General features: G+C 34.9%; 4 protein-coding genes across 7 annotated transcripts in view; 2 read left to right on the forward strand and 2 right to left on the reverse strand.

Annotated features, from left to right (window-relative positions):
* Nucleotides 1-14,412: 14,412 nt before the first annotated feature.
* Nucleotides 14,413-15,723, reverse strand: LOC131609117 (uncharacterized). The gene has a single exon (XM_058880772.1). It carries the CDS (start codon nt 15,570-15,572, stop codon nt 14,664-14,666), a length of 909 nt encoding a protein of 302 aa, XP_058736755.1. The 5' UTR covers nt 15,573-15,723; the 3' UTR covers nt 14,413-14,663.
* Nucleotides 15,724-44,550: 28,827 nt separating this feature from the next.
* LOC131613544 (zinc finger BED domain-containing protein RICESLEEPER 2-like) lies at nt 44,551-47,396 on the forward strand. Its single transcript, XM_058885204.1, has 4 exons — nt 44,551-44,699; nt 45,535-46,707; nt 46,826-47,265; nt 47,367-47,396. The coding sequence occupies exons 1-4, from the start codon at nt 44,648-44,650 to the stop codon at nt 47,394-47,396; spliced, it is 1,695 nt and encodes a 564-aa protein (XP_058741187.1). The 5' UTR covers nt 44,551-44,647.
* Nucleotides 47,397-51,853: 4,457 nt separating this feature from the next.
* Nucleotides 51,854-56,735, reverse strand: LOC131609118 (uncharacterized). 4 transcript variants are annotated; one of them, XM_058880774.1, is made up of 10 exons: nt 56,647-56,735; nt 56,359-56,528; nt 55,621-55,683; nt 55,486-55,505; nt 55,310-55,354; nt 54,794-54,855; nt 53,211-53,347; nt 53,028-53,116; nt 52,369-52,507; nt 51,854-52,098 (listed from the first exon to the last, which is right to left on the reverse strand). In XM_058880774.1, the coding sequence occupies exons 1-9, from the start codon at nt 56,723-56,725 to the stop codon at nt 52,375-52,377; spliced, it is 798 nt and encodes a 265-aa protein (XP_058736757.1). In that variant the 5' UTR covers nt 56,726-56,735; the 3' UTR covers nt 51,854-52,098; nt 52,369-52,374. The 4 variants fall into 4 exon arrangements, with proteins under 4 accessions (XP_058736757.1, XP_058736756.1, XP_058736759.1 ...); XM_058880773.1 differs by having other exon boundaries at nt 51,854-52,253; XM_058880776.1 differs by having other exon boundaries at nt 51,854-52,507.
* A 12,879-nt stretch (nt 56,736-69,614) lies between these two features.
* Nucleotides 69,615-72,089, forward strand: part of LOC131609121 (WAT1-related protein At3g28050-like) — a 3,928-nt gene continuing 1,453 nt past the window's right edge. Inside the window, exons 1-5 of the mRNA XM_058880778.1 lie at nt 69,615-69,912; nt 69,997-70,062; nt 70,165-70,278; nt 71,294-71,528; nt 71,962-72,089. The exon at nt 71,962-72,089 is cut by the window's right edge and continues 31 nt beyond it. Coding sequence (XP_058736761.1) covers nt 69,722-69,912; nt 69,997-70,062; nt 70,165-70,278; nt 71,294-71,528; nt 71,962-72,089 — 734 coding nt within the window. The 5' untranslated portion in view covers nt 69,615-69,721. The remainder of the gene's footprint in view (nt 69,913-69,996; nt 70,063-70,164; nt 70,279-71,293; nt 71,529-71,961) is intronic.

The following is a 72,089-nucleotide window of genomic DNA, read 5'->3' on the forward strand; positions in this document are numbered from 1 at the left end:
TTATGATTTCGGTTTGAATTACCATCCTGGTAAAGCAAATGTTGTTGCTGATGCATTGAGTAGGAAGTCATTGCATATGTCTATGCTAATGGTGCGAGAATTGGATTTAATTGAGCAATTCCGAGATTTGAGTTTAGTATGCGAAAGTACTTCTAATAGTGTTAAGTTGGGGATGTTGAAGTTGACTAATAGTATCCTTGAGGAAATTAGAAACAGGCAGAAATATGACGTTAGCTTGGTGGATAAGTTGACATTGATTAACCAAGGTCAAGGAGGTGAATTCCGAAGTGACGAGAATGGCGTTATGAGGTTTGGAGACCGAGTGTGTGTACCCGATGTTGCCGAGATCAGAAAAAGTATTCTAGAAGAAGGACACCGAAGTGGATTGAGTATTCATCCTGGTGATACCAAGATGTATCATGACTTGAAGAAGTTGTTTTGGTGGCCTGGAATGAAGAAGGAAATTGCTGAGTTTGTTTATGCTTGCTTAATTTGCCAAAAGTCGAAAATTGAGCATCAGAAGCCGTCTGGATTGATGGAACCGTTGTTTGTTCCGGATTGGAAGTGGGATGGAATTTCTATGGACTTTGTGTCTGGTTTACCTAGAACGAGCAACAATTGTGATTCTATTTGGGTTATTGTAGACCGGTTGACGAAATCTGCTCACTTTATTCCACTAAGAATGGATTATTCGATGGAGAAGTTGGCTCAGTTGTATGTTGAGAAGATAGTTAGTTTGCATGGTGTTCCAGCTAGTATTGTGTCAGATAGAGACCCGAGGTTTACTTCTAAGTTCTGGACGGGATTGCAAGAAGCCTTAGGTACTAAGTTGAGGTTGAGTTCTGCTTATCATCCGCAGACAGATGGTCAGACGGAGAGGACGATTCAATCGTTAGAGGATTTGTTGCGAGCATGTGTATTGGAAAAAGGTGGTTCTTGGGATAGTTATTTACCTTTGATTGAGTTTACCTACAACAATAGTTATCATTCCAGTATTGGTATGGCTCCGTTTGAAGCATTGTATGGTAGGAGATGTAGAACGCCGTTGTGTTGGTACGAATCTGGAGAGAATACGGTGGTTGGACCGGAGATTGTGCAACAAACTACAGAAAAGATCAAGATGATTCAAGAGAAGATGAGAGCTTCTCAGAGTCGTCAGAAGAGTTACCATGACAAAAGAAGGAAGGATATTGAATTTAAGGAAGGAGATCATGTGTTCATGCGAGTTACGCCGATGACTGGCATTGGAAGAGCCTTGAAGTCGAAGAAGTTAACTCTGCATTTCATAGGTCCATTTCAGATTACTAAGAAGATTGGGAAGGTTGCTTATCAGATTGCTTTACCGCCTGCACTCGCTAATTTGCATGATGTGTTCCATGTATCTCAGTCGAGGAAATACATTGCGGACCCGTCTCATGAGATTCAGGTAGATGATATACAGGTGCGAGATAATCTGACTGTAGAGACATTACCTATGAGGATTGAGGATCGTAAAGTAAAGCAGTTGCGAGGTAAAGATATAGCAACGGTGAAAGTGGTTTGGGGAGGACCAACCGGGGGAAATGTTACATGGGAGTTAGAGAGCCAGATGAAGGACTCTTACCCGGAACTTTTCGTCTAAGGTATGTTTTCGAGGACGAAAACTCTTTTAGTAGGGGAGAGTTGTAACATCCCATAATTTCAGTTTATTAATTTAATTTGGATTTAAATTAAATAATTGGGATTTTAGTATTTTATTTGGATTTAATTGGAAAATGATGGAGTAAGAGCTATTGGGCTTATGGTGTGATGTTAGTAAAAGAGGGGTGCTAATTAGTTAGGCCTTTTACTAAGTTGTGGTTAATTTATTTTATTTTATTTTTCATAAAATAAGAAAAAAAGGAATCATTTGGGAGAAAGGAAGAACACGTGAAAAGGGCAAGAGAAGAGAAAGAGGCAAGAACGTGGAACCGGAAGGAGAGCATTCAAGAGATTCATCGAGGTAAGGGGGGACTCTTCCTTTTAGTATCTCTTATGTGATCTTAGGTAATAGGTAGATTGATGTATGGTTTGATTCAATTAGACATTGGGGTTGTTAGGTTAGGTTGTTATAATTGGATTGAATTGATGATAATTGTGTGAACTATTTGGTTAATGATGCGTTTAAATGATGTTTTGTGGTGAATAATTGAATATATAATGATTGTATGCCTGTATGTGATGTCTGGAATCGTTTTTGGGTGAAAAGGGTGTGAAATCGCAGGGTCTGTCGCAGACTTGGGGTTTGCTGAAATCGCAGGTCCGTTGAGCGGAGGTCCCAACGTAGTTTTCTTCTGTTGGACGTCGCTAGAGGTCCGCTGAGCGGAGGTCTGAAGGATTCGCTTCTGCCTTGCTTCGCTGAGCGAACCTTGCTGAGTGTGAATTTTTCTAAAACTTTAAAATGATGTATCTTTTGATCCGTTAATCGTTTCTTAGTGCCGTTTTGGGCGTTGTGCAAGTAATTAAATGTTTTATATGATGAATGATGAATATGGGCGGTAGCCGACTTTATTCTTTAAAACTCGATTAAATTACTTGATGAGAATTGGACATTGTGTGCATATGTGATAGGTGTGACAATGTGTTTGATGTGATGATGAATTGGTTGTGATTGATATTGTGATTGTGATGAATGCATGGCTATTTGAATGATGTTGAAAACATGTACATACTTATTCGGTGATATGGTGTTGAGGTGAGTTGTTCATCGTGATTCGATGATGTTTTTAAGTATGTTATGTGTGTTTCATTCATTCATATGCATTTGATAATGGATCCCGTTGATGAGTGGATCGTTGGTGGCTAATTCCCATTGTGCGGAGATTAGTAAGCAGTCATCGTGTTCCCATGGGGGTGTGAGCGATGAGGTTAATCGTATGCCCATGTGGGGTGTGAGCGATTAGAGGGCAGTATCGAGGAGAGAAGTCCTGTGAATGTGATTCACGAATTTTGGTACCACATGCATAGTGTCAGTTGTGTCATATGCATTTTGTCATAGCATGATTGTGTGGATTTCTGTGTTTTGTATTGGAATCTATTATTGTGTGATTTGATGAATAATATATGTGAATCTGAATGTGTATAATTGGGTGAACGGTATATTATGATGCTTGTTGCTTATGAATTGCATAATATTTACTAATTGAGAATGAGACTCACCCTTACATGTTGTCATTTTCAGATTGAGGAGTAGCGGCATTAGTGCTCGGTGAGGATGACTCGTAGAGTTTATCCGTTTATGTTGGGTCGTGTCGGTCATGCTCTGATCTTGTAACATTGGGGGACGATAGTTATAGAGATTTATGAGAATTCTCTATTTTATTTGGTGTTGGATTATATTTCCATTTTGTTATGTTGATGATGTTTCTTATTCCGCTGTGATAAACATAATTGTGTTTTGTTAAATCGTTTCCTAATGAAGCATGACCTTGACCATGATTGGTTTATTTATTTTAAATAATTGTGGCACCCTTGCGTTTATGTTTTTACTCTGATATATTCATTTAAATTTCCGCGGGGTTTAGAAGGGTGTTACACTGGTGACCACACCTCTTCTTCTCCCTTGCTTCAACATTCTGGAAGCTTCTTCATCGTGATTCTTCCCTCTTCTATTTTCAAATCTTGAATCCTTTCTCTCAGACCTCTTTCTACTCTTCCCATGGATCACTATAGCTTTGCCGATTTCTCAACAAACTCTGCGAATCCTTACTATCTCCATCCGAACGAGAGTCCTGCACTGATTCTTGTTGCTCCACCATTGGACAACAAGAACTATCGTACTTGGTCACGCTCTATGCATCTTGCGCTGATTTCCAAGAACAAGGAGAAGTTCATTGATGGATATTTTCCCAAGCCATTCGTCACTGATCCGTTATTCACGCAGTGGATTCATTGTAACACGATGGTTATATCTTGGATTCAATGTTCGATTTCTGATTCGATTGCGAAATCAATTCTATTGATCGACACAGCAGTAGGCGTTTGGAAGAATCTCCAAATTAGGTTTTCGCAGAGTGACGTTTTCTGCATCTCAGACATTCAAGAAGAACTGTATCACTTCCGCCAAGGTACTCTTGATGTTTCTGAATACTTTACGCAATTGAAAATGCTTTGAGACGAACTGGAAAACTATCGTCCTCTTCCTTGTTGTAAATGTTCCTTTACTTGTTCTTGTGGTGCTGTTGATTTTGCCAGAATATACCATGAACAAGATTATGTAATTAGGTTTTTGAAGGGTTTAAATGAGAAATTTACTAGCTCCAAGTCGCAAATAATGATGATGAATCTGATGCCTCACATTGACAAGGTGTTTTCACTCGTTATTCAGCAAGAACGAGAATTAAGTCTTGCTTCTTCTACTGATTCCAATGATTCTGTGGTCTCTGCTTTACATGTTCAAGGTTCTTCTTCTGGAAAAGGGTATCAACATCAGAAAGGGAAATGGCCTCAACAGTCTAAAGGAATTGGTCGTGTATGCACACATTGTGGAAGGACAAACCACACTGTGGAAACATGCTTTTTGAAACATGGCTATCCACCTGGGTTCAAGCTGAAAGGGTGAATTTCTCAGGCTACAGATGGTAATTCACAGTCACATGTCAACAATGCTTCACCTGCTCCTCCTGTAGAAGATTCATAGTCCTCTTTTGGCTTCACTCAAGAAGAGCTTCAAAGTATTTGTGCCTTACTTCAGCAATCAAAACCCAGCCCTACTGCCAACTCAATACTCACATCTCCCTTAGCCTTAAACTCTCACTCTTCACACATTGGTAAGAATTTAAATCTCTGGATATTAGACACAGGTGCCACTGAGCACATTACTTTTAGTCTTGATTCTTCTACTTCTTATCATACCATTAGTCATGTCCCCGTTACTCTACCAGATGGATCCCTTATGAATGCTTGTATAGCTGGAAATATTGTCCTTTCCTCTTCTCTAAACCTGCAAAATGTTCTTTATCTACCCACTTTTCATGTCAATCTTATCTCTGTTCCTAAGTTGACCATTAGCAATAATTGTCATCTTAATCTCTCCTCCAATATCTGTCATATATTGCAGAACCATTCGAAGAAAACGATTGGTACAGCTAGCTTACAAAGGGGTCTCTACATCCTTGACACACTTGCTGCTAATTCTACTTGTAACTTTGTTGTTTCCAATTCTTTTGAAACTTGGCACTTAAGGCTAGGGCCATGCTTCTTATTCTAGTTTACAAATAATTGCTAAAAATTGTCCTCTCATTCCTTGTAAAAACAACATGAATCCTTGTGATTCATATCATTATGCCAAACAAAAAAAGTTGCCTTTTCCCATTAGCAATACATGTACTAATTCTCCTTTTGATCTTTTACATGTTGATTTATGGGGACCCTTTTCCATTAAATCTATTATGGAACATAGACACTTTCTTACCCTTGTAGATGATTACTCTAGGTTTACATGGGTTATTTTTTTCAAAAATAAATCTGATACTAAACAAAGCATAATTCACTTTGTTGCTTCCTTAGAAAACCATTTTTACACCACCCTCAAATGCTTTAGGTCTGACAATGGTTCTGAATTTCTCCCATTGCAATCTTTTTTTCTCTCTAAAGGCATTCAACACCAAAACTTTTGTATGGAAACCCCCTAACAAAATGGGGTAGTCGAGAGAAAACACCAACACATATTGAATGTGGTTAGAGCCATCACTTTTCACTCTAACATCCCTTTAACCTTGTGGAATTTTAGCATTAAACATGTTGTCCATTTAATCAATCGCATCCTCAGTCCTCTATTACACTCCAAATGTCTTTATGAGAAACTTTTTAATACTTTCCCTGTTATCATTCATCTAAAAGTGTTTGGTTGTCTTTGTTTATCCACCACCAAACAAAACCATAGGACTAAGTTTCAGCCTAGAGCCGGAAAGGCTGCTTTCCTTAGATATAAGTATGGTACAAAGGGTTACCTCATTTATGACTTACAATCCAATGAATTATTTCCGTCAAGAAATGTCATATTCTATGAGTCTTTCTTTCCACTCAAAAAGCCTCTCAAACCTACTCCTGATCCAACCCTCAATCCTTTGGACAATAACCATCCTCTTCCTGACCCTGATATGGATCCAGTCACTAATCACCCAGCTATACTTGATAGTGACCCTACAGTATATAATACTGCACCTCAGACACCTAATATAACTCCCGCCCCTGTCTTCACTGACCTACCTACTTCTCATAGCTCTCAACCCCCGCTTCTCAGTCCTACTTTAGTATACTTTGACCCTAATTCCTCTAATACCTTTCCTTCTACCAGCCTGGATGCAAATTCCTCTTCTGCTCCTGGCCAGCAGCTACACCTCTCCCTCCTGTTAGAAAATCTTCAGGAGCCAAAACTCTTCATACATATCTTAAAGACTACCATTGTAGTCTTCGTCCTCACTCCACCATAAATATGTCTACTTCAGCCCCTTATCCTATTTCCACTTCCTTATCCTACCATAACCGTTCTCCAAATTACAAGCAATTTTACTGCACTATATCATCTATTCCTGAACCAAAAACATATGCTCAAGCATCTAAACTTTATTTTTGGAAAAAGGCTATGGATAGTGAGATGGCTGCTCTTGAAGAAAACCAAACCTGGAAAATTGTGGATCTCTCTGCAGATAAGGTCCCAGTTGGTTGCAAATGGGTTTACAAATTTAAGTACAATGCCAATGGCACCATAGAAAGATATAAGGCCAGGTTAGTTATTAAAGGATACACACAGTTAGAGGGTGTTGATTATTTTGACACATTCTCCCTTGTTGCCAAAATCACCACAGTAAGGGTCATTCTCTCTCTTGCAGCTATCAAGCATTGGCACCTTGAACAGCTAGATGTCAACAATGCCTTTCTTCATGGAGACCTCCATGAAGAGGTTTATACGTCTCTCCCTCCTGGTTATGGTTCCCCTGATTGTAACAAAGTGTGTAAGCTAACAAAATCTCTCTATGGTTTAAAGCAGGCTAGCAGGCAATGGCATGCTAAGCTCTCTTCCTCATTACTTTCTTTGGGATATGTTCAATCTGAGGCTGATCACTCTCTTTATACTAAGACTTCTGATACTGGATTTACTGCATTGGTAGTATATGTTGATGATATTGTCTTAACAGGTGATTCCCTTGCTGAACCATGTTAAGGCCTTTCTACACAACAAGTTTCGTACTAAGGACCTTGGCCACCTCAAATTTTTTTTAGGGTTGGAAATTGCTAGGTCTAGCAAAGGTATTTTCCTCAACCAAGGGAAGTATGTTCTGGAACTGCTTGAGGACACAGGTTTTCTTGGAGCTAAACCAGCCTCAACTCCTTCTGATCCCAATGTGAAACTTTCCTCTACTGATGGGCTTCCATTAGAGGACTCCTCATCCTACAGACAGCTAATTGGGAGACTTTTGTACCTCACCAACACAAGATCTGACATTTCATACTCAGTCCAACATCTTAGCCAATATGTTGCTAACCCATTTATCACTCACTCCCAGGCTGCTACTGGGATATTAAGATAATTAAAAGCCTTTCCTGCCCAAGGTATCTTATTTGACAGCTCTAGTCAGCTTCGTATCCATGGGTTTGCCGACTCGGATTGGGCTTGATTCCCAGACACAAGGAAATCTGTCACAGGTTATTGTGTTCTACTCGGAAATTCTCTCATTTCTCGGCATTCGAAGAAGCAGAACACTGTCCAAGGTCCTCCACTGAAGCGGAGTATTGAGCACTCGCATCTCTGACTTGCGAAATTCAATGGTTGTGCTACTTGTTTGATGATTTTCGCATTCAGTTCTCTGCTCCTTCTTCTTTATATTGCGACAACAAGTCTGCAATTTATTTTGCCCACAATCCCACCTTTCATGAACGTAGTAAACACATTGAGTTAGACTGCCATGTCATTCGAGAGAAACTATAGTCTAAGCTCATTCATCTTCTCCTCGTTCCCTCCAGCTCATTACTCGCTGATGTATTAACCAAACCGCTCCATGCTCCCTTGTTTTCATCACTTCTGTCCAAGTTGGGTCTATGCAATATACATAGTCCAACTTGTGGGGAGGTATCAAGATATCATACATAGCTTAGCCTAAGTTAGTTACACTTAGTATAGTTATATTATTATTAGTCAATTACTTGTATAGCCATATATATATAAACAGGTACTTGTATGTAACTCTCTGAACATGCATAATGAACAGGTACTTGTATGTAACTCTCTGAACATGCATAATGAATAGGTACTTGTATGTAACTCTCTGAACATGCATAATGAATTCTTTCACTTCCATATTCTGTTATTATTGCGATATTGTCACTCCTCTCAACTCTCAATCCTTTCACATAATGCTTCCTCTGTTTCAATATATTTCCAGAAAACAACACAACTCAACTCTATAATACCTCCAGTCTCTTAACTCTCTCGGTCCTCTTCTCTCAAATCAAATTGAATATCAAACAAAGAAATAGCATATAATTTCGATAATAAACGATCTCAACAAGAAAAATCCAGCAAAAAAATCAAACAAACACGAATACAGATTGAAGGAAGCCTAAGCGGAATGATACATAAAGTTACTGACTCCGAACGTTCTCAGAGTTTAAGATCCTAAGGCAAGTTTGATCCTTCTATTTCTTTCCTTCTATGCTTTGGTTTCGATTTCGTCATTTTCTGCTATGTCTCCCTCTGCAATTCTGGAAAAAAACGACTTATGTGTTGTCTTTGGTGTGTGCAGGTTGTTTCAGTTTGGTGATGGTTTTGACTCTGAGTTTTTTAGGATGTTGAGTGTCATTGTGTGTTGTTTGAAGTTGCAGTTTGATGAGGATTGTCTGTAATGCCACGAATCTGCAATGGTTTAGTTGTTCTTGTTACTGATTCGTTATTGAAGGTGGTTTGAAGTTCGATTTTATATGTAGGTTGCAAGGTAGATAGAGATTAGGTGAAGGTTTTTTGAGATTTGTGAACGTATTGTTGCTGAAGAAGGAGTTTGGATCTGTGTAGCGAGCTCGGTGAATAAGGACTAAGTTTGAAGGTCAGTGTGTTAATGGTTGTGGTTGCGTCTCGGTTTCCAGGTGAGTGTATTGAAGTGATTGAATGGAAGTTGCAGATGATTTGGTTATGAACAACTGAGAATTATTTGGATCTCAGAACTTTGGAGGAAGCATTCTTGTTGTATTTTGGCAGAGTTTTGATACCATTTTCTTCCCCCTCTTTGTTATTGTGAGTAGTCTCTTTTATAGATGAATGAGAGTGAGGGTTAAAATGGAATTTGTGTAGAGAATTGAAGATAAGATCAAGGACATATGAGGGATGTGATTGTACAAATGTTTGTTGTTGATTCAGTATAGTGGGATGGTGGAATTGATAGTGGAGAGGAATCGATATTGAGTTTTGTTTGTTTTCTGATTTGCAGGTACATGATGGAATAGAGGCGAGGATGGACAATTTGGAGTAATTGGTTTCTGCAGAAGCAAAGCCGTGGAATGCTTGCTTGAGTGGGAACCTCAATAATTTCATCTTTCTTCCTATTTATTTGGACATAAGCAACAAAAAATAATACAAGTAATAAAAATAGTAATAAAAGAAAGAATGACATAAACAATTGGTTAGTAATTAAAAAGTATATTAAAGAAAGAGATTAAAAAAAAAGATTGAAACACAAAAAGTTAAAAGATGATTTTAATTTTAATTAATGATTCAATTTCAAGATATTTAGAATTTGAATTAATAATTAAAATTGGAAATCACAACTAATATTGAATTAAAAATAAAAGTGATATTAACTAATATAATAGAATGAATTAAAATGATTATTTTTTTTGATATTTTTGAATAAGAACTACAACTACGAAATTAAAATGAAGACCAAGGAATTTTAAACTCCAAAATGGAATGAATTCGAAATGTTGACTTTTTAGGTCGAACCGCTTCGAATCCTCTCACAAATCTTGATATTCTCAGTTCAGTTCCTGTCTTACACAATGAAAGGGAAAGAATACACGTTTTTGTAATTTTGAATTAAGGATTAGTAAACATAAAGCATAATATGAGAAAGTGCAATGAAGCCAATGACATGAAAATCGTAGGTTAAAAATCAGGGTGCAACAACTGCCCCTATTTAAGTTTCTCCTATCAGGAGATATGAAAGTTGAAAACTTCGTCTTGACAAGATAGGAGATACTTTAATATAAACAAACCCGATTTTTAGCCCTAACATGCCACAAGATGATATGATACGCATGAACTCTTTTTTTTTGTATGATATGATATGAGACAGACTCAAATCTTTGTGGGAAATATAACGCCACGACAAACAAACTATTAATGGAATGAGTAAAATATTTAATGAAAGAGACAACTGGGTAAAAGGTGATAGTCATCAGAGATATTCAGAAAAGCATTTAATAAACTCTGGAAAGCAAAAGAAACGATCATCGACGGCATCTAGAAAACCATTGAATGAACTTCAGAAAAAATCAAGCACATCCAAAAGAGCATTGAACATACGAGAAACAAACATCAGAGATATCCAGAAAAGCATTGAATAAACTCCGGAACACATCGTGAAAGACATTCATAAAAGCATTGAACGTACTTTGGAAAACACTCGGGTACATCCAGAAAAGCATTGAACGTACGAGAAACAAACATTAGAGATATCCAAAAAAGCATTGAATAAACTCTAGAACACATCGTCAAAGACATTCAGAAAAGCATTGAACGTACTTTGGAAAATAGTCGGGTACATTGTCGCACCCTCGCGGAAAAAAGAGATACCAACTAACTGGCTAAAAAACAGAATTGCCACCAAATTTATTTATCTCCAAAGAGAAGGGAAAATATCGAGAAAACCCAGAAGAAAGAAAGGATAAGAAAAAGGTCTTACGACCAGAGATCGGGTAAGGAAGTCGGTTACGCAAGGGGAAGGTATTAGCACCTCTCACGTCTGTGGTATTCCACAGGATCCACTTATGGGTTTGTTATATAATGCTAAAGCTAAAGGAACATGAAAAAGAAATAAGAGAAAATGCGGGGAAAAGAAGGAAATATTTACAAGATTGTGCTCGTTCAAGCCCCGCGACTTGATGCCTATGTATCCCTTTCAGGAATCAGAGCGCCGTAGTTCGGCTCAATATTTTTGTTTGTTTATGTTTTTTAGTGGACGAAGTTACATTCGCATTCTAGCATTAGGATAGCAGCTCGCTGAGTGGAGTCTTATGCGTTACTTGTTTGCGATCGAAAGGAAGTAATGTGTCCGTTAAGGGAAGGAAAGCCCTGAAGGCGAGAGAGAGAAGAGAAGTGATTGGTTGGTGTTTTTTGATGTAGACAATAACAACCGTAGTGATATTTTATACATGTTACCCATGTTTCTCCTCCCAACTGTGGTAAAATGATATAGGGGTTTGTCTATAAAAGCTCAACAAGTGTGTCATTCACCTTTTTACTAAACACATATGCCTTCAAACTTCATTTTTCATTTTTCAAAAGTTAATACAGTATATTGAAAATTTTAGTTTAAAGATTAATGTTAAGTTTTATTTTATTAAGTAAACAATATGTTTCTATTTATTTAACATCATTCCTCCTTGTATTGAACCTTTATTGATTAATGATATGAGTTAAGCTTTTGTTTGTCAAAAAAAGTAAACGATATGTTTGAACCTTAACATTGATATTTAAGACTAAAATTTTCAAAATAGTAAAAATGAATGAAGATATTATATTCAAAGAGTCCATGAGATTGTAAAAATTGTGATTATTTGTAAAAACTAAACTTTCAGTGAGATTGTAAAAACTAAACTCCCAAATATATTGCACAAAAGGGACCATGATATTGTAAAAATAAACGTCACGGTTCACCATGGTTAAAAACATGATCGTAAATTAGTACTAAGATTTGAAGTGTGTCACTTCTTAATCTATCACCACATTAGCCTTGATCATAGTGAAAAGTTTTTAATAAATAAAATAATAAAGATGTCTAAATATGAGTTATTACTTCGATTAATTAAATGACCGAAGTAAAACTATCTAACGAGATTTTGAAGCAGCGTACATAAAACTTTTCTAACTTCTAGAATCATGACAAACATCATCACTTTTGAAGAATTCCTAGTAGTTTAGGATATGGATCCTCTACTGCCCTAATCTCTCCAGCCCTCCCTCATGCTCCATCATGTGTCTATCTCTCTCATCATTCCTATCTCTCTCATCTCTTCATTTTGATTTTGATTTTCTGATTTTTCTCTCATCACTCACACAAAATCAAAACTGCACTCCTGCTAGGCTGCAGATAATCCAAAGTGAGACATAAGAGCCTCTTGACTTTTGATGACTGAAACTTTACAACCCCTTCTTGCCCTTAAGTAGTTAATGAATTTAGTTGGATTTTTGAAATTTTTTACTACAATTTATTTGATAATGATTTTTTAGAAACATTATGAAAATTTAATCTATATACATTATGATATTTTAATGCTTTCTAATATCAACGAAAGGAAATTTGTCTACAAACTGTTGGATCAAAGGGTCAAGAGATTAAAAAAAAATAAAAAAATAAGAAAAATGAAGGGAAAAAAACAACATAATTTGCAAAACAAAAGTAACAGTCAACCCTCGTCTTAAAGATATATTTGTTCTTGCTACGATTTCCTATCCTTTGCAGGAACTCTGGACCCTATTATTGAAACTATTTTTCTTGTTTGTAACCCGTATATTAATGTTGAGATATAACTTTGAATAGAACTTTCACATAAGCATATAACATAATGGTGCCACAAATACAAAACTAAACATTTTTCAGAAACATGTTCATCCATACTGTATACAAACAATTAATTTTGAATTTTATCGGTTTATTATAATATTAAGTTTTCTTAAATGACTGAAATATTAAATTTTCTTAATATACACGCTTTATATGATGACTAACATTTACAGCAACATTATCACTTTTTCTTATGGATGCTTAAAAAGACCATTTAGAAAATGGTCAAATGGGTGAGCTCTTGACTACCATATAGAACTTGGAAGTCGCAAATTCAAGAATATACTAAAACTTATGGATCATCGTCAATAAATTCAACCTACAAATCGAGGAGTTTATCCCAAATCAACTTAATAGAATAATAGTATAATGAATAATCAACAAAGTTTCATAGCTTGAGGATCTTGACCAGATTGCGGTATGTTAACACAAAGTTTTCATTGCTTGAGGATCTTTGAATCCTGAATAACATTGCATTCACTAATAAAATCGAAAAAACAAATTCATTGCTTATGGTTTCATGTCATAGCACATAACTTGAGCACAGACAAATCACACAGTGCATTAAAACTAGACAGAACAAAAATATAATCTGATTTTTAAACAAATGCAATGCGTTGGTTGAGCTCCTTCATGAGTGACAAAGAAGATCGTTCGGAAAATGATTTGCTGGTTTATGAATAAATGGCAGAAAAATTCCAATCATAGGGCTTGCAGGATAAAAAAAGAAAAGGGATTTGATTGTGTAGGAGTGGAGGAAAGTATGCTTTGTTTGTTACCTTATGTATAAACAGTTCACAACATGAAGTCTTTAGCAGTTAAGTGGCAAAACTTGCATCTTCAACAAGAATCATTGAGTATCTAATTTAGTAAATGTGAGTTTGAGTGGATATAAACTAGTCTACCCAGGTAACTAAAGAAACAAGCAAGAAAGTGAGCTAGCACAATTTATGTATCCGGGATTGTAAACTAGTAAGCATTGTTCTAAATTGCAGGCCATAATTGTAATGTAAATGTTTTAAATGCCTCTGCAACAGCATCACAATTGCAGCTCATCGTCTATATATGCTCACATTTTTCCACAATATTAAGATTTGCATTGATGCCATAACCACGATTTAGAACCAAGCAAGTAAGTTTGGCATCTACTTACAACAACAAAGTCGACTACGGGGATCAACTTCCGCCATAATGTTCTATCCAGAACCATGCTTTTATCCAAATCGTTAATCTCGAAATATTTTATAATAACCTCTCTTATAGTTTTCCTAGGTCTTCCTCTACCTCTAACTGTTTGACTCATCTCCACAAAATCTACTTTCCTTACCACGGAATCTCCCGGTCTTCTCTCTACATGCCTAAACCACCTAAGTCTATTTTTCACCATTCATCTTATCTTTTCTATTGTAGTTTGACATCTACAAGTTTTTCTAAAATGCATATTATATCCTTCATTTATGTATAACAAGTACACTGAATCATAGAAATCATATGGGAAAACTCAAGGAATCAAATATAATAGAAACTAGTGTTGTTAAGTACCAAATGTTGGCGCTACAATTTTGAGGAATTTGAACAAATCACTATTATTTTATGCTACACGATTTAGTACCAAATGTTGTAAAAGAAACAGCTAAAGTGTCATTATAGATCACTATTGCATAGCAGAATTTGAAAAACCAGTTGTTTTCTACGGCCCACACTTATCAACACTATTAAAAATCACATATTATTTGAAGCCAACAACATTATATTACATAGATACACACCCAAAACCCAACTAGAAATCAAAAACCCCTCTACACAAAGTAAACTAACCCGTCCCATTGCTTTTACCCAAATCTAAAACACAACAAACAAGTTCAAGTTTCAATGATAAGAAGAATTACCACTAACACCATTGATCACCTTCTCGCTCCCCGCATTACCATCCTTAACCTCCTCCTCCTCCTCATCTGAATCCAACGTAAAATTCTCCACGGAATTATCCAAAGAATGCATCTCAGCACCAAGCGGCGTATACTTCAAACCCTCAGTCGAATTACGACCCAAATCTCCGATTTTGCCACAAGTAAATGAATAAAAAGCAACAAGCACAACAACCATAAGAGCAAGATGACAATTAAACTGCAGCGTCGCAATCGCTCTAGCTCTATGATACTCAGGATGCCCCTTACATCTCAAACTATAATTCCCTTTACTAACAGAATGCAAGTTACACCCTTCCGCAACAAAATTCGACGAAAACAGAGACAATCCCATTTGAACAAACCAAGTCCCTTGCAAAATAAGCCCGATCCCCCGTCCCAATTTCGGGACATTGGATTCGTAAGATCCCAATTCAAGCAAAGTAGAGAAAACACAAACAGCAATAGGAACTAACAACAGATCGTAATACCGATTCTCGATTCCGGTAGGATCTTTTCGTTGAAGATAAAATAAAAGAAACTCTTCCGCGAAACCGAAGGCGATGATTAGGTTAAGCAGAGGCGAAGGGAGAAAAGGAAGAAAGAGTGAGAGGAGTGAGTGGATTAGGAAGAGTGATGAGATTGGTAGGGTTTGGAGATGAAGCGGTAACGCGACGGCGTCGTTTGAGGTGTGGGAGATGAGAATTGAAATGATGGAGGATAGTGTGATGAAAGAGGTGAAGATTGAGAGAGTGATGTGGAAGAGTTTGTTGAGTTTGTTGAGTTTGTTGGATTGGGAAGTTAAGAGGGATTGGAGAGAGCCTATGAGGATGAAACCTGTGCCTGTTAGGGCGAAGGAAACGAGTGACATTGGTGTGAATTTGTGGTGAGATTTGGGTTTTTTTGGGGGAAGTTTGAGATGGAGGTGATGGGTTTTGCTGGGAAGAAGATTCTAAGAAAGGAGGAAGAGATGAAGAGACAATGTTTCGGAACTCTCGGCGATGGACCGATGTCAATAATTTTATTTTATTTGTTCGGGTACAACTAGGGGGTGTAATCGGATCGGTTTGGACCGGTTTTTGGTCAAACAAAGGTCCGAACCAATAATATCTTCATCGGTTTGGTTTGGTTCGGTTTTTAATATTTTTCAAAAATAGAACCGAACCAAACTAATCAGTTTGGTTCGGTTTGGGTTGGTTTGGTTGGTCGGTTTTTAATATTTTTTCAAACATTATATTCATCAATGTATTTTTTAATATTGTATTTTTCGGTATATTTTATGCTATTATTTTTTAAAATAATACATTTCATGTCATTTATTTGATGCTCTAATTTTTCAAACAACTTACAAGTTGCACTTAATCCATATATGAAACAATGACATAGTTTCATTGCATAATGAAATAGATTCACTATAAAAGTTGAATCTTGACATCGGAATGTTGGAAATAGATTTGAAAGTTTAGTAATAGAATATAGAAAAACACACATCAATTAACATGTTTCCGCCTTAAATACACATAAAAACTATTTTGTAACAAGACTAAAAGGAGTTTTGTTGAAGAAGAAATCAGAAAAGTAAAAACAAATATGAAAATTAATGAAGAGAATTTGAACCCGAAGAATGATACCATAACATATCATAGTGGCGATAGTGAGAGAAACATTTGAGGTAGACAACTAGAGAAGTAGTTTAGTGAAAGCAAGTTTTTGTGTCTTATAATTTTTACTTTATATGTTTTGGAGTTTAGTTTTAAATGTGTGTTTTGCTTAAAGGAAGAAAGTGAAAACAAAGATGGAGAATGGTTGGAAAAGTACAAAATTTGAGTTTAATGAAGGGTGGAATAAAGGATTTGGAGCATAATTATTTCTATTGGTTCGGTTCATCGGTTTGGCGGTTCCTAAAAACTAAAACCGAGAACCGAACCAAACCACGTCAGTTTTTATTGGTTCGGTTCGGTTTTAGAACCGAACCATAAACAATCGATTTTATTTCGGTTTGGTTTGGCTTGGATTGTCGGTTTAATTGGTTTTTTATGAACCACTTACACCCCTAGGTACAACGTGTTATTTCATTCAAATTAAGCTGCTGAAAAATGCAACTTGCTTATAAAATTCAACAATTGTTATGAAATTAACAAAAATAATATAGAGATGAAGTAGAGAAAGTAAGAGAGAAAGTGGTGTTCTATTATCTTCTTCAAGAAGTATTATTTACATTGCAAAGTGGACCTTATTTATAGGACATTAGGAAGGTGAAAAATCATAACCTTACTATACCACTTAATAGGGAATATGAAGATGAAAGATTACAATACATATGGACATCCACAATAATATTTATTCATAACACTCCCCCTGGATGTCCATTGAGGATATTCTTTGTAGTTGCTGCTTAAAATGTCTTCTTCGAAGTGACTTCATGTAGTGCTAATAGTTATGCAGGATTTTATGAAGTTGTTGCCATGATTTGTTTTATAGATCTCCATGAAATGATTGTACCATCACATGTAAATAAATAGCCTCTTTCTGATCTACCATTGTCTGAATCTGACAAGTAACCTGCATCTCTAAGATAACGAAGTATATGTTTGATCGCTTTCCAATTTCTTCGTGTAGGTGAATAATTCTATCTTGCTAATAGATTGACCGCAAATGATATATCATGATGTGTAAATTTAGCAACGTGCATTAGTACTCCAATTGCACTAAGATATGGTACTTCAGGACCAAGCAATTTTTTATCCTTTTCTCGAGGCCTTAAAAGATCTTTCTCCACATCTAATGATCTAACAAGCATATTTGAGTAGGCAATATGTGACATTTGTCCATATATAATCATTTCAACATTTTTCTATATAGCCTTCTTGATGTACAAATATTCTTTTGTCCACATGCTCAATTTGCAAACCTAGACATATTTTGTCTTTTCTAGGTCCTTCATCTCAAACTCTTTATTTAAGCAATTTATAGTTTTTGGAATCTCTTCAAGAGTTCCAATAATACTTATGTCATCCACATAGACAACTATTATTGCAAATATTTTTCCACATCATTTTATGAAAATACAAGGACAAATTGAGTTATTAGTATATTCATCATTTAGTAAATATTCACTGAGGCGATTATATCACATGCATCCAGATTTTTTCAGCCCATAAAGAGACTTGTTCAATTTGATGTAGTAGTTTTCTCGAGATCCACAATTACGTGCCTTTGGTATATTGAACCCTTCAAGGAGTTTCACGTAAATGTCACTATTTAGTGAACCATATAAATAAGATGTCATTACATCCATCATGTTCAAATTAAGCCCTTCATGTGTTACAAGGCTAATTAATTATCAAAAATCGATTGAATCCACTACAAGTGAATATGTTTTATCAAAATCAATCTTAGGTCTTTGTGAAAATTATTGAGCAATAAATAAAACTTTATATCATTCTTATTTTTCTTTTGCACAAAAACTCATTTATATCCAATTAGTTTCACACCTTGAGGTGGTCGGACTACAGGTCCAAAAGTGAGTCACTTGTAAAGTGAGTTTAATTCTTCTTCAATTGAGTATATTTATTTTGGCCAATTCTCACTTAGTCTACAATTTTTAATAGACTTTGACTCATGATCCTCGTTATCGTTGATCACTTTTAGCGCTATATTGTATACAAAGATATTGTCAATATTGACTTTATTTGGTTATCTCAATTTCGGTTCCATTCCATTTCATCCATGACATAATTTATCGAGATCTCTTTATTTCATATTTCAAGTACTTGATTTGTTCTTCTGGAACTGAAAATTAAATTAGGTCAAAGTGCTCTTAGCATTTTCATATCCTCACTTGGGTCATCTTTAGTTTCTTTTCTTAGTAGAGGACTTTTAACATTGGAACCGACTTTCATACCACGCTTCAGGCGCAACAATAACTCATTTGCAATATTATATTATCCAATAGGAGAACCCACTTTGAGTGGAGTATTACCAGCTAATAATTTATTTCATAAACTTTGCAAATGAATAATATTTTGAACTTTTTGTTCATATTGATTTGTACGAGGATCAAGACAACAATTTATTTTAACTTGTTCATTTGAACTTCTTGTTCATGATTTCAGCTGTTCATTTCCCTCCCCCTAATATTGGGAAAATTAATTTATCAAGTGATAATCAGCCTACTGGGCTGCAATCAAGTATTTGATTATTTTCTCAAATTATATCCTCAAAATTGAGATTCATATTAATTATATTTTTCCAATATTCTTTCATGACTCATCTTAATGTATTATATTGGAGCAATTGGAATATACACAACACATCCAAATGTTCACTTAGATGAGAGATATTAGAATAAATTAGGGAGGACTAAGATATAGTAGCTTGTTGGCTTAATGCGAATAAATATCTTAATATCATACATTGGGTGTTTCAAATATATAATTTAGAATTGATAATCTCATAAGTATCAACCATATAATTAACTTTAGACGTCTAAAGAATGGATCTTCGAGTCCATTTTCTTTTTATGAACATATATTACATGATATTCAATATCAATTTTAATAATATATGTGATACTTATACAGGAATTTCTAAAAAATCCAGAAAACCAGATTTTGTCTAATTAGTTGAGAAAATAGTTTCACAAACTTCTGGTTGTGAGTAGAGACATATGCATGATAGGTTAGTCGATGCAACAATTAATGTCATAAAAATGCAATTTCTCAAATTTTTATTTTCCTTTAGAAACACACAAATATTGACTGGATTGAAGAAACTCTGGGTTCTTCAATACAAATTATTCGCATCATATTATATCCGAAATGACCCAACCGGTTTTACCAACAACACATTTAAGTGTGTTGTGAAAAACGATACCAATAACAAAGTATAATAGGGAATTAGGGAAGAGAATAAGAACACAAGAATTGGTTATAACTGCTATTCTTTTACTTTCTCTTAAAACAAGATTACAAGTTTACAAGAATAACAAATAACCTCTCTCACCCTAAATTAGGATTTGCAGCTTAGCAATGATGAGAGACTAGTATGCTATTTATAATAAAACCTAACATACTAACTAATGGGCTTTTTCCACAAGGCCCATTACACAAGCCAACTTAATAAACAAGCTAACTTAACAAATTAGGGTTTAAACACTAAAACCTAATTTAACATGCTAACAACCCTAGCATCTTCGACACAAGCATGTGAACAACCTTCGACATCATGCTTAACCCTGTCGAACCAAGAAGCTACCCTTCGGCCATACTAGAGTTCGATCCAAAATCTCACAAATCTCCACCTTGGACCTAACTCTACAACGTCAAGGAACAGACTAGCTTTCTTCATGCAGCTTTATCAACTGCATACAGTGGAAAAACTTGCAACTCGGCAATGTCTTGGTGATCATATCAGCAGCATTGTCTTCAGTCGAAACCTTCAGCACTTGGACTTCTCCACGCTCGATTACTCCTCTGACGAAATGCAGCCTCACATCAATGTGCTTAGTTCGCTCATGATAGGCTGAATTCTTCGACAGGTGTATTGCACTTTGACTATCACATTTAACAGTGATACCTCGACCTTGAAGTTTCAGCTCCTTCGCAAAACCTTCAAGCCACAATGCTTCTTTCACAGCTTCAGTTAATGCAATGTACTCCGCTTCAGTGGTTGATAGAGCAACAACCTTCTGAAGTGTTGCTTTCCAACTAATTGCTGTGCCAAACATAGTGAAAACATATCCAGAAATAGATTTCCTGGAATCCATACAACCTGCATAATCAGAGTCGACATATCCTTCGATTACTGCTTTACCATCTTCACCCAAGGCTCCACCATAAATTAGGACTCTATTCAGAGACCCATTTATGTACCTTAAAATCCACTTCAATGCTTGCCAGTGAGCCTTTCCAGGATTCGCCATGTACCTGCTTACAAGACTTACTGCGTATGCTATGTCGGGTCTAGTACAAACCATAGCATACATCAAAGAACCAACTATATTAGCATATGGGATGCTATTCATATAGGCTCTTTCCACATCAGTACTGGGACACTGATCAATACTCAGCTTGAATTGAGGGTTTGTTGGAGTCACAACTGGCTTCGAATTCGACATACCAAACTTTTCAAGAATCTTCCGTAGATATGCCTCTTGAGATAGGCATAACTTCGACTTCTTTCTATCTCTTCGAATGTCAATTCCAAGAATCCTGGAAGCAGCTCCCAAATCCTTCATATCGAACTCCTTATTGAGTTCAGCCTTCACCCTCATCACATCTTCGACACTGTTGCTTGCTATGAGAATATCATCCACATAAAGCAACAAAATAACAAATGAATTACCAGGTCGAAATCTGAAGTAAACACAGTGGTCGAACTGACTTCTAATGAAACTTATGAGTGCCATGAACTTGTCGAATCTCCTATTCCACTGTCGAGGAGATTGTTTCAGCCCATACAAAGATCTCTTTAACTTGCACACATAATCTTCCTTCCCCTTTTCGACATACCCTTCAGGTTGCCTCATCAGGATCGTTTCATCTAAATCACCATACAAGAACGCAGTCTTCACATCCATTTGTTCCAGTTCAAGATCGAACTGTGCCACCATGGCAAGCAACATTCGAATGGACCTATGCTTCACAACAGGAGAAAACACATCATTGAAGTCGACACCTTCTTTCTGAGTGAAACCCCTTGCGACTAACCTTGCCTTATATCTTTTCGACGTCACTCCTTCAATTTCTTCCTTAACTTTGAAAATCCATTTACAGCTGACTAACCTTGCCCCAGCAGGTTTCTTGATCAGTTCCCAAGTGTGATTATCATGAAGAGATTTCATCTCATCATCCATGGCCTTCAGCCATTCAGTCTTATTTTGACTCCTCATAACTTCCTTATAATCTCTAGGTTCATCATCAAGAACCTCACTGGCAGAGATTAATGCATAAGCTATAAGATCTGCATACCCAAGTCTCTGAGGTGGTTTGATGACTCTTCTCGACCTATCTCTCGACAATAGGTAGTCATCGTCAGTTTCCTCAACTTCCTCAGCATCTTCTGCTTCTTCTTCGACTTCATCAGGGACATGCAATTCAGCATCAACATGCTCCACCTCAACAGGAATCTCTACCTGTTCCAGCTCTTCGTCAGATGTTTCTGTACTTCGACCAACATCATCAGTTTTCTTAAAAGCCATTTCAGCTTCATTGAAAACTACATCTCGACTGGTGATACACCTCTTGTGACCTAGCTCTAGGCACCATAGCCTATAAGCTTTGACTCCTTCAGGGTATCCCATGAACATGCATTTCAGAGCTCTAGGTTCGACCTTGTCTTGCCTAATGTGAGCATAGGCTACGCAGCCAAATACTCTCAGTTTGTCGAGATCTGGTGGATGTCCCGACCAAACTTCTTCAGGTGTCTTCATATCTAACGCTGTCGAAGGACATCTGTTTATCAGATATGTTGCTGTCGAAACAGCCTCAGCCCAGAACACCTTTGTTAACCCCGCACTAGTCAACATGCATCTGACTCTCTCCAAAATAGTTCGATTAAACCTTTCAGCCAAACCATTTTGCTGTGGAGTACCTGCAGTAGTTCTATGCCTTGCAATACCAGAGGCAGCACAAAAACTGTCGAATGCCTCATTGCAAAATTCAAGGCCATTGTCGGTTCTCAACCTCTTGACCTTTCTGCCAGTCTGATTTTCAACCAGAGTCTTCCAACTTTTGAAATTCTCAAAAGTTTCATCCTTAGTCTTCTGGATGAATACCCATAATTTTCTGGAATAATCATCTACTATGGATAGAAAATACCTTGCTCCTGAATGTGATGGACACCTTGCAGGCCCCCAAAGATCAGCATGGATGTAATCAAGGGATCCATGTGTTCTTTGTTTGCCTTTGTTGAACTTCACTCTGCAAGATTTTCCAAGTACACAGGGTTCACAAAACTTCAGCTTTTCGACTTTGTCTCCACCAAGCAGATTTTGTTTCCCTAATTCGACCAGACCCCTTTCACTGACATGGCCCAATCTCATGTGCCAGATTTCTGTCTTCGACAAAGGTTTCGTGGATACAACATTTGTCGAACCACTTACAACTTCAGCCTCAAGGGTATACAAGCCTTGTTTTTTCACGCCTCTCAAGACTTCCTTCGAACCCTTCATGACTCTTAGGATACTTTTCTCTCCTTGGAAAACATATCCTTTCTTGTCGAATTCACCAAGAGAAAGCAGATTTCTCTTCAAATCAGGAACAAACCTGACTTCAGTCAACAACCTTATTGACTCATCATGGAGCTTGAATCTAATAGATCCAATACCTGCAATCTTGCAAGCCTTGTTGTTTCCCAGCAATACGGATCCACCATCTTGATCACATAATTCCTCGAACAAGTCTTTGTTTGGAGTCATGTGCCAAGTGCAACCTGAATCCATAATCCACTCCTTCTTAGAGTCACTGCTTGAAACCACAAGAACATCAGATGATTCGAAATCATCTTGAACAATGGCAGCGTTGCCATTATCCTTACCTCCATGATATTTCAAGCGTTCAGGGCACACCTTTCTTGTGTGACCCTCCTTTTTACAATGATAGCATCGAATGCCAGATGCTTCGCCACTGTAAGACTTCGACTGGCTTTTGCCTTTCTTCTTGTCGAACTTACCATCCTTTCGTAAGAGTTTTCCTTTAACGGCCAAACCTTCGCCAACAGTCGAGGGTTTATGCTCCTTTCGTTCATTCAAGTCCTTAGAGTACAAGGCTGATTGAACTTCTTCAAACGTCAGGGACTCCCTTCCATACAAGAGAGTTTCTTTGAAGTGAGCATGTGATCGAGGCAAAGAACACAATAGTAACAGCGCTTGATCTTCATCATCGATCTTCACATCAATATTTTCAAGATCAAGAATCAGCTTGTTGAACATATCCAACTGCTCAGCCAATACTTTGTCTTCAATCATCTTGAATGAATACAAAGCTTGCTTCAGGTAGAGTCGATTTACCAGCGATTTGGTCATATACAAACTTTCAAGTTTCACCCATAACCCTGATGCCGTCGTCTCCTTTGATACCTGCCTGAGAACCTTATCACCAAGGCTCAACAAAATTGCGCTGTGTGCCTTCTCAATCATAGTCGTCTTCTCCGCTGCCGTTAATGCAGCATTCATGGCTGCCTCTCCCTTCAACGCTTCCAAACAACCCTGCTGAACCAGTAGGGCTTTCATCTTCAAGCGCCACAGACCGAAATCATTCACTCCGGTGAACTTTTCAATCTCATACTTTGTTGACGGCATCTTCTCCACGCTCACCGCACCAATTTGTTGTGAAAAACGATACCAATAACAAAGTATAATAGGGAATTAGGGAAGAGAATAAGAACACAAGAATTGGTTATAACTGCTATTCTTTTACTTTCTCTTAAAACAAGATTACAAGTTTACAAGAATAACAAATAACCTCTCTCACCCTAAATTAGGATTTGCAGCTTAGCAATGATGAGAGACTAGTATGCTATTTATAATAAAACCTAACATACTAACTAATGGGCTTTTTCCACAAGGCCCATTACACAAGCCAACTTAATAAACAAGCTAACTTAACAAATTAGGGTTTAAACACTAAAACCTAATTTAACATGCTAACAACCCTAGCATCTTCGACACAAGCATGTGAACAACCTTCGACATCATGCTTAACCCTGTCGAACCAAGAAGCTACCCTTCGGCCATACTAGAGTTCGATCCAAAATCTCACAAAGTGTAATTTGTAAACTACTGGTTTACAATGACATGTGCTTAAATTGTACTGATATAAGTTTAGTACAAGCCTGAGGAAAAAGAAGGTAGCTTTTCTATTACACATTTTCTGTCCAAATTGTGTTCTGTAATACAAAGATATTCGATACCTCCAATATAAGTCAAAACCAATATAATAGTATTTCATTATTAAACACTTTAATCAAATACATTCATATGAACATATGATCATATAATTATCAAAAAATTATCCCTTGAAAAATTAAACATATTTAGTCATACAAAATCATATTACTAAAATTATATCATCATATAATTAATTTGTTTTACTATCCTTCAGGGATGATTGATAAGTTCTTCAGAAACAATATAAATAATCTGTTATAAACAATGATCTAAAAAATATAATCATCCTTCTAGGATGCATTAAAATTATGTGTGTCATTCTTCTAGAATGACAATCTTTTAATGAGCATATTACAAGTTATAAAATTTTAGATCGATAAATCAAAAAATCTTTATGAAATCCTTTTGGGATATTTTAGTATTCTTCCTGCAATCCTTCTAGGATGTATGGAAATTATAATTGATATTATCCTAATCAAATAACATACAATAGCTTGAAACTAAATCAAATAAAGAAAAACATACCTGAGAGCTTCGTGCTGATAACGTGTTATGAAATTAACAAAAATAATATAGAGATGAAGTAGAGAAAGTAAGAGAGAAAGTGGTGTTCTATTATCTTCTTCAAGAAGTATTATTTACATTGCAAAGTGGACCTTATTTATAGGACATTAGGAAGGTGAAAAATTATAACCTTACTATACCACTTAATAGGGAATATGAAGATGAAAGATTAGAATACATATGGACATCCACAATAATATTTATTCATAACAACAATTAAGTTCTCTTTGGTTCAAATTAAACGAAAGAGCCGGAAAGGAATTTTAATAGAGAGGAGAAAAGGGAAGAATTTATCAACCAAAATTCAAGTTGATATTAATTTGATCTCTTCTCATATTCTTCCTTTATATGAGGAGGGATTAAGTTTTATCCGAAGAGTTACACTATTATATTCGTTCGTAATTTTATTTCGAATAAATATCTTTTAAAATTAACAATTAAATTGAAATTTAATATCATATAGATTATATTATAAAGTTTGAAATTTATTTATTTATTTTTTAATTTATAATGACATAGTAAATCATCCTAGACTAATCTCAAAATTTATAGATATAATATTATGTTTCAATCTAACGGTTTATTTTAAAAAATATGTATTCGAAATGAAGTTACAAGCGAATATATATATATATATATATATATATATATATATATATATATATATATATATATATATATATATATATATATATATATATATATATATATATATATATATATATATATATATATACTTTACGAGGGGAAGAAAATACTTTTAATAGTAATTTATATTTTTATTCTTTACAATTTTATATAAATAATATGATATTTAAAAGTAAAAAATTTATAAATATTTTTTTTTTGAAAATACAATTTATAATATTGAGTTATTAAAAAGTTATAATTTATCACATAAAGTTAAAAAAATTAAGTATACTTGATTCATGTTTAAACTCTCGATACAAAATAAATTATGTGTTGATAATAACTTTTGAATACATAAATTAATTTATTATTAAATATTTGTTACAATGTAATAAATAAAAAAATAATGGTTTAAAATTTTATATAGAGAAAATATAATAGAATTCATAACAAAATTAGAGAAAAACTAACATAAAAATAAAAAATATATAAAAAATAATAATAATAATTTGAATGTAATGAATAATTATTATAAGTTGATAGAACCATTAGAGAAAAACCACACAAAAGAGAAGCAAGAACATGAAACACATTCTTCTAGAGACTTAGCAATCATAAAACAAATGTTGCTTATCTTCATCCATCTGAAAACACAAAACACAACTTCTGCTATTTCGACTATCTTTGCCAATAATTTTTTCTTTTCACTAGTTGATCTCTAGTTGGGAATTTATTGAGGATCAATCTCCATCCAAAAATAAGCACTTTAGATAGAGCTTTGCATTGCCACAAGTTTAACAAACCCGGTGCCTCATCTGCATTGAATTGAACGACATTATCTCTTCTAACTAGTTATGCATAATAAGAACTAACAGAGAAAGCCTTAGAGCTATCGACTATCCAAATAACTACTTAATTAAGTGTGTGTCTGTGTGTGTCTGTGTGTCAGAATCAAATGACACCAAAGTATTAAATTTATTATTATGATACCTCCAATAACTCTTTCTCAGATGTTCGTATAACAAAATTCATCGTTGAATTGAAAGTTATTATCCTATAGACCATGTCTACAAAATTTCACATCAATCGGTAATCATTTAACATATCAATGAGATGGATCAAAATTAACCATTTTAATAAAGTTTTGTAAGACGTTAGTTTTTATCTTACATATTTTAGCGAAGCTCTACACCCGAGTTTGGATCAACTTAAGTTTATAGTTGGAGATTGTGTAGTATTGACTTTGAGAGATGCAAATCTCATTGGGACAATGCGAAGACTCCACCTAGGGTAGATCTATTTGGGATTTTCATCATTGTGTGGCCAGCCCATTATTGTGGTTATATGTCAGATAAGATCCATGACCCTAGGAACCTTGTCTAGAACCAAACCCTGTTGTTAGGATCGGAGATCGTATAATGTTGACTTAGGAGATGCACATCTCATTGGGACAATGCTAAGACTAAACTTAGAGGAGAACTATTTGGAATTTTCATCGTGGTATGGCCAACCCACTATTATGGTGATACTTTGAATAAAGTCTGTGATTCTGGGCACTTTGCTAGAACTGTGTTGAGACTGGAAACCATGTAGTGCTGACTTATAAGATGCACATCTCACTAGGTTGGTACGAAGGCTCCATCTAAAGGAGATCCTTTGAGGTTTCATTATGGTGTGGCTAGCCCATTATTTTAATGAAGTTTCAAACAAGAACCATGATTCTAGACTTTATCTCAAGATCCAAAAACCTTAGAGCCCACCTGTGAGGGGATTGTTGGTTGTGTCACCTAAAATTCCTCCCACCTGGAGAAGTTATACCTGGATTATGTGAAACCTTAAACCAAAACAGGCATATCATGATTTTTCATTTCCATAAAGATCTTTCAGCATGACAAAATCATGCACCTGCATTCATCTGCATGCATATATTTTCAAAAAAAATATCATCCCCAAGGCCATATCGACTCAAAGCATGTCGCAGAAAATAATGGATGAGCTCCAGAGAGGCCAAAAATTATTAAGAGAGAAGTTCAACCAGTTGAAAATCCAGATGAGCCTAGTCATGAAAACTCTACAAGTCTTTTTAAGAAGAGGAGATAACCTTTCATCAATTGTTGCAGCGAAAATTAAGGTACAAGACTTGATCGATGCGAAGGCACTAACCTTCAAGACAAGCAGCCCAAATATAGGCATTGATATTACAAGGCCATGTGATGACAAAAGCAAGGTGGCCAATGACACGGAGATTTCAGAAGCCAGTGGATCGGCCCAGAAAGATCAAGTGTTTACTTCAGGGCTAGTCAAGGAAGGAGTTGATAAGGAAGTATTGGGATCCTCAAGCGGAAAAGAGATTCTAAATTCTAGCAAGGGGCAGCCACCTGCTATGCCATATCATTCATATCCATATATAGCGGCCGTTGTAACATCCCTTTTCTAACCCAAAATAATAACATATATTCACAAAGTAATAACATGGATATAATTAAAAAGGGCATCACATGTTGTTTCCACAGCAATGAAAACCAAAACAAAATATGCACCTGATCATATTTATAACACAATTTGAAAACTTCATGTTTCATCAATATGCATATCGCAGCGGAATAATAATTTCTCGAACAATTTCAATTATTATATCCCATATTATAATCATCTACCAAATCATAATAACATAATCATCTCATAAACATGTTACATGAATCCAACAATAAGAAACATAGCCATTAACATACTATATCCAAAGTATCATGTCGAATACAGTAAAATAACAATAATATATACATCCAAAAACATGAGTTCAAATACCCCCAGTGTTACATAATCAGAGCATTGACTCACTACCTAAATCAAACGAAATAAGCGATAAGCTCCTCAGCTAAATCCTCGTGGAAGCTCTCTACTCGTCGGAACCTACGCGATGTCACGATGAACATCATTCAAACAGAAGGGTGAGAATTCAAATCATTCTGAGTAAATATAATACGATGATGAATATAGTATACCATAGCTTAATCATCCATCATACAAAAGCACATCAATCCAAACAATCACATAACACACAATGTGACTCAAAATGAAATTAATGCGACTCATGCATGTGGTACCATGTGAGTGTCTAGCTCACCGCTCCCGATTCCATACTCAAGAACCAGAGACACCCTTCCGATCCGGACAAGACCAAAGCCCTCAAAATATGAACATATAGTTCACTACTTCCGAATCCACAAGGAACAAAGCCACGCCTTTATTTCCACACAAGGATCAAAGCCAACCAAAGTTCTAACTCCCCATGAATGCATGTGCGACAATATTTACAACATATGCAATTAAGATTATCACACAACCTTAATTATCCAAGCATATCACAATAATGCGTACGATTCGAATTATCCACCAAAATGTTGCACAACACACATTTATCATTACACAAGCATTCACATAGCATGTAATGATCACATATAACATATAGCACACAGGCCAGTTCATATTATCCACCAGTTCACAATTACACATAACCAAAACACAAGTTTCATGTATAAGTTCATTTCCGATTCAAAACATATCCAAACATGATTAAATAAATTATTAAAATACATGGAAATCCATCTTAAATCATAAGCATACGGTTCCCAAGTCAAATCATCAAAATCACAAAATTCCAAAATTCCAAAAATTCATACAGATCGCGGCCCGTACACACTTCGCGGCTCGAAAACAAGTCAGAAAGTTTTGCTCTCAGCGCGTTCTGTGCGATTTGGGGAAAAATCCCTTTTTTACAGCACTTCGAAAAAACGATTCAAACACAGAAAATCCACCAAACAGCCAACAAAACACATACATAAGGGTTCTTAAACATGTTTCTACCATGGGTTATCAATCATAACAATAAAATCATGGTTTAATCACACAATTTTATGAAATCAACACAAAACCTAACAATTGAAATTATAAGGAAATGAAGAGATTAAACAACCTAGCATACTACTACCCATAACATATATATCAACCCTCAATAGTAAGGATTCTCCCTCTTACCTTAGATTCAAAATCCCTCTTCCTCTAGGATGTTACAGCCACAATGCCATGTCATTATCCCCAATCAACACTTCCCAGGCCTCTACATCAACAGTCTCTATCGTTTTTCCCCCAAGGTCACTAGAGTCGAAATCAAAATCAGAGCAGAATCAAAAATAACATATAGGAGAAATAAGGCTCACTTTTACCTGATCCCTATACCATATGGTTAACTATTGCCATATTTGATTCGCTATTTGCTGGTGTTTCCTCGATCTCTTGAGCCTTTGACACTACTGTTCCCACCTAAGTATGACCCGAATGCTATATGTGAATATCGTGTCGGGTCGGTGGGGGCACTCTGTTGAAAATTGTAGTGTGTTCAAGGCTAAAGTTCGACATTTGATCAACAATAAGAGCTTAACTTTTAAGGAGGACGGCCTAAACATAGAACTTTTGATTGTCGAGCCATGTAATAAAGAAAGCAAAGCATTCCCTAAACCCTTGTTATTCTTTACCTCAAAGATAATGTTGAAACCTTGGCATCTGGCGTCAATGGCATCTCAAGAGCTAGTGGACCAGTACAAAAAGATCAGATGTTTGCTCCAAAGAAATTCAAGGATGAGGTTGAAGGTACTCCCAATTTGAGCTAGCCGCAAGACCCAGTCAAAGGGGTCACGACTTATAGAGTCTGAGGAAGAATAATCGGAAAATCATCATGTCCTCTCTGACGAGCATGAAGATCTCAACCTTTGGATGGGGAAAGGCCAATAGAATATGGGTAACTACCTTGAGGCTGATGATTATTAGGCCATGTTGGCATTTTCATTTTGTCGTTAATCTTTGTGTGTCTTGATGACATAGTAAATCATTATAGATTAATCTCAAAATTTATATGTATGATCTATATGATAATATATTTTAATTCAACGATTAATTTTAAAAAATAATTATCCGATGTGAAGTGAAGCAAAGAATTCAAGATGAAAATGATGTTAAATCAAAAGAAGAAATTATTTGAGAAGAAATAAAGAATTTGAGAAATATCTTTTAACAATATTATAAGAGAATGGGTAATGCTAACATGTGCCCTTAGGGCACATGCTAAGAGCTAAATGTAGAAATTTTTTATTAGAAATTGTGTAATATTTTTATTAAAAGTTTATAATTAATATTTTCATTGCTTTGTTTCAATATAAACTTTCTATTAATGTGTTTCTTAACATGTGTCCTAAGGGCACATGTTAGCTTTACCCTAAGAGAATATGCCTTTGAAGGGGGCGACAATGGTCCGGACAATTAGATCTAGAGTCTAGAGCCTTCAGAAAATAGGAGTCTCAAAATAATTTTTTGATGAATTATAAATTTGAAATTAATATATAAATATTAGTAGATCAACTTAATATAATGTAAGTTAGTAAGTGTGGTGGTAAAAAACATGTCAATGGTTGGATTCTTGGTACTTACACTTTTATTATTTAAATGCATTACTCTAAAAGAAAAAATTTAAAAATGTAATATTATTTCTCTACCTTCTTTTTATTAGGAGTAATTTTTAAAAGGACAAAACGTAGGTACAATTTTTTAGGTCTGGTTCTTACTATTTTTTAATGAAAATGTGACAAGTGTATAATTTTCTCTTACACGTATGCAATTTTTTCGAATGAAAATATATAATTTGACTTGGTACCTCCAAATTATCGAAGACCGCTCTAAATAGTGAAAGGGTCTTTGAATAGTGAAAAGTGCTCTTGAATAGGAAGTAAGTAATAGGGGTGGACAACACAACACCACCCGACAATACCCGACCGAACCGAATGAAAAAATAAGCGTCGGGTCGGATTGTAACGGGTCTACGGGTTGGGCGGGTGAAAGGGGTGGTTATAATAGGGTAAAGATGGTCGGGTTCGGATGGATTATTTGGGCCCGTCGGACCCCGCACCCGACCGAAGTTGTTTTTATTCTTATTATTATTTAATAATAATTAATATGAATGGCCCATTAATATGTAAAATGATAGGCCCAGCAGCCCAATCCATTAACTCTGCTTTGTCAATTAACACAAAACTTTCCCTAACCCTAAACACAATACAACACAGCGTCGTTCATTCATCTCCAATTCTCCATCCATGGCTTCAAACCCTAGCCGTCGTTGCCACCACCATCAACACGCCGTCGTCGCCACCACCATCCACACCTTTCCTTCCTCAACCTAACATTGTCACAACTCACAATAATCTCAAGCTTTCTCTTTCTAATTTCACGAAATCACAAACCTCTCAACCTCAACCTTTAAAGTCCAAAATCACGAAATCAGTTTTCAAAATCACGACAATCATTCAACCACAAGCCTCAACCTTCAACATCCGGTTGTCAGCACCCATCGTTCATGTTAAAATTGTGTATTTAGAGTAGTGATTTTGCTTTTCGTTCTCTCCATTGGTGATTTAGAGTTTAATGTGTTATTTCTTATCATATTTTCAGATAAATCAAGAGAAGAGATGTTTTCGACGAACTTATGCAACTCAGGTGGTTAGTCTTAGCCTAATTTGTTATTTCTTAAGTGCTTCAATAGTTGTAAGTTGTAACACATTAAACACATAAACTTATTACTGCTTGCACTGCTTTATAACCTGAAATTTATCTGCTTTATGTGTGTTTAATGTGTTTGAACTACTGCTTGCTAACAATAAAATAGTTGGATTGCTACTGACTTTAAATCTTGATGGCTACTGATCGGTCACCATTTCTAGTAAGTTTCCGCATCTTTTTCCGACCGAAATTCGTAATCTTGGTAATACTAAGTGGCATTGGCATGTGTTTTTTTAAAGTAAGTTTCTTGTTTTTCGGTTTTATGGTTTTGTTGCATTTTAATGTGTTTGGAGTATTATAAAAGTGTCGTTTTATGCGCTGGTTGTTAGTTTGTTGTTGGCCAGGTTGATGCACGGGAGAGATAGAAACTTATGGCGCGCACGAGCGAAAAAAGAAGCCAAAAGAGCCAAAGCTGAGGACAACACGGGCACCCGTGTTCAAGCACACGGCCCGTGTGGAAAAGTGGCTGGAAAAGCATTTCCTGAGGGCAAGGCAGAGGTTTCACACGGGCACCCGTGTTCAGGCACACGGCCCGTGTGGAAAAGTGCGTGGAAAGTGATTTTCTTGAAGGCAAGGCAGAGGAACAACACGGGCACCCGTGTGCAGCAACACGGCCCTTGTTGTTGAGGCGTGCTGATTTTATTTATTTGCTTTTCCTCACTTGAAGGGGACCAGTAAGGGTATTTTTGGTATTCCAGTTGCAACCTGAATGGAAGTGAATGATAAGTACAACCTAGGGCAAAAGGAGAAGACACTTTTTAACAGATCGTAATAGAGAATTGCAGAGAGAAGAGAGACGGAAGCGAGATTTTGGAAGGCGAAGAGATTCAACGGTGGACACCATTGAAGATCCTAGTTCTCCCAATTGATTGTAATGTCTAAACTTTTTCATTTGTGCTTTTTGAATACTATGATAGGCTAAACCCCCCAATGCTAGGGGGAATCCCTTATTCGATCTGTAATAACTCTGGATTTGGTATTTCGTTAATTTAAAGTTTGTATTGTTCAATTCAATTGTATAATGTTTATAATGCTTTCTTTATCGGACCAATAAGGATTGTTCTGTGGTTAACAATTCGTAGGAATACAATTGCTAGGGTTTGTATACAATTGAACCTTATGATCATCACCTAGGACTAGGGATATAATCTGGTTATTCGGAAAGTCTTGATAAATTAATGATTTGGTTTTGTCTGATTTCTCTAAGGACTTAAGTAATCGGAGTTTAAATCAAATAAGATTGTCACTGAGGACTTAGGACAATCATCCTTGAGAATGAATAATTGAACCATATGCACGGGTTAACGAGATCTTCATCCAAAGGAATTAGAGCGAGAATCACACACCATACCTTAGCATTATTTTCTCATATTAAAAAGTTCAGTTTTAATTTCCTTTATTTCTTAGTAGTTTAATCTCTTTTGTCACTTATTTGAAACAACACACATATGAACTTTTGTTTAATTGACTGAGTCCAATCACTTGTATTTCCTACGCAATCCTCGTGATCGATACTTGGGGTAAAACCCATTATTACTACATCGGTAAAAATAGTACACTTGCTATTTTTCCGATCAAGTTTTTGGCGCCGTTGTCGGGGATTGCCAAAATATAAGTGCTAATCAGTCAATTAAAATTTTATTGCTCTGCAATTAAAATTTTATTTTTGCTAAATTTATATTTGTTTAGTTTTATTTTTGTTTACTTCAAACTAATTAACTTCTAACCTTGTATGCGAGGTAAGGCCTCAGCTGAACTTCTTTTTGACGCAGAACCAGAAAGGCTATTGCGAGCACGACTCCGAGAAATTAAGCAGAAAAGACTGGCTTCAACAAGAGAATCTCCTATAGTTTCAGAATCAAAAGACGAAGAAAGGATATCTAGTTCATCCGAACAGTCAGAATCTGAGCCAGAAACTATGGCAGCTGATCCACCTCCCCCAGAGAGGCTTTTAGGAGACTATGGAAGGGCTAATGCCCCACTTGGAAGAATGACTATCGTAAACCAACCAGTCAATGTGACACACTTCCAACTCCATCCTTCAACTATCCAACAGTTGGAGAGCAAGCCGTTTGCGGGAAGAATCAATGAAGATGCAAATAAGCATCTACAAAGATTCCTCACCACAACAACATCATTGAAGATTGAAGGCCATTCTGAAGAAGCCAAGAGACTTGTGATGTTCCCATTCACTTTATCCGAAGAAGCGGAAGAATGGTTTTACTCACTACCAGCTGGAAGCATCACGACATGGCAACAAATGGAAATGGCTTTTCTTAATGAATATTTCCCTACATCAGTTTTTATTCGAAAAAGATATGATATTGTGAATTTCAAGCAAAAAGAAGGGGAATCGCTGGGAGATGCATACAAAAGGTTCAAGAGATGTTTGGTTGCGTGTCCTACTCATAACATGGACCCAACCGAGCAAATGCAGACGTTCGTGAACGGTCTCCGACTGAAGACAAAACAGCTTATCGACACTGCCGCCGGTGGCTCAACCAACTTTTCAACAGCCACTGGTATCAAGAGAATCATAGAAGCGATTGCCGCCAATGAGCACATTGAGTTATATGACCGTGCTATGAGCCAACCAGAAGGAAAAATTGATTTGAAGCTTGCTGATCAGGTAGTCAAAATGGAAGACCAAATTGCGGCTGAGGTAGAGAGAAGATTGAAGAAGATGAATATCGGTGAACAGAAGGTGGCTCAAGTTGAGCCAACTACCTCCGTTGTTTGTGAAATATGTAGTGGGCCACATTTTGCTATGCATTGTGTGGCAACACAAGAACAAGTGGAACAGATACATATGTTAAGGCAAAACAACCCATATGCCAATACATATAACCCAGGATGGAAAAATCATCCTAACTTTGCATGGAAGGATCAACAAGGAAACTTTCAGAAGCAAGGATCAACCCAGTTCCAAGCTCCAGCTCAGACACAACAGTACAGACCTCCACAACAACAACCTCCGTATCAACCACAGTTCCAGCACCATCCACAGCAGTTCCAACCTCAAGGTCAACAACAGGTACCAAAGAAAGCGGATTGGGAAATTGCTTTTGAAAAGATGGTCGCTCACAATTCTCAATTCCAAGAGGAAACAAGGAGCACTCTTAGGAACACAGGTTCTTCAATCAAAAATCTGGAGATTCAAATGAGTCAAATTGCACAACAAATGACCAATACTCAACCACAGGGCGCTTTACCAAGTACAATGGTTACGAATCCTAGAGACAATAATCATGTGAACGCTGTGACAACAAGGAGCAATAAATCGAAGGAAACACATGAGAAAAACTCTGATGAAGAAGATATGTTGATTGAAGTAGATGTGGAGATTAAAGAAAATGAGGTAGTAAGCAAAGAGGTCATAGGCGAAGAAGGAGTAGTCAAAGAAAAAGTTGCTACACCTAAACCAGCGGTGAGACTTCCTTTTCCCACAAGGAATAGGAAGAAAGAACAACATGAGAAGAACTTCGAGAAGTTTCTAGAGATGTTCAAGAAACTTGAGCTGAATATTCCATTCTTAGAGGCACTGGAGCAAATGCCTACATATGCGAAATTCATGAAGGATATCATTTCAAAGAAACGAACAATCGACAGTGACCCGATTATTCTAACCGAAACATGTAGTGCTATTTTGCAGGGGATGAAGATTCCAGTTAAAAAAAGAGATCGAGGTTCGGTAACGATTCCATGCACAATTGGTGATAGATCCTTCAAGAAAGCTTTGATCGATTTGGGGGCAAGTGTGAGTCTTATGCCTTTATCCATCTACAAAAGATTGGGAATAGGTAAAGTACAAGACACTCGTATGACACTTCAGTTTCCTGACCAATCCGTTAAAAGACCCTACGGAGTGGTAGAAGATGTGTTGGTAAAAATCGACAAGTTCGTGTTCCCGGTAGACTTTGTTATTTTAGAGATGCCCGAAGATGAAGAGATACCAATCATTTTGGGAAGACCTTTTCTGGAAACCGGAAGATGCTTGATCGACATAGAAGAGGGTACTATGACTTTGAAAGTTTATGATGAAGAATTGAAGATTGATGTACGAAACACGATGAAGTACAAGGATGATGTTGCCACGAGTCAACACATTGAGGTAATTGAGCAAATTTGTGATGAAGAAAATTCTTTGACAACACAAAAGCTACCTTTGGAAAGAGTTTTGAGTCTATCAATCTTCGAAGAGGAGGAAATCATTGATGAAAAGGACAGTGAAGTCCTAGCCATGATGGAGACGTCATTTACCAAAACTTCTCGTCACAATCGATGGGAGGATCTAAGGCAACCATTAGTGGAAGGAAGTAAAGACGAACCAAAGAAGGGGGATGAACTAGAGCAACTTCCGGAGAACCTCAAATACGTCTTTTTAGACACTGGAAGTAAGTGCCCGACTATTATAAGTTCTCACCTTGAATTTCTTCAAGAGGATAAGCTTGTCAAAGTCCTCAAAAAGCATAAAAGTGCTCTTGGATGGTCAATTGAAGACTTGAAAGGGATAAGTCCAACGCTTTGCATGCACAAAATCTTAATGGAAGATGATCACAAACCGGTTGTCCAACCTCAACGACGACTAAATCCAGCAATGAAGGAGGTGGTTAGAAAGGAGGTGGTAAAACTTTTGGACGCAGGGATGATCTATCCCATATCTGACAGTTCATGGGTGAGTCCAGTGCATGTGGTGCCTAAAAAGGGCGGAACTACGGTAATCAAGAATGATAAGAATGAGTTGATTCCCACAAGAACAGTTACAGGGTGGAGAGTCTGTATAGATTACCGAAGATTGAATCTGGCAACTAGAAAGGATCACTTCCCACTACCTTTCATCGATCAGATGTTAGAAAGGTTAGCGGGTCATGACTATTACTGTTTCCTCGATGGCTATTCGGGGTATAATCAGATAGCTGTTGCACTAGAAGACCAAGAGAAGACCGCATTTACATGCCCTTTTGGTATTTTCGCTTACAGGAGAATGCCATTCGGGTTATGTAATGCCCCAGCCACATTTCAGAGATGCATGCAATCCATCTTTGCAGATATGCTCGAGAAACATATGGAAGTATTCATGGATGATTTCTCAGTTTTCGGTAAGTCTTTTGATAATTGTTTGACTAACCTTGCTCTTGTTCTAGAAAGATGCCAACAGACCAACTTAATCCTCAACTGGGAGAAGTGCCATTTCATGGTGCGCGAAGGTATAGTGTTGGGTCACAAAATTTCTCACAAGGGAATAGAAGTTGACCAGGCAAAGATAGAGGTAATAGCCAAACTGCCTCCCCCCATGAACGAAAAAGGTATTCGAAGTTTCTTAGGTCATGCAGGTTTTTACCGTAGGTTCATAAGAGATTTCTCAAAAATTGCAAAACCATTAACTACACTGTTGGTTAAAGACAAAGCCTTCGTTTTTGATGAAAAGTGTGCCATGGCATTTGATACTATAAAACAAAAATTAGTGTCGGCACCAATTGTTGTAGCCCCGGATTGGTCTCTACCTTTTGAGATCATGTGTGATGCCAGTGATATTGCAGTGGGGGCAGTTCTAGGACAGCGTAGAGAAAAGTTGTTGCATGTCATTTACTATGTGTTAAACCCTGCACAGATGAACTATGCAACTACTGAGAAGGAGTTGCTAGCTGTTGTTTATGCCTTTGATAAGTTCAGGCAATATCTGTTGGGTTCTAAAGTCATTGTTTATACTGACCATGCTGCCTTGAAGTATCTTTTTGCTAAACAGGACTCTAAACCAAGGCTACTAAGATGGATCTTACTCCTTCAGGAGTTTGATGTGGAGATTCGTGACAAGAAAGGGTCTGAAAACACTGTGGCTGACCACTTGTCTCGAATGTCACCTATTGCAGAAACAGAAGAGACACACCCAATAAAGGACAAGTTTGCTGATGAACATATCCTCGCTGTTATTGGTGTGCCTTGGTTCGCCGATTATGCGAATTATTTGGTAGGTGGTATTGTACCTGAAGATTTTGACTCTAACAGAAAGAAAAAGTTTTTACATGATTGCAGGTTTTACTTATGGGATGATCCATTCCTATACAAGAAGGGACTCGATGGTTTGATCAGAAGATGTGTACCCGAGGATGAACAGAGGGATGTGCTAAAAACATGCCATGATTCCGAATATGGAGGACATTTCAGTGGTGATAGAACGGCTGCGAAGGTCCTACAATCTGGGTTGTATTGGCCTACACTATTCAAAGACGCCCAAAGCATTGTGAAAGAATGTGATAGGTGTCAAAGAACAGGGAATATTTCTAAAAGAAACCAGATGCCACAGAAGGGTATACTCGAAGTGGAATTGTTCGATGTGTGGGGAATCGATTTTATGGGACCTTTTCCACCATCTTTTGGAAAGAACTACATCCTCGTAGCCGTTGATTATGTCTCCAAGTGGGTTGAAGCAGTCGCTCTCCCCGCAAATGATGCGAGAGTGGTAGTGAACTTTCTCAAAACCAATATCTTCTCTAGATTTGGGGTTCCCAGAGCACTCATAAGCGATGAAGGCACCCACTTCTTAAACAAGTTGATGGAGAATCTGTTGAAAAAGTACAATGTGAAACATAAGATTGCCACTGCTTATCATCCTCAAACCAGTGGTCAGGTGGAGGTTTCGAACAGGCAGATCAAGCAGATTCTCGAAAATACGGTTAGTGCTTCGAGAAAAGATTGGTCTATGAAACTTGAAGACGCATTATGGGCATACAGAACAGCATTCAAGACCCCTATTGGTATGTCCCCGTATCAACTAGTTTATGGTAAGGCGTGCCATCTCCCTCTTGAACTTGAACATAAAGCATTTTGGGCCACCAAATACTTGAACTATGATCTTGCAAGAGCAGGTGAATTACGGATTCTTCAACTCCATGAGCTAGAAGAATTCCGTGATCAAGCCTATGAGAATGCTAAGGTCTATAAAGAGCAGACCCGGAAATGGCATGATCAGAGAATAAAACAGAAAGCATTCTGTGAAGGCCAATTAGTGCTTCTTTTCAACTCCAGGCTTAAACTCTTTCCTGGGAAATTAAAATCCCGGTGGTCTGGTCCGTTTGTGGTACAAAAGGTATTCCCTCATGGTGCGGTGGAAGTGAAAAATCTAAACAATGGAGATGTTTTCAAGGTAAATGGACAACGGCTGAAGCCCTACTACACTGGAGTAGGCACGGGAGTGATCGATCATTTGCGTCTCACTGGATGAGGTGTAGACCGTCGAGCCATGCGACGTTAAACGAAGCGCTCCGTGGGAGGCAACCCACGCTTGTTTTCTTTAACATTCGTTTTCTTTGTTTTATTTTGTTTTCTTGTAGGTGGTAGAGTTTGGACCGGTAGACGAAACTCGAGTAACAAGGCACGGAGATTGATCCATTTTGATGCATAGAAGAACATCAACACGGGCGCCCGTGTGCAGCAACACGGCCCGTGTTGCCCCTCAGCACGCTCCCTTGCAAATAGGAAGAATTTTCACACGGCCGCCCGTGTGCAGCCACACGGACCGTGTGGGCTATGCGGGATAGAATTTTGAAAATTTTTTTGGGGCCACCCATGTGGGCCCCATCTACATTATAACAATCTTCTTCTTCTTTCCACTCATTTTCCCACTTCTCATTCTCCTCCTCCATTAAACCCTAGCCTCCACCTTCACTAAACTCACTCTACCACCATCAACCATCCATTTAAACACTTTAGTGCCTTCACAAAAGTTGCTCTACTCTCCATCCTCTTCACTTCTATCGGTTTAGTTTTTTATTTTGTGCAATTTTATTTTTCCGAATTTTTCCTTGTTGTGTTTGTGGTTTCTTGTTAAATTTTCTTGCAGAGCTATTATCATGCCTCCCCGAAAGACAACCCAACGCCGCAATGTCATGGATGATTTCGCCGAATCCTCCCAACCGAGGCAGCGGGTCCGTCGCGCTCCTAGTCGCGCAACCGGTCGTAGCGGGAACCAAGAGGAAAATGCCCATGGCATTACATTTGCCATACCGGAACACAAAGCAAGGTATGATGTCTTAGTTCAGCGTAAATTGCTCCCGACCAGGTATATCTGTGACGACACACTTACCAAGTTAGGCCTCAAGGATGAAGTCTACCGTATGTTTCACAACATCAGAATGTTGCCTTTTCTGTTATTTGAGGCACCGACTTATGAAGGCCTAACTTTGGAATTTCTGAGCACAGTAGAATTTAAATTGAGACACAGATGGAATGGCTCCGAAATGGAGTATTTTGGTGATCTGGAGTTTTATATGTTTGGACATAAGCATTCTTTATCTGTGGAAGAGGTTGGGGCAGCCCTGAAATTACCGTCCACTGGACCGGGCGCCCCCCCCCCCCCCCGAAACTTTTCCTGCTTGTGAATTCTGGGAAGCCATCACAGGTGCAGCTGGGTACAATCCAAGCAAAGCTAAGGCCTCGGGGATTCATAACCCTTGTTTCTGATATGCTCAGAAGGGTTTGGCTTTCACCCTATTTGGGAGGGGAGATAGTACAGGGGTCTGTGCGAGAAGAGAGCTATTTTTGTTGCATAACATGATTGAGGTGAGTCGGGTGAATGTCGCAGCCTTTGCTGCTAACCACCTGAAGCAAGTTGGTTATGCTTCTTCCGGAGAGATTTCAGTTGGTGGAATGATCTCTCAATTGGCTGAGCACTTGGATTATGGCCACTTATTGAATGATGAACCCTCAATACCGGGTAAGAAAATTGATTTGCAAACTCTTGTAAATCAAAGGATGATTGTAGTAAAGCCCGGGTACTTCTCACTAACTGTCCATGGACAGTATATTATGGCACTACCTGCACCTGATACTATTTCTATTGCAAATCGTGCTAACTGGTTGTATGTAGCTACAGGTGAGTATATGGGTGAAAGCCCTCCACATGACCATAATTTTGCAGGTGACGACATGGAGGATGACCTTCCAGCCCAAGATCACCCTGTCCCGCCTCCTCAGCAGTTCTTCCAGTACACTGTTGGATCATCCTCCATGACTCAGGATCAATGGGGGTGGGTACAAACGGAGATTGGCGCTCTCCGCACCGAGCAAACACGACAAGGTGTTGAGTTGTTCAGACAAGGAGCTGTGGTGGATGATGTCCAAGAGATGATGCGACGCCTTATGTTGCAGTTTCCTCAGGATCCTCCTCCTCCACCGCCTTATCAGTGAGCTAGGTAATCTCTGTCACACTGGAATTAAAACATTGAGGGCAATGTTTCGTTCAGGTGTGGGGGAGGTTCTTTTGTTATTTTATTGCTTTGCTTTCCGTTTTGAATTCATAGAATAGGTTGTTTAGTGTGTTTATGTTTTATTTCTCTTACTTTTATCTTTAAGTGTGTTTCTTCTAAGTTTGTGGGTGCAGTGCCAGCATGGTGTTACCAGATAAAGGATACAAGTCGGAAGGGAGCGAACTAACAGTTAGTGGTTGAACAACACATTCCACACTTGATCTCCGCAGGCACTACGGAAGCTGACACAATCAAAGAGAAGAAGGTAGGACGCAAGAAGTCGACACTGAACCAAGAGAGGAGTATGGTACACTTTAGATGAAAGGAAATTGCAGGACACCAAGAGCACCTTGAAGCATGCAAGCTTAACCGACCCGGTGAGATGTCAGAGCCAAATTCATAACTCCACATGAGAGTCCAGTCAGGTATGGCACTATTCACTTTGATTTTGCGTACGTTCTCATAACACAAGCACACCACGAAAGCGCACACTGAGGCAAGTTTTTTTTTGTAAACCCCGAGCCTTTCTAGCCATCCCGTATGCATGATATCATTTGTCACCCTTTTGAGCCGTAATGTGTGTTTTGTTCATTGTTGTTAGTTATTTTTCTTACCACCCGCATTCCCATTGTTCATATTATCGCTCGGCATTTATAGTAATCACTTGAAGGACACTAAAGAATCTAAGTGTGGGGTTGTAAACCATTGAAAAGAAGAAAAGGGGCAAAGAAAAAATTGATATCTCAAAAGAAAAGAAAAAAAGAGAAAAGATGAATATGGATCTTGTGAAAAATAAAAAAAAAAAGGTTTTAAAAATTCAAAGCAAGAAAAATCTTTACCTTTGCCCACTTTTGAGAAAGACCAAATGAGGTCCAAACCCCATTTTTACGATTCAAATCAGTATGAGTAGAGAAGTGAATCCAATATAAATGCCGAGCACCAAACCTTTTGTTATCCCGTTTCTTGTTTACCCACCAAACCCAAGCCTCGATACAGCCCTAAGACCTCATGAAGTGTGTGCAATCCGTGTGTGTAGTGATTAGAGAATATATTCAAAGTTGAAAGTAATATGCATGCCTTGGTACTGTGAGTGTAGACACTTTAACCCGGAGAGATTTTGTGAGATTGTGAAAAGCTTGTAGGTGAAAACATGCTCGAAAGTGATAATGCAGTCGATAGTTTGAAGAAGGAAACCAGAAACTCGATTGCTAAGTGTGGGAATCTTGCGAAAAACCTGATTGTGTTGTGGAGAAAAGAATCTCGTAGGTGACCTCTGTTTTGCCTCGATACATCACTTGAGGACAAGCAATGAGATAAGTGTGGGGTTGTGATCGGTCACCATTTCTAGTAAGTTTCCGCATCTTTTTCCGACCGAAATTCGTAATCTTGGTAATACTAAGTGGCATTGGCATGTGTTTTTTTAAAGTAAGTTTCTTGTTTTTCGGTTTTATGGTTTTGTTGCATTTTAATGTGTTTGAAGTATTATAAAAGTGTCGTTTTATGCGCTGGTTGTTAGTTTGTTGTTGGCCAGGTTGATGCACGGGAGAGATAGAAACTTATGGCGCGCACGAGCGAAAAAAGAAGCCAAAAGAGCCAAAGCTGAGGACAACACGGGAACCCGTGTTCAGGCACACGGCCCGTGTGGAAAAGTGGCTGGAAAAGCATTTCCTGAGGGCAAGGCAGAGGTTTCACACGGGCACCCGTGTTCAGGCACACGGCCCGTGTGGAAAAGTGCGTGGAAAGTGATTTTCTTGAAGGCAAGGCAGAGGAACAACACGGGCACCCGTGTGCAGCAACACGGCCCGTGTTGTTGAGGCGTGCTGATTTTATTCATTTGCTTTTCCTCACTTGAAGGGGACCAGTAAGGGTATTTTTGGTATTCCAGTTGCAACCTGAATGGAAGTGAATGATAAGTACAACCTAGGGCAAAAGGAGAAGACACTTTTTAACAGATCGTAATAGAGAATTGCAGAGAGAAGAGAGACGGAAGCGAGATTTTGGAAGGCGAAGAGATTCAACGGTGGACACCATTGAAGATCCTAGTTCTCCCAATTGATTGTAATGTCTAAACTTTTTCATTTGTTCTTTTTGAATACTATGATAGGCTAAACCCCCCCAATGCTAGGGGGTGTCCCTGATTCGATCTGTAATAACTCTGGATTTGGTATTTCGTTAATTTAAAGTTTGTATTGTTCAATTCAATTGTATAATGTTTATAATGCTTTCTTTATCGGACCAATAAGGATTGTTCTGTGGTTAACAATTCGTAGGACTACAATTGTTAGGGTTTGTATACAATTGAACCTTATGATCATCACCTAGGACTAGGGATATAATCTGGTTATTCGGAAAGTCTTGATAAATTAATGATTTGGTTTTGTCTGATTTCTCTAAGGACTTAAGTAATCGGAGTTTAAATCAAATAAGATTGTCACTGAGGACTTAGGACAATCATCCTTGAGAATTAATAATTGAACCATATGCACGGGTTAACGAGATCTTCATCCAGAGGAATTAGAGCGAGAATCACACACCCTACCTTAGCATTATTTTCTCATATTAAAAAGTTCAGTTTTAATTTCCTTTATTTCTTAGTAGTTTAATCTCTTTTGTCACTTATTTGAAACAACACACATATGAACTTTTGTTTAATTGACTGAGTTCAATCACTTGTATTTCCTACGCAATCCTCGTGATCGATACTTGGGGTAAAACCCATTATTACTACATCGGTAAAAATAGTACACTTGCTATTTTTCCGATCAGCTACTGTACTGACTTTCATAGAGAGCTTACTTGACTTTGTGGGGGGTGTTTTGGCAGGTCATAGAGAGCTCATTTGAAGACTAAAGGAAGTAATATACAACATCAAACCTGATAAATTTTTGGTAAGTTATTGAACTTTAGACCATTTAACTCAGAATTTTCAATTGTACTGAATTACTTTTATTGATATGCAGTGTTGTGTAATGAGTCAGTAACTTTTTTTGTTATATGCAAGGAGTTTGAGATATGCAAGGAGTGCGAGATATGCAAGGAGTTCATGAAAATACGCAAAATAACGGTATGTTTAGGCTAAGTTTTATTCATGATTAGGTGTATGTGAATTATGTGATGGCCTGTTATTTACTATATGCTTGTTGAAACTACATGCTGTTAGGGGTTGTTCACCACACTAAGCTAAGCAAATGATGTCTAGATATCTAACATTAAAAAAAATTCATTATAATAAACTTCATTGAATATAATATTTAGATTTACCTTAAAAGCTGTGAATACTAAATACTGGACCCTTGAAAATATTTTGCTTTTAGTTGGATATATACTAAGAGCTTACGAGAAAAGCCACAGACAAATCTTTACTCTAGCACACAGGAGTACATTATCAAAAATTATGAGCCTCGAGTAAAAAGAAACTATAAAAAATATAAAAATGGAGACAAAAGGAAAGATGATAGCGTAGGATAGTATTGATTCCTTAAAATAGAATACGAAAATGTATAAACTGACATAAACAGACACTGTTCCAAACCCAAATCATTTGCACTGAGGCCTTCGGGCATTGTGAGGTACATATGTTCAATGATCTGCAATCTATACTGTGATCAAGGGATATTTTTCCCGATTTCATTGGAAGAAAATACTACCCAAAAAATGTTGGTTCCTCCAACACATATCTAATGTTTCTATCAAAACAGTAATTAAGTACATTAGAATAAGAAAATTCTATTGATATGTATTTTGTTAATTTATTTCTGAACTTATTCATGACATGTACTTTGTTAATTTATTTCTGAACTCCTTTGATAATTTATTTGTTTTGATATAACATGTATTTTGTTATCTATTTCTGAACTTGTTATCCATTCAGTTTGAATTTGTTATGTATTTTGTTTCAGTTATGGAACAAGAACCTCCAGCAGCAACCACACCAGCAGCAACAACACCCATTGAGGTCTGCACAAATCAGCCTCCTATTGGCCGGAAGAGAAGAAGAGCTAATGCAAATGCTATTAGAAAGAGGTCTGAGGTATGGGACCATTTTAACCTTATTCCCAATAGTGATCCCGCTACTGCGGCATGTAAGTACTGCCATCAAAAGTATATGTGTGACTCTAAGAAACACGGAACGTCAAATTTAAAGAGTCACATGAAAACATGTCCTAAGTATCCGTTGAACCTTTCAACCGACCCTACCCAAACCGTATTGACATATTCAACAATTCCGGGAGTTGGGTTGGTTCCAACATCTTCTAGGTTTGATCCTGTAGGTTGTAGAAAGGGGTTGGCTTACTTTATCATTTTAGATGAGAAACCCTTTAGAACAGTTGAAGGAGAGGGATTCAAGTACTTTTGTTACCAAATGCAACCCCAATTTACAATACCCTCAAGAAGAACCATAGCTAGGGATTGTTTTCAGATATATCTTGATGAGAAAGTGAGGTTAAAAGCATTATTTGGTTCTGATTGTAGTAGGGTGGCAATTACAACAGATTGTTGGACTTCCGTTCAAAATCTAAACTACCTGACCCTCACCGCTCATTTTATAGATAGGGATTGGCAATACCAAAAAAGGATAATCAGCTTTGCGATTATCCCAAATCACCGAGGTAAAACAGTTGGTAAGAAGGTTGAGGATGTGCTGAAGGAGTGGGGGCTGAGAAACGTTTCAACTATCACGGTAGATAATGCGGCATCAAATGATGTTGCTGTTAAGTATTTAGAGCAGAAGATAAGAAACATGAATGGACTTTTTATGGATGGATTTGGATTTCACATGAGGTGCTGTGCACATATACTGAATTTGGTCGTGAGAGATGGATTAAAAGTAGCCAGCACCTTAATTTCAAGTGTTCGAAATGCGATAAGGTATGTGAGATCTTCACCCCATAGAGCGTTAAAGTTCAATGAATGTGTGGGTTATGCCAATATTACATGCAAGAAGTCGGTATGTCTTGATATTTCAACTCGTTGGAACTCGACGTATTTGATGTTAGATGCAGCTGAGAAGTATGAAACAGCTTTTGATAAGCTAGAAGATGAGGTTGAGGATTATAGGGATTTCTTTGAAGGTGATTCCCCCTAGTAGTGAAGATTGGGAGAATGTTAGGGTATTTATTAAGTTTTTGAAGAACTATTATGAAGCGACAACTGTTTTTTCTGTTTCAACAAAAGCAAGTTTGCATACAGCTTTCCCTTTCTTGGCTGGAATTTACGTTGAGCTTAAGTCCTTAAACTTGGACCTAAATGGGCTGTTTGCTAGTGTGGCTAAGGAAATGTTGGATAAATTTAAGAAATATTGGATTGATATCACTAAGATGAACCAACTCCTCTATTTGGGTGTTATTTTTGATCCCCGGTATAAGTTACGATTTGTGGACTGGTGCTTTACTGATATGTATGGACCACTTTCAGAAACTAAGAAATCTTTGTTAGAAGAGATCAATAACAATCTCTCAAAAATCTTCATGGTTTACAAACAAGCCTATGACAATGTCGAAGGACCTGTCCCAGCTATGGCAGCCACTGTTTCTATTGGTGAAACTGCTGCCAACATCGAAGTACCGGCACATGTAGCTAGACAGAATGCTTTTCAGCAACATTTGAAGTCTATGGATTCGGTTGAAGAAGTAACTGAGCTTCAGAGTTATTTAAAAGAAAAATGCATAAGGTTTAATGAAAAGGATAAAGATAAGTTTGACATTTTAAGTTGGTGGAAACATAATGTTAGAGAATACCCAGTTCTGTCCCAAATTGTTAGAGATATAATGGCTACACCAGTTTCAACTGTGGCTTCTGAGAGTGCTTTTAGCACTGGTGGGAGGGTTTTAGAGGTATATAGAAGCTCTCTCAAACCTGAAATGGCCGAGGCTCTTATTTGTGTACAAAACTGGTTGAGGCCTTCATTAGATCAGTTCAAAGATTTGGAATTTACTGAAGATTATGAGATTTCTGAAGATGCTTTAAAAGGTATATTGTTTCTATCTGTCTTAAGTGTTAATTTTAATTTTGTTTTATAATATTTTGCTAATTTCTTCTTTATAGGATTTGCTGAACTTTCACTCGGAAGTGGAGCATCGTCTTCATCTCAGACTCAGTCACAGCCTTCTGGCTGTGCCTAAACACTTTTTAAGGTTGAATTTACTGCTTCAATACTGGTTGACATCTATATGTGAAAAGACTATATATCATGACACTATTTGATTCTGCTTCAATACTGCTTCAACACTTTCTGTTTCTTAGATTAGATAAGAAAGTACTAATGTTTGGTGAAGTGTTAGTTCAGTCTAAGCCACCCTTGAAAGTAACATGAATTGAGACATATATGATTCTGCTTTAAATATTGGTGCTTTAATGTATGACCCTTGAAAGTAACATGAATTGAGACATATATGATTCTGCTTCTGCTTCAAATATTGGTGCTTTAATGTATGAGACTTATTGAGTTTATTTGATTCTGCTTCAAATATTGGTGCTTTAATGTATGTGTTATTTCTAATGTTTTGTATGATATTTGCATCTACTTTTTTTGGAGTCATGGATGACTCGTTTTTTTGAAGCCGACATTAACACAACCAACACTTTTTGAAAGAATATCAAAAACAGTCCTGCACAACCAACACTTTTTGAAAGAATATCAAAAACATCCCTGCACAACCAACACTCCTCCGGTAATTATAACTGAATCAATTATTCACTAAATTAGTTTGGTTTGTAATTGTGTGGATTTTGTGTATTGATACCTCATTGGTTGTTGTTGTTGTTGTTGTTGTTTGTGATGCTGAACCGGAGATACTAAGCCCGGCTGGAGAAGGAAAAGATAGAAATTGAAGCTCTTTTGAAAGAGGGTGAAGACTCCAATGACCTTATACCAAAACTTGAAGATAAAATCCCCAAACTGCAAATGTTGTTGCTTGACGAGGAGAAGGTCTTAGAAGAAATCACAGAGAGTTCCAAAGGTGGGCCCTTGTCTTTTTTACTACTGATATATTTGAAGTTCCCTGTAATTAAATTTGATTTGCTGAATGAAATATTCATATGATGCTTTTAGTCCCTCCATCTAATTCTCTTGAGTCCTTCCACAAATTAGTTGCTGAGGTTCTCTCTGTATTGCAGCAGACAACCAAGGTTATCTCTCTTTGATATCTGCTTGAAAAAGAAAGTTTTATTGGCTGCAAAAGAAGCTAGATTGCTATGCACAAAAGAAGCTCATCCGCCTACAGCCGAAGTGAGTTTCTGACTAAATATAGACTTACTTAATAATGTAAGGTGTGCTGTTTACATTATAATGTAGCTACTTCATACAGGTGCATACAGGTCCAGAGCCTCATACAGGTGCTGCTAGTAATATTGCCTCATACAGGTCCAGAGCCTCATACATGTGCCATTGTGTAATTTTTGGTATGTTACTCTTTTATAATTATTCTATCAAATCATTATTAGTTTATAGATGAGTACTGACGTGTATATATTAAGGATCAAATTTATTTATTTTAGTATTGTGGAAATTAGTACTAATCAATCAACATCAACTTGATGAGGTCCAATGTTTTCTTGTTTTAACTATGTACATATTTGTGATCTTGTGGATCCTTGCCAGCTTAATTCCCAATAGGAGGTGTTTTTAGATAGGTATCATGTGCATTAAAAACTGGAAAATTGCATTATTATTATTATTAAGCACTTTTTTTAGTAGGAGTTTTGATACTAAACAATGGCTTGGGTTAGCATGATGTTGTGCTGATCAATTTGGTTAATCCCTCCACTAGTACATGTTAGTGAGTTAGTCACTATCTTAGTGGACCTTTTAGTACTGCAAATATATATTTATTATAGTGATTTTCTAATAAGATTAAAGTGGTGTTATTTTTTATATGGATTAGTGCAGTTTATTCCCTTTGAACTAAAATTAATTTAAATTTGTTTTGGTTAAGATTCATTCAATGTTTAGAAGAAGGAGCTTGTCTTAAAGGGAAAGAGGAAGGAATTTGATGCTGGACCAGGAAGTTGTGATGATGGACATGAACTGAAAGTTATGTTGATTGTGTTATTATGTAGCTTGTGAAGCTTATTTGTTAAATTGTAATATACTTGATGTTAGATAATTTTTGTTGCTTGAACAGTTGAACTTGATGCAGCAGAATTTGGTTCAGTTTTAAATTATGTGAAATCAAAGACTATGGTGAATTTGAATTTAATCAGAATGTCAAGTCTGAATTCAAATATTTATGGCAATTTTTTTAAGTAAATTATTGTAAAGATAAGGCCCACATTCATCTTAAAATTTAACAATAGATATGTGAAACAAATAAGGCCCAATTTAACAATTATAGATAGATTTTTAATCTAAATAAAAAAAATTAGAAAAAAAACTATTGGATTTTGTTATTTGGGCTAGATTTTGAATTGGTCCAACAATAGTTGATATCCGAATTTACCCGGCCCAGTTACCCGATCCGGATGAAACCGAACCCGAACATAACCGGTCCAAATGTAGGATTGATATGGGCCACACCTTGTCACCCGAGGGTTGGGCCGGATTGGTGTTTTGGGCCCGAATCCGACCCTACCCGACCGCTTGTCCACCCCTAGTAAGTAATACTCTAACCGAAGAAAAAAAGACTTTAAGTATATCAGGGATATAATTAATTGAAATTTACATGGGTAAAAAATTACCATAAAAAAAATATAAATATTTGACTTTAAAAATTGGCTTTATGCAACTGACACAGGTAACACGTCATTTAAAGTAAATTACCTTCTTTTCATCATGGAGTAATCACAGGATAAACCATTTTTCTCAGAGGCTAAAACAGTCTTCGTTCTTATGTTAAATGGATGGATAAACATATGATACTCTTGTTTGAGGAATTCAAATGCTTGATATTCTTGTGAACATTTTCAGTGACCAGCTGATAATAAAGTTTAACACATTTGATGGAGCATAAGTTGGCAACACCCTATAAAGAAAATATATAGCCCTTACAACACTTTAACCAAATTTACAATACATTCTACAGGTATTTTAAACCTTTAACGAATGCTGGTATTTGGATTTTTTTTGGCTCAATGCTAGTATTTGGATTGATTTGCCCTTAAACCATGAGTTGGCAATACAAATGGTCTTCATTGTTTGTGTATTGCTGTTGCTATTGTAGTATACAGCAAATTCCAAATGACAGTTGGGTTATTTGAAGACTGATTTAGTTGTTTATTAGACTCAATATATAGGGTCTAAATCAAAGCATGTTAGTTATTTAGAACTGATTTTCCCTAAGAAAGCTTGTTTGTATGTTTTTCCAAAAGGAAGAGTAAACAGCGCATTATAAAACAAGAAGTGAACGTCGCTGAAGCTTATTGATATGCAACCAACTTTTTTGAACCGTGGAAATATTTCAAGTTTTTGTCTGTTTAACTTCTTTTTCCCTTTCTTTGGAATATTCAAAGACTGCTTTCAGTGTTTTTCAACAGTGAACAGTTTGCAAACAATTCAGATTTTCAGTATTTTCCAAGGCTTTACAACCTGCAAACAGCTCAGCTCAGTTTGACAGTTCAGTTCATTTATGATAGACATGCATAAGCAATTCAGTTCTTTAACTTTTATATATCTGCTGGGCTTGGGAACTTAAGAAATCAATGCAATGAATCATAAATCAATTTGGTTCAGGATAAAACACAAGTAGTTCGGTTTGAATTGTTTTTCGGTGTGGTTTGGGATAAAACACAAGTAGTTCAATTTGATTCGAGCAAAGTGCATTTTCCAGTTTGGTTCGGTTCTACTTGATAAACTGGGCTGTGAACTGTGACAGGAAGAACTGCTCACAAATAACAAATATAAGTGTTCAAGCGTTGGAAGAATGTAATATAGAATTCTCTCGTAATTCAAATATACATCCTCAAATTGTAGAAAACCTGGTGGATTCCAAGCACAATTAGGTAGAATCATAAAAAATAAAGGGTGAAGACTTGTTGATCTTTGCCATTGGCCAAAGATTTTTTGTTAGAATTCCGGTTCAGAAAGTAGAGAGATTTTATAAGTTTTGGAAGGAAAGCGGGTTTTGTGGTCACTCCCCTGTTTCTGCATTATTTTATTGTCACACAGAAATTCATTCATCACACTAAGGACTTGTTCCATTAGTTTGCATAATATTAACCCAACATGGCTCCCTATCCTGAGAACTCTGTTTCATAATTGTGATTTTAATCCAAGAAACTAAATTATGAAGAAATCCTAATCAGATCAACATTACTGCTGTTGTCAACAAAGAATGTAAGACGCTACAAAGTGCCCAAAAAAATCATTACCAAGCACTAAATTAAAAACACGATACAGGCACAGCACGTCAAGTAGAGCAGGATAATCAGAAAATAGTGCATATTTCAATTTCCAAAATGTGTTATCTTTGTTGAAAACCAATAGGCAGCTTAGCTAGGAAAATCATACCCCAACTCAGAAAATATTGCTGCATGGAAAAAGTAAATTTTACAGATATTATATTGGTCAATAGCTAAAGCTGTGTACTAAGAAACAAATACATGAAAGAGAAACCAGTGTTGGTGTTCCCAATTTCTTCTGTTTCCTATTTGAATACCAGAGAGGCATGTATTTTTCTTTAGCCTGAAATGGAAGGTTTCTTCTATTTTAAACCACACATGAACCTTTCAGTATCACCACTACACAGTACATTGAGATCAACATTTTTAAGTGTTTGGTCAAGAAGTAGACTACTTACAAGACATTAGTTTTCCTCATTTGCATGCAACACAGTAGTTAAAGCCTCCAAATTGTTCAGATGACATCTAGGGCACATCGATCTGTTCTGAAGTTCTTCACAAAGTGAACTGTATGTTGCTTCGAATTTAGAAGACAGCTTGTTTCCAGTTAAGAAAACAGTTGTTCTGCTGATGCTAATCAATCAAACACTGGATCTATTTTAATAATTCTAGGATCTAAGAACAAGTAAGTTGTAAAGAGAAATATTTGAGCAAGATTATATGGCGGACGTATATTTTTCTGTCGCAATTAAGCATAAATTAAATTAAATTTTGTCTTGTTTTGCTTTTGTTTTCATAGATTTTATGAAACTCAGAATGTCAAAATTCTAGATAGTGAACATTTTGATTTTGGCAGTTTAGATCCTAGCATCGATCACACTTCTCATTAATTTCTAGCCTTACAATTTAACATGAAACATGTCAAAAAGAACCGCTTATCAAATAAATCGATTCTACGTTGAATAATATGTGTTTGACCTATATATATCTAAACTACATTTGTATATTGATGTGAGCAGGATTTTACTGTTAGTTAAATTATTTCAAGATTTCAGGTTGTGTGACTTTGTGAGAGACTATTAAAGCAACTATACCAGATTAATGGTTATAAGGATATATGGTGAGATCTTGCAATTCTTTTGTTTCTGTGACAAACATATTCATTAAAGACACCTTTCTTTCCAAATCAATTAACCCACGCTCGACCTGCAGCAGGTTCTCATCATGAGAAAGAGTTAATATAGGGGGAAAAATGATAAGCAAGGAAACTTAACTTAAAAGCATTTGATTTTGAACTTACGGTCTCATAAATTTTCTGCTGGGCTTGTAATTCACTCTCCTCTTTAGTTGTTTGAGATATTATCTCCAAAAGGCTACTTTCAAGAGCACCTAGATCAACATCAGTATCATTTTCTTCCATAGTTACTTGTGCCAGATCTAAAACAAAGTCAAAGTCTATCTTAGTAAGCTTGTTAAAACTCAATTAAAAAGTAAAGCAATATGAGTGTATAAGCACCTCATGCAGACCAAAAATAAAATTATGCAGAGAAAGGACTGAACTGCTTGAAGAAATCCTCAGCATTAATGAATAAATAATCATGACATACAATATCAGATATCAGAAAACTAGAAATCAAGCAAACTACGGCCTTAGGAAAACAGTACAAATTAAATGTGAATTATTAACAGAAAATATACATCTTAAAGTGAAACTGAATTGAGAAGAGAATCAGAAATTCTATTGCTTGAAAGATAGAATTATTACATTGAGTTGTGTTATGATGCAGTAGCATCTACTTATAGACTATGCCCCATGACTAAATCTGTTATGGCAGTTACAACAGCTAGCAACACCTGGCATACTAATTCTAGCGCATGCCTAAATTACAGGCTAGGTATGTTGATAGAGACTGGTTCTTTACAAAACAAAATTACAGAATTTCAATACAGAGAAATAACACATAAACAGAATGACAGGGACCAGTTTGGTTCCTTCCAAGAATTCGAGAGTCTTGGATCTCTCCCTTCCCAAATGTTCGAGAGTTTGGTCTCTCCCAATAACCACTCAATATTTCACAGATCAACCCCTTTGGTTCAATGTATCTCCCTTTTATAATTACACAACACCTAGAATTGAATACACATAAATAATTACATAATTAGTTACTGCCCACAGCAGTAACACCCCTTAAGTAGCAGCCATTACCCCATAAAGTAACTGCCTTTGCAGTAATTTTCCCATAACTGATATAATCAGTTTTGTCCTTTCATCTTATACCCATTTTGAATAAGTCTAACATTTGTAAACTCCAGTAGTGACACGGTTCGTGATTGGTGTTCATTACAGAGTTAACATATTATGGCTTCCACTGATTCTTTTATGTTGAGGGGTTTATATAATAACTCAATAGGAAAGTTCGGGAGTGCTCTAATTCAGAAACCTTACAAAAACAGCAACAACTAAACTATAAGTCTATAAGAGACCAAGACTAACAATGATTCTGCTAGCCAACTCGCTTAAGCTGAGTTGGCAGTGCCACCTGTTTGATCTAACAAGCTGAACTGGTTTTCCTATGACAACAGCACTTCAAATGCATATTTTGGTACAAATACGCATATTCCAGCAGGATACAGCAAAAATATTGTGGTACTAATACAAACATACAAACATGCATCAAAAGATCAACATAACACTAGAGGCAAAGGTAATTTTGTCCAAACAAAGTAAATGCACTTTGTCAGAACTCAGAAGGAATAAGAAAAATGTAATCTCTTTCAACACAGGTATCATCTAATCTTGTGCTTCTAATGACTTTATAATTTGACTAACATTAAGCATAGGAAGAAAATTGTCATCTATAACAATAGGTAGAATGAAATAACCTTCACAAGCTGCATCTTCTACCGAATCAATGTCGCAAGTGATGATGCTCTCTTGAAATTTCCTGTATTAAATAAGGAATCAGTAACTGTAGTAAGGTTAAGTGAAATTTGATGCTATAAACCTACACTTTAAAGATGACACTTGCCAACTTCTGCATTGAGTAATAAATAAAAGACTGTAAGATAACATGAATGAAAGTTATCAAATAAGTTTGAGAGCATGCCTCGCGTATGGTCAAGTTTATTATAAAGCCAAATTTTAATAGACATGCAATAGGGAGAAGATCTTCACACCTATCATAACAACCTCAAAAGGACTTATTGCATAAAATATGCACATATTTCAAAAGATAACAAAAAGAAGAGTGCTAAAACATGAAGACAATAATAATACAGGCATTGAATATACTACAGTATAATTTGATTTTCAAAGGTGATAACTGCCACTTTATTGATATGCCGAACATTGACTCAACGAAAAAGAGTATGCATAATATTTTCTTCAAGGAGATGAACCTTATTTTGGCATTCAGGTCAAGCATGTTGCAGATAAATTGATCACTGCAACAATAAAAAAATACGACAAAAGTCTTAAAAAAAACTTGCAAGACTTGTTATTTCCAAAACTAATGGCACAACATTGTCAAAACAGAAAAATAGTTGGAACAAGCACAAAAGTAGCAAGGCGTTACCGTAAAGCTACTTCTTCATTCTTTGAACATGAAAGCACATAAAATACAAGATTGAATGAGACCTCGGAATCTTAAAGAGCATAACAATTGAAATTCCAAATACAAGACATGATATTTTTTTGAGTGAATATTCACCTTGAGAGTTTCCAAATCAGACTCCACAGCATACATATCATTCTGAATTAGAGACACCCTCGCCTGCAACCGATCATATTTTCAAGTTCAACGGATCAATAATTAAAACAGCAAACCCTTAAATTTGAATGAGTATACAAACTTGTAATACATTAAAATAAAATATAGATTTAGCTTTGGAAAAATTAGAATCAGCCTCGACTATAACACTACTAATAATTAACTTCAAACGCACTACCACAAAATGTAGATTTACTAATTTAGTTTTGAAAAATTAGTGTCAACCTCAATCCTGACGCTACTACTATTTAACTAAAATTGCGCTAAACTAAAATATAGATTTAGCTTCTAAAAATTTGTTTCGGTCTGGACTCTAACACTACTAATAATAACCTCGTGAGGTTTTAAAAAACAGTCTGTCACCGCAAAAACGGCTGTGACAAAAAGTATCGAAATGTTTCAATACATTCACCGCTTTTATGATAAAGAACAAATTATAATTAATTCACACCACGATGATTGCAATTACTGCTGCAACACCTGTACCGACCGAAATCACGAAACCTTTGCGCGACCGCAACACGACAGCGATCGTTATTTGAAACATCAACTAAATGTAGATTCAGCTTCCAAAGATTAGCATCATCCTCAATTCTGAGGCTACTAATAATTAACTTGTAACGCACTAATAATTAAGTTGTAATGCGCTACAATATATGCAACTAACAATTAACTAACCTCTAGGGTTTGAACCGAAGCTTCACTCAAGAAGAGATGAAGTTCAAAACCTTTAAGTTCCTGTTCAACAAGTTCTTTGCAGCGCTTAGCTTTCTCAAGTTCCGTATTAGCGACGGTCAATTCTGATTTTAGCGTTTCGATTTGCTTTCTGAGAGTAACTACTCTTCGTTCTTCGGGATTTCAAGGAAAGAGATTAAGGCGCGAAAATTGAAATCAAAATTGAGACAATGAGAAATTCACAGTAGAGATTTTGAGAGTAACGAATTGGGAGAGAAATCGTAACCATACCTCCTTGAGATTTCTCGGTGGCGAAATTGCGGATGATGCTTAGCAGTTGCTTCTGCGGATCGTTTCCTGTTCCCGCCATAGCTCTTCGTTTCTATAGCTTCTTGAGCAAACAATGCTTATTTATACTTGGGTTTTCCATAATATTAAATGGGAAAAGCTAACATGTGCCCTAAGGGCACAAGATAATAAGATATTTATAGAAATATTTTCTTAGAACGCGTGCATTCAATGTATCGAAATTTTAAATATGATTTTATTGCATTTAATTACTTTTAACTTTTTCTAATTATAATATCTTAACATGTGCCCTTAGGGCACATGTTAGCATGACCCATATTAAATTCACTTGCCTTTTTTAATTACTCTCTCCATCTCTAATTATTAAACAAACTAGTAGGAAACCCGTGCGAACGCACGGGTCTGGCGGGACTTCACATTACATGTTCCTAATTATGACTTGAAAAGTTCTTTTATAAATATCAAAGATATATATTTAACCCTAATGCAACCCAAACTTAGTCATGTTAATCCCAAAACCTTAATAGTTAACAACAAAAGTGCTAATACTTTTAGCTCTTTAAATAAAAATAAAACATATAGATGTTACAATCTTCAAATGCTGTATTCTTAAATTATCAGAACCAATCAGTAACAAAGCCTGCATCATATACATGCATAGTAAAATGCATAAAATAAGATTTATATTTATCAAGACTTTGGAAAAAAATAATAAAGTGTGTAACATATATAGATACAAAGAATGGGTAACATTAATATATTTATAACTTATAATCATGTATCAAATTTTAATTCACGTGTTAGGAATATCAATCATAATATAACTTATTATGTTGTTCATAAATATTCACGTAATTTCAATTATATATTAATAATATGTACCAACTTTATATTTATAATATATCGTACAATTATTTTTATAACTTCAATTTTATAAAACAGTAACAAAAGAAATAGTTAAAAGATAGACATTAAAATGATCCATCAATAACTGGTATCTCATACATACGTTCACATCTACCCGTCAATTATTTTTATAACTTCAATTTTATAAAACTGTAACAAAAGAAATAGTTAAAATTTAGACATTAAAATGATCTGTCAATAACTCTATATACTTTCACATCTACCCGTCAATTCAGATGAGTTAAGAAACCCTAGTTGAATACAAATGAGTTAATTCTAAAAAAAGTTTAAACCTATTTAAAATATTAGCCCATTTTCCCAAATATAAAATGTATCACAGCTCCCGTCAAATGCTTGAAAGTTTCTACATTTAATGCATATTATTATAATGTTAAAATATAATTTATAAGTTTAAAAATATATAATTTTAATTAAGAAATTAAACATAGTTAGAGAATATAATTTATTAAACCTATTTGAGATATTAACTCATTTTTTCAAACCTAAAATGTATGACAGCTCCCGTCAAAATGATATGTCAATAGTTGTATAGTTATATCTCATAGATACTTTCACATCTACCCGTAAATTCAGATGAGTTAAGAAACCGCGGTTGAATTCAAATGAGTTAATTTTAAAAAAAATTAAATGTATGACAGCTCCGTCAAATGCTTAAAAGTTTCTAAATTTAATGCATATTATTATAATATAAAAAAAAATATTATTTATAAGTTTAAAAAAATATAATTTTAATTAAGAAATTAAACATAGTTAGAGAATAAAATTTATTAAACCTATTTGAGATATTAGCTCATTTTTTCAAACCTAAAATGTATAACAGCTCCCGTCAAATGCTTAAAAATTTCTATGTTTAATGTATTATTATAATAATTAAAATTATCATAATTAATGTATTTTATTTTTTACATTTATAAAGATTCAAAACTTATTTTTGATGCGGTGATAAAACTTTATATTATGTGTACTAATTAAATAAAATGATAAAATATAATTGTAGAAATGTAAAAAGAATAACAATTTTCTATTTTTCATAATAAATTAATGTATATTTCTATCATAGTCTCATGTTCTTTTATCATATACAAATATTTATAACACTTTTTAGTATAAATGATAATTTTATCATAGAAAAAACTAACATTTTTCAATAAATTGAAATTTTAATATAATTTGTTATATTTTAATAGTAGTTTTAATTATAGTTAATGTATTACTAAATTTTAAAAAGAAAAACTTAAATAAAACTTTAGTAAATGACTAAAATATTTATTTTAGTAATAAAGTCTATGTACAAATATCATAAACGAATTGATTTGCATAAAAAAATTAAATTAATCATGATTGGAATTTTGCAATATTTTTTGTTGGATAATACTCTTTCTAATTAAATGTAAATTTACTATCAACATTTTTTACTATTAAACATAGTAATTGGAAAATTTTAAAATTAAATTAATGTATTATTTAATTGCAAGATTATAATTAGTAAACACAATATTTGAAAATATAAAAAAATATAAAATACAAAAGTTATGAAAGTAGACATATTAGACGTGATATCGTTTCATTCTTTTTTTATGTATTTTAGAGATATCTTTCCATTAATTACAATAATTCAAATTTTATAGTCAAACTTGATTTTCCATATTTTTAAGGAATCTATATATTTCTACGCAAACTTTTCGATATACCATTCATCATCATATTCATAACTTCAAAACCAAAACTAAAAAAAACTTAGTTCAAAATAAAAATAATCCTCAAACAAAAAGAAAAAAATAGAATAATAATAATAATAATAATAATAATAATAATAATAATATTTTGCTTATGTTTTTATTAGAATAATAATAATAATAATAATAATAATAATCTAACATGCAGTGAAAACAGAATTGAAATATAATAATTCCTAATAGAAAGTACATTATCGAAGTATATAGGAAGAATCATTACAAACTTTCTCACTTAATAATTTCTCACTTAATAATTTTCTCAGTATAGTAATAGTGATTTATTAATGACAAAATTAATTGAAACGGTTTTCTCTATATATATATATATATATATATATATATATATATATATATATATATATATATATATATATATATATATATATATATATATATATATATATATATATATATATAGTCATAATAATGATGCGAATATTAGGGTTTATGGAAAATTGGTGGAATTTAATGGAGATAGGAAGTTGTGTGAAGTGTCGTTTGGAATATGGAAGGGCAGGAGTAATTTTTGTTACTGGAGGTCTTTGTGTTTTCAAAAACTTAAAACTCATCATTCCAAATTATGTAATAATTCTATGCATTTAATTGACCTATTAGGGTTTTGTAATCTATATAAATAAATAAATAAATAAATAAATAAATAATTGATAACAAAAAATAAAAATAAATATAAAATACCAACAAAAATTAAGGGAGCGACACATCAGCCGTAGTATACATATATAATTTAAATCTTTAAACAATAATTACTGTAGAATATTTCTTAAAGGCAAACTTTATACAATTGGAATCTTTACTATCTCCTCTCAACTGATTACAACATAATTTAGAATACCAACAAAAAGGGAATGAAAAAGAAAGAATTGTGACCAAATGCCAAAAGCTTACAAAGTCAATAAAGAATTAATTATGAATTGAAAAACAAAGAACAAAACTGCATAAACAAAGAACTTAGCAAAAGACTTAAGAATAAGAAGTAAAAATAGGAGAAGAGCCATCTTTTTCCATCACTTGTTCAACATATCTTTCAATGATTCTCTCACAACTTGTTCAGGAAAATTCAACGTTGTCATTGAACCTCTTGTTGACAAACAAAACTTCTTTAATCAGTGGATATAACCCTATCAGCCTGAGGCCCTGAAATTCAAAAATTCATCAAACTCATATACAAAATATATAATTTAAAAAACACAAAAATTAAAAAATAAGAGAATCAAGCAAATCGGTTCTCATTACTTGGAAATTGCATTAATCTTCAAATAGTTCCTCTGCAAAACTAAAAAATACCCAGATGAGTTGACAAAAGTATTTTTTTTTTAGAAATATAAGAATAATACATGGGAGGTTTCAAAGCAAGAGATTTAATACATCTCAAGGGACGTATTACTCTTTCATGTCCTCATATTTCTTCTAAAAATAAGAAACCATAAAATGTAAACGAATTTGATCACTTACTCTCACTTCCACGATTAGCTTGAACAACATCCTTCAAAACCTTCTCGCTAAGTTGCAGGTTTTTAAACAACTACTGCCCAAACCTCTTATACGAATGAAATGATAGCAAAAGGTGTTTCAAAGACACATACTCATCACCTATTTCTTTCTTATGCGTTTGAGAGTTATCTAAAACAGAGCTCAAATGCGAACCAACAACAGGACCAGAAGTGTCACCCGTAACCTGCACAATAAAACAGCGGGTAAGAATTTTCTAGAACATCAACAAAGTATGTTACCTTACCAGTAACAGTAACCACATTAACACAACTTAGGCCGATAAGCTATAAAATTATCAGTAGCTTGTAGAATCGATGAGTTATCTAATACTGCCTTGGTGAACATCCTTCAAGCCAAACCATCCCTTTGCTCCAATAGAATAATCCAATAACCTATCCATGAATCCATGAAATAAGTAATTCCGTCATTAGAAAACAAAAATGGAGAAAAAGCTTCAAACCTGTAAATGAGAAAGTGAATACTGGTATGCCATTATTGGTGGTGATATATGACGTGAGAATCAAAAGTTAGAAACACATAAAAAATAAAAGGGTGAGTAATTGATTTTTTGGGTAGTGGAGGAATTGATGTTTTCAAAGTAATAAAACCTATCCATTCAATGATGAAATAATTATTAGGATATAACCATAGGTATTAACTTCTAACGTGTAGATTTGAAGAAAAAAAAACCAACAAAAAAATAAGAGACTGCCACATCAACAGCAATAAATGCCAAATCAATATTATTGTGTTATTTTGACAAAAGACTTGTATACCCGTGGAATAAGAAAAGTTTATTAATAATAGAAGCATAATGTTATTGACGTTTAAAATAAAAACCATTTTATATACATTAATACTTGCACGCGGGGAAAGTTTATCATTATAAATAATAATTGTCTAATAAATAGTAATAGTTTTAAACAAAAAAAAACATGGTATAAATGCATTTATATAAATGCATTATTTGAAGATTGTTTAAATTTAATCAAATGTTACATAGGTTAACTGTATTTTAACAATTATATAATTCAAATGAATGATTTAAATGTAATATGCCTTTATAGAGGAAATAATTATTTAAAGAACTCTTAAACAATTGAGAAAAAAGAGTAAATTATTTATTTATAAGATAATTCAAACTTACTAAGAAAAATTATTTATCTTTTTGTATATTATAAAATTTAATCAATTATTTGTATTAATTTAATATTAAAATCGATGCATTAAAACACATAGTTGATTAAAATTGTGACACATTATTATTATTTATTCTATTCTTAGTTATAACACTCTTTCTGAATATATATTTATTTAAATTTAAAACTTTAAATGTATTTATTATTATTTTGTGAAATATATTTCTTATTAATACATTTAATTTTTTTTAAAACATAAAAACATTATAATTAAATATATTTATCTTCAAATAATAACTTAGTAATAATTATATCATACAATCACACACATTAATCAAACTATAAATATTATTTAATATACATAAAAAATAGCACTATTTCATAATTAAGAATACATGATGTATTTTATAAATAAATATACATAAAAAATGCCTATTACGCTTCTCTAAATACAGAGAATTCCAATGTCCTTAAATCAACCTCAACACTCTCCCCAGTGCAACCAGTTGTAGTACTAAAAAACTACTACAACAACAAAGTACTAATTTAAGCATTCATCAGATATCAAGTGTTATATGCATTTGACTCAGAAAGAAAGTATTGTCATAAACTTGGAACCAATTAGCTTAAAGATTTAGTAGAATAACAACTTGTTGCGGAACTTCCAACAACAAACTTATTGCATGTGAAAACTCATATTGAAAGTGCAGAAAACTGAGAAATCATATATTCATTATAATCTGATAATAACCCCAAATCCACAAATTTATCCATTTTGTTACTAAGCATAGACATAAGAGCCTTGTGCATATCATCGCATATCATCCTTCCTCAGCAGAGACATAAGAGCTTTTGTGCATATAATCATACTCCACAAACTCTTATAAATGATTCAAATAAAAAATAAATACATCATAATCAAGTCCATATTCTGAAGAATGTAACATCCTAAAAAAAATCAAAACTTACCAAAAAAAAGGCAGCCCTCTTATCACTTGTACACCTAAACCTGTTCAACAACATAAAAAATTGTAAAAATACAAACCTCAAAGCACAAACAAAAAATAACAAAGAAATCATAACAACCAATATATTCATTATCTGTGAATCATACATGACATACCCCAAGTTATTCAACTTCAACCAAATCTAGATGAGCATTGAGTGTCAGACCAAACTGTTTAGGAAAAGAACTTGAAGAACTTGGGAATGAGTTGTGCGGCGAGTTGTATCAATGATTCCTTGGAAATCCCTGACGATTTGCAAAATAAACATGAAAATCAAACAATCAAATGAAACCTTTACAATTTAAACATAAAACCCTGATTAGGTTCAAGTAATATAGATATCATGCCGCTGAGTTTCAGTTTCATGAAGATCAATCAAATGAAGCATATTGGTTTTTTGAATCAAATACTTTCTCCAATTCATGCAAAAAGGTGTCTCATAGAAATATAAGAAAAAGCTTTTCAAAACTGTATCCCATAGAACCTTAAAAAAAAAACCAAAAATATATATTAGTAATTGAAACTTGTTTTCATCTGGAACAAACTAAGAACATCTTTAACCGTGAAGCCCATAGATTTGACCTGCATCAAAACCCATAAAACCCATCATCTAACAATCAAAATTTAACGATTTAAAACAACTAACAAAAATATTTGCATACCATTGTTAGGGTTAAAGGTGGTTCGATGTCAAAGGTTTAAAACAGATGTTTCTTGTTGAATCTTTGAGGTGGGAGAAGCCATTGGTGGTGATCATGTGCCGATTAGCTCCTCTGAGGGGAATATATAGTCAGCCTCATGGTGTGGATATTAGGGTTCATGGAAAAGTGATGGAATTTAATGGAGATAGGAAGTTGTGTGAATCTGAAAAGCGTCGTTTGGGATTCTTGAGATATTTGTGAAACTTCTCTCTCCATTCATGTACATACTTCTCTCTCCATTCATGTACATACAGAGAATATGGAGAGTTTGTGTTGAAGAATTGAATTTAGGGTGTTGAGTTGTTTAGTGGGCATTTAAAGAATAAATAAAATTAATATAGAATAATATAGAATAAATAAATCAAATAATGCTTGCATAAGTGAACGTGCAATATCATTAATTTTGTGGTGATAGCATTTTAAGTGAACAAATAATGGGTGCATTTAATGAATTTAAACAAATAAAAAATAAATATTTTGGGTTTTGTGTTTTTCGGTAGTGGAGGGTTTTTTGTTTTGATAAACGTAAAACATATAGATCCAAATTATGGAATAACTGTATGTATTCAATATTAACATTTAATAGGAGCTATTAGGGTTTTGTAATTTGTGTAAATAAATAACTAAAAATAAAAATAAATATAAAATACCAACAAAAATTAACAGAACGACACATCAGCAACAATAAATGTCAAATCAATAATATTGAGTTATTTTGCTAAAAGTCTTTTTTACCCATGGAATTAGAAAAGTTTTAGTAGTTTTATCAGAGGCCTTTAAGTGGAATTTCCAGATACTTTAGTTTTTATATATTAATAATAGATTTAGACCATGTAGTTTTAGTAAAAGATAGAAATCTAAATAATTATTTTGATTATTTTTATTTAAAAATATGGTCATTGTTTTTTTCCTGAGTATAGATTTAATATTGTCAAAATATTAAATTTATGGTAGATCATTATTTTTTTTATTTTTTGTGATTAGTATTTAAATTTTTTAATAATTAATTTGGTTTAAAATAATAAAATATTTTTTTATGTTTATGAATCTCCGCGAAAACTTTAGAGATTCACGAGAATAGGCATTGTTTCGTTCAGAAATCATAAATGGATATAGTTGATGAACTAATACTCTCGAACCGACTCAAATCTCTGGTACGACAGCGCGGGATGGACCTATATGGTTAGCACTCCAATGTCCAAGTCAGTTTGAGATTCAAGATGAGTATAGTGAAAAGTGAGAATTAGAAAGTGTACCTTCTTCCTGTGTGAACTGACTTTATACTTTGGGTCAGGTGGAGTGGATTAAAGATGAATCGAACCTTAGTTATTTGGACCTTCGGCTGACCCAGAATAGTTGTCTTCAAGGCTTTGTCGGGCGTTGAATGAGTCGGGAATGCCTTTAGTGATTTTGGTTTGCCTCTGGCATCATGTGTGAGATAGAACTGAAAAGCGTTAAATCAACTAAATAAGTAGAGGGAACAAATGCATTAAATGCATTCTCATCATTGAAACATTTCACTGTCTTTTCTTGACATGTGCACTAATAAGACAAGCTAGGGCATAACGCGGTTGATAGTGCACTTGAGTTTGCATTCCCAAGGAGATATCCAGTTGTTGATATGGTAACTTCCCTCTTTAGTTGATCTAAGTCGTTCAATTATCATTGCCCATAAATAGAAGGAGTTAAGCATTTTGGAAACTTTTCGCAATCCTTGGCATTCGAGCTTATTCATAGTCACTTTATTAAGAACGCTTTTGTCTTATTTTTCCTGAGAGCATTACTCAAGGTAGTTGCAGTTCCTGGATCAAAATCTAAACTCAAGATTTTCCTCCAGCATTTCCTGTTTCCTAGTCAGGATGAATGATAATATTGTTAACTTAGTGAGGGATTATAAGAGTGAAACTTCTTCTGCTGTGAGAACGAGTGTGTCTCATGATTCTCATATCCCTCCCCATGCTCACAATCGTATGCATCCAGAAGTAGAGGACAAAATGCTTTCGTGATAGAGATATGAGACGAAAATGAAGAATAAATTCAAAAGTGAGAATGAAATACATTCCTCGCCTCCGCCTCACCCTATTAACATCCCTAAATGTCTCATACCATATTGGTGACACCCAGGGCCGGTCCCAACTTTTTAGAGGCCCCGGGAAAATAAAAAAGTAGACCCCTAACCAAAAAAAAATTACTCGTCTCCAAAATAAGAAGAATCTCAGAGACAATATCAAAAATATGAAGTTTTGGTTGTTTTTAACAATAAAAGAATTTTAATTCAGATAAGAAGTCATATGCAAATCATTAAAGTATTCAAAATTGAAATATGATTAATTGAATTAAGAATGAGAGTCTTTTAAGTGTCTTAATTGCTCCAATTTCTAAGTCTAATTGGTAAAAAGCTTATTTTTATGATCAGATAATTTGTAAAAACTTTATTTCAAAACACAATTAATAATGAATTTAATTTCATCATAAAAATTTGATAGTAAATAAGCTAATTGTATAACAAACTTTTAAATATTTAATTATAACATATAAATAGACTCTAAAATTTATACTGAAATAAATGAATATAATTGGAATACACTCACAGTAAAAAAAATGTACACCGTCAATTAATCACAACCATTAATTTGTTGAAAACATTTGACTCTTATTTTAATTTCTTTTAAAATAATATAATTGAGTGGTTGTGATGCATTGATAGTGTAAAAAGTTTTACACTAAAAGTGCATAGCATTTAAACTCGAAATAAATTAAAATAAAATTATAAGGGTTACAATTAAAAAAAATTGAATTTAATTTTTATTATAAATTTTAATTAATCATATACAAATTATTTATAATTAAAATTTAATAAATGTTAATTGTCACAAAAATTATATCAAGAACTTATTGCAAACCTATGAAATGACTTGGCACTAAGGTATACTTAAAGTTTATCTTTTTGAGAAAGATTGAAGTGTTATTGTAAAATAATAATCATTGAAATTTTGAAATTTAGAGAAAGATTGATGTTATAAAATAATAATATAATCACTGAAATTTAGAGAAAGATTGAACTGTTACGGTAAAATAATAGTCATTGATTATTGAAATTTAGAGAAAGATTGAAGTATTGTTGTAAAATGAACTGCAAACACTAAAGCTCCAGTAAATGTGGCTTAACCGCCGAGCTACAGCTACAAAGTTGCTTTCTAGCTTCGCTGACAAAAATATATTTTGTGATCTCAGTATTATAAATTTTAACCACACCCCCCCCCCCCCCCCCCAAAAAAATGAGGCCCCCGTTTTTCTTAGGTCATGGGCTGTGGACCTGTGTGCCCTGGCCCAGGGTCGGCCCTGGTGACACCTTAAACTTCAACTATATATATCAACTAATAAAAGATACTACCAAATATCATAAATTGCCCTTAAGTGTCTCTCATTTTTACACAACAAAAATGACTAACCAGTAAAAGACAAATGTCCTCAATATTTCCACTTCTCATCCAATCACCGTGTGCCTTTTGGACTCACAAAATCAACTTCTGCATTCAAAATTAATTTTCCCTCTTTCCCAAATGTTCATTCATTCATTCCCTCTCATTACATTTTTTCTCCTAATCATTTTTCCAACTTTCTCATAAATCATCTCTTCTTTCTTTTTTTCTTTTTATATTCACATTCATACGTGTCATACCTCAAATTTGTCCTACCCCTTTTACTTTTATCTGGCTTTGACTTCTCATTTCATATGTATACCCACCACCTCTCATATAGGAAACTCATGCATCTGCACAGGGTCGGTCCTGACATTTTCGAGGCCCAGGGCAAATAATTAAAATAGATTTTTAATAAAAATATTTTTTTTAAAAGAACATCATGTATTTAAATTATAAATAATATCAATAACATCAAAATTAATCATTTATCCATGTAACTAACATAAAAAATATCATATTCTAATTAATATTCGGTAGCAGACCCGTCTAAAATAATTTGGAGGTTGTGTTCCAATTTTAAAAATTGCTCTTTAATAAATAAAATAATACCTTAAGCAATGTTCTTGCAATATTATAAATAAGATAGACTAATTATAAATCTTAAAATTTGATGGTGTAAAGAAATAATTAAGAAATGTTTTTTTTGGCACTTTTGAAAATAAAATTAAGAAGACAAAAAAACACATGCTAGGAACAGAACTCGAACACACGCATCTTTAGTTATAGTCTGAGGGTTTGTGCCGCTGCAGCCTAACTACATATTTGAAAGCTTGCTAAACTTATCTTTTATATAATATTTTATTTAATATTTTCAAAAGCCCAAAACAAAAAAATTATGAGGCCCTTTATTTTTGGAGGCCCTGGGCTGTGGGCCTGCTTGCCCTGGCCCAGGGCCGGCCCTGCATCTGCATCATACATACTTATAATCAAAGGGTCTTGGGACAAGGCTTATTCATTCCCTCATCAAAAGAAAAGAAAGATGGTGTTTTGCACGTGATCAGATGGATTGTTGGCTCAGGCATTTGAAGATTATTGGATCAATGAACTTCTTGACCTAGGGTTTATTTCTCTAGGCACTTTGGTGCTTTTAAACCTCATGGATCTAGGGTTTCTTACGTAAGGGATCAATTGGTTGAGGGATTTTTTTCTAGGGTTTATTTCCTTAGTTGTTTGGTCAATGGAACTTCAATGGGAATCACTTAGAGGATATGGATTAATGGTTTGATGTTTCTTCTTATGATTAAGGATTGTTAAGCATTATGTGGACTGGGTCCAAATTGGGAATATAATGCTCTAATTAAAAATAAGGCATGGGATTTAGTGCCTCAATCACCTGATGCTAATGTTATTTGGCGTAAGTGGATTTTTGAGACAGGCTAAAACATGTGGATTGCATAATACTGTTCGTGCTCAAAAGTCAAGGTATTTGCTTCCGTTATATAGTTGGTTCAAAAATTCTTGTCAAATATATGACAAGTAACATAATAGTTGAACGTGTTTTATAATTTACTTCCATTAACTTTAGAAAGCATTTAGTGGCACTAGAAACAACCAGTTAGTTTTAGGGGAAAAAATCATGCATAAGTATTGTTTCAAATGATTAAAAGTTGCAAATCTTGATTATTATGTATTTCAATCTTTTCAAGGTTATATCATTGAAAAATCGATTCACACTCACTTTGGGAGAGGTGGCAGGACTGGCGGCCACATACAACATCCATAGTGGCAACACTGGGCTCCTTGGAACATTTCATCATCTTCTTAGTCATCTTACAATTGGGATCGATCCAACTATATTGTCTAACAAGAAGGTATTCTTGGACCAAGACCACATGTCCTCTCAATGTAAATGCACCCAACCTAATTGACATTAAAAATAATAAGTTACACGGAACTAATTTTTTAAATTTGTGTGAAAATGATTATTTTTATTTATAACATGTGATCGGATAATTAATTATGTATATATCATTTATTTGCTTTGTAGTATAGTATAATATTAATTTGAGTTTTTATTGCTAACAAAACAGTTATTGTAATATTTTATGTTGAAACTGCCTCTTATTTTCTGAAAAATCTAGCATTAATTTTAGGGAAATCCTAACTAGTGTCTTTGAGCAGTGATAAATTTTTTTAAAAATATGTATATTTATTTATTGGAAATGAATTAAAAATTAAAATATTGTCTTTTATAAATAAAAAATATATTTTATTTATTTAGTATGCTTAAAGAATATCCTGAGGATACTCATTAACGAGACCCTTAATTTATTAAAACAAAATATTTTGGTTCTCTCTAACTAAATAAAAAAACTAGATAAATTAAAATAGAGACGCGTTGATTTGAAACTATGTAGTGCTCTATACGTCACCAATAATATCAAATAATTAATCAAAGTACTCCATGGCAATAACAAGGTTATTAATATCATATCCAAAATTTGCATTATTAAAGTGCTACAAACCAAATTATCTATTTGGATACCACACTCCACTTCAACCCATTGTTTCTTAACCTCACTGAACTGAAACTTTACTCTTGAAAGAAAAATGACAAAAAAATATTGTTACAAAGATTTGGTTCCTTTTGGTGCCATGGTAACCATGGAATGCATCAACGTTGCTTTGAACACTCTCTTCAAAGCTGCTACCTTAAAAGGAATGAGTTACCATGTTTTTGTTGTCTATGCTTATGCTGTTGCTGCTTTTGTTCTTCTTCCTTCACCCTTTTTCTCCAAAAGGTTCATGAATTTTATATAAATATTCATGATTAACCTTTAATTTTACAGTCTCAATAATCTTTTAATTCTTTCAATTTTTTTCAGATCAAGAGTTCTTCCTCCTTTGAGTAAACCTGTATTATACAAAATTGGTCTTCTTGGGTTGATAGGGTACATACAAATTTATTAAGCATGCAATTAATTAATTTTTACTAATTTTGAGTGTTTATTTATTTATTTATTTATTTTGTTTAATTTGTGAAAAAATTGCAGAAGTTCATCTCAGATAATGGGTTATACAGGTATTAGTTTGAGTTCTCCAACTCTTTCATCAGCTATCAGCAACTTGGTGCCAGCTTTTACCTTCTTGCTTGCCATCATTTTCAGGTTTCTTCTTATTTTATTATTTTAATTTTTGAGTAATCTTTATGTGCAAGCATGTTTTGGATTGGAGTTTAGTGTAAAGAACAAGGAAATTAAAATATACTAATAATTCATTACTTGGTTTTCAACTTAGAAAAAGTTGGCTTTGATAATATTTTATATGGGAAGTTAAAGTTTGAAATGGGGTCACCATATTTTTTTAATGTATGACGACTATATTAATTATAAAAAAATATTTTAATTAAATTTATATGTTTGTCCTCTAAATTGAGAAGATTGGTCAAATAGTTGTTAGATTTGTGATTTAAAAACGTTGATAATTACTTTTTCCGTCTCGTGTTCTCTTTCCTATTTTTATTTGTTAATAAGGTAAGTTATTTTAGTAAATAAGACTCATTTTATCATTGAAAACAACATAATTAATTATTTTTTTAAAAAAATGTGAAAATCTTAAAGAGTACACATATTATGAAACGGAAAGAGTAATACTTATTGACCTTGCGTGTGTTGGCCACATTACTTGGATTATTTTGACCAAAAGCTTTATGAAGTTTTAAAATGGTGTCTAACTTCAAAATAATTGGTGACACACGTAATCATAGGTTTTATTCATATCAATACCCTCAACGATGAATAGGTTGAGAAGAACATTTACAAACGAAAATTTAGGAGCTTTATTTATATTGAATAATTAACAAATTATAAAAGATATTTATCATAATAATTATTAAAAAATATAGATTATATTCTTAAAATAATCTATCAGAAATTTAATTCACTTGCATATTATTGTTGATATTTTAGAATAGGACTTTGATATGTTATTGAGAAAAACCAAGAATAGGACTAGGACAATTCAATGAGCTGGCCACCAGAACCGTCTACTTCACGATTCTATCTCAAAACTTCACATTTATGCCCTTAATTACAGGGTTAGTTTAGAATCAAATATGTGCTGGTGTTTCCCAAACTCTTATTGTGTATTAATTCATTTTTCTCTTGATTTAATTTATTTAAGGATGGAAAAAGTAGCTATAAGAAGTTCAAGTAGTCAAGCCAAAGTGTTGGGGACCATAGTGTCTATATCAGGAGCATTTATAGTGACACTTTACATAGGACCACCAATCATCATTCCACATAGACCTTCACTTTCACTTCATCAAACTCTTAAATCTTCAGATCAAAATTGGGCCATTGGTGGCCTTCTACTTACAGCTGAGTATATATTGGTTCCCATGTGGTACATTGTACAGGTACAAATATTTTGGTTGCTATAGTATGTTTGAAGCTTCTAACTTACAGTAGTTTCTTTACATACTTATAATGATTGGGGACAAACAAACATGTCTGTTCCGTTTAAGTCTCCTTTACAAAATCTAGAAAAAAAACGAGACAGGGTAAACGGACCATGCATTCTTAAAATTTAAAAGTCGAAAAAAAAAAAGTCATGTTTGCCTCATTAATGCTCGCGCCTGTCAAAAAACAGGGCAGGGGCCTACAACCGGTCCACTGAAAATTGCAGAAAAAATAGATACAGGTCTAAAACCTTAGCTTGGCCTGCCAAAAATTACGGCGAAACAGATATGTCCGACGAGTCATACCCGTTTTGCCACCCTTATAATGATGGATCTCATGTATTCATGATCAAAATAACACTAATTCTCAAATTTTCTTTAAAACCTACAGGTTCAAATTATGAAGGTGTACCCGGATGAACTAACAGTGATCTTCTATTACAACTTAAGTGTGAGCATTATTGCTGCAATTGTAGGAGTGATAAGTGAGCCAAATGCAAGTGCTTGGAAAATAGGATT

Source organism: Vicia villosa, linkage group LG6 (assembly GCF_029867415.1).
Source record: "Vicia villosa cultivar HV-30 ecotype Madison, WI linkage group LG6, Vvil1.0, whole genome shotgun sequence".
Taxonomy (NCBI): domain Eukaryota; kingdom Viridiplantae; phylum Streptophyta; class Magnoliopsida; order Fabales; family Fabaceae; genus Vicia; species Vicia villosa.

Bases quoted from the DNA above. Each gene is read 5' to 3' on its own strand.
- LOC131609117 (XM_058880772.1), bottom strand. From the start codon at position 15,572: ATGTCACTCGTTTCCTTCGCCCTAACAGGCACAGGTTTCATCCTCATA.
- LOC131613544 (XM_058885204.1), top strand. From the start codon at position 44,648: ATGCAAGGAGTGCGAGATATGCAAGGAGTTCATGAAAATACGCAAAAT. The intron at 44,700-45,534 runs GTATGTTTAGGC...ATTTTGTTTCAG, and splicing joins TGAAAATACGCAAAATAACG to TTATGGAACAAGAACCTCCA. The intron at 47,266-47,366 runs GTAACTGAGCTT...ACATAATGTTAG, and splicing joins CTATGGATTCGGTTGAAGAA to AGAATACCCAGTTCTGTCCC.
- LOC131609118 (XM_058880774.1), bottom strand. From the start codon at position 56,725: ATGGCGGGAACAGGAAACGATCCGCAGAAGCAACTGCTAAGCATCATC. The intron at 54,856-55,309 runs GTTCATCTCCTT...TATTTAATACAG, and splicing joins GACCTGAATGCCAAAATAAG to GAAATTTCAAGAGAGCATCA. The intron at 53,117-53,210 runs GTAAGTTCAAAA...AACCTGCTGCAG, and splicing joins AGCAGAAAATTTATGAGACC to GTCGAGCGTGGGTTAATTGA.